Source organism: Haemaphysalis longicornis, unplaced genomic scaffold (assembly GCF_048455015.1).
Source record: "Haemaphysalis longicornis isolate Haplotype H1 unplaced genomic scaffold, Haemaphysalis longicornis Haplotype H1 scaffold_8, whole genome shotgun sequence".
In the NCBI taxonomy this organism is placed as follows: Eukaryota; Metazoa; Arthropoda; class Arachnida; order Ixodida; family Ixodidae; genus Haemaphysalis; species Haemaphysalis longicornis.
The window spans coordinates 42,287,302-42,359,390 of record NW_027526445.1 but is presented as its reverse complement, the minus strand read 5'-3'; the positions used below and the strand labels follow the sequence as shown (position 1 = coordinate 42,359,390).

Here is a 72,089-nt window from a genome sequence, read left to right as displayed (position 1 = left end):
TGTCTCACTAGTACCGTTGTAAAAATAAAGCAAAACATGCTCTAGCAGGTTCAATAACTTTTTAAAAATGCAAACGGTAAGTACTTTACAGAAACTTTGGCTGAAACAGAGCCGCGGTCCTAATTTTTCTTTTTGTAAGAATGTTTACTAAAAGTGCAAAAAACGTGATAATGGCTATTGTGTCCTTGTGTGCGTTTTCAGTATTTCGCATGAATTTCTCAAGCTTTCGTTCATCAACGGCACAAAAGTTTTGCCCAATAAAGCTTTTGCCCTATTACTAACAGAAAGCCCTAGTTCGATGGCCAGATGCTGCAGGAACATTATTTTGACTACGAAGTGTTGACAGTGTTCGCACGGAACATCGCCTTTTAGCTACATTTGAAAATGTTCTGCGCCCTCCAAAAACATTCAAAATGAGGCGGGCCATTACGTTAACTTTTCAACAAGAAAGAATTTTTACAGCAGAAGCTCTTTTCTTTCGTTGCGTGGCATCAGCGATGGTAATGAAGAATGGTAATGCATGCATAATCAGACGAATAACGTATTATATTATTTTTAGAGTTGGTGGGAATCATTTCTGTCCGTGCCGTCATAGCTGGATAAAGGCAACGTTATTTGCAGGTATGGTTGAACATTCACGTTCCTGATACTAAAGTGTTAGTGAAGAAAAACACTTCTTCCATCATTTCGTGGGCACCATTATTGCCAAGCAAATCCCTGTCGCAAACTCGAAGCTTTGGTACGTTGGAAATACGGTGGCAAATTTTATCAGTAATGCGCCGCAGGTGTTTTGGCGTTTTCTGTCAGGTAAGAAAAAGCCCATTAAAGAACTAATCACTGGCGGCACGCTCCTTGTTGATCATCTCCATACTGTTAAACATTTTAATGCTTATTTCTAAACTGCTTTTTTGTAACTAGAATGATTTAATGGCAAGAATTCATGCCTTTTCAGCTCCCGATGACGATTTATATCTGGGACTGGTGTTTGTTTATTTGCCTCTGGACCTTAAAGGAAAAGCTTCCCCAGGCGTGGACAAATTGTCCAATATTTTTCTCCGTCATTATGCTGAGATATTAGCGGTATTTCTGGTTGTATTTTTTCACGCATCTCTTTATTCCTAGATTGCAACTCCTGACTGGAAAATAGTCGGCCTGGTACCCGTGTTTGAAAAAGGTGATACTGCAAGCCCTAGTAATTACTGGCCAATTTAAAAGAAGTAATGGTGTTGAAAACCTACTTAGCATATTGTAGCTAACTACGTTCAGAAATTGTTTCGTGACCGTAATTCGCTTTCTTTTGCTCAACGTGGCATTAAAAATGATTTCCCTAATGTACGCAATTAACGTCTCTTGTTCCCAGTTTTGCCGCTATTCGTCAGAGGTCAGGCCAAGTAGATGCTATTTTTCTAGATTTCTCCAAGGCTTGTGATGTTTTTTTCTGATGCTCACATTAGCAATAAATTAGAATCAACTGGTATTCCTCCATTTAAAATTAACTGAACACTTTCGTCCCTGAGCAACCGCAAGCAATCCGTTTGCACTGACAATGCCTGTTTACAATTCCCCCCTCGGTTCATCTGGCGTTCCGCAAGGCGGTGTCATGGGTCCTAAGTTGTTTGCTAGATAGGTTAACCATATTGTGGGTGTAATTACTGGCCCAGTTCATATTAGAATGTTTGTAGATGAATGTGCAATATATTAGTGAAAAAACATGCCGAGAAGACCAATCAGAATTTATTTCGAATCTTTGTAACATACGACTGTTGTGCTGATTAGAATGTGAACCTAAGAGACAACAAATCGATTTCCATAGAAATAGCCAACAAGAAAGGTTCTTTATCGTTCCCTTGCAACCTCCCAGAACACCATTTGAACGACGTTACTGAATACAAGTGCCTCGGTCTTAAGTTGAAACAGGCGCATTTTCGACATCTGTGCATCAACTCATCTTTTACTGTGTCTTTTAAGATATCAGCTTAAACATGCTCTTGCAAGTGTAAGAATTCGTGCGTATACGTTTCTTGCAAGACCTAAATTGGAGAATGCATGCTACATCCGGGATACTTGCCCAAAAAACTAATATTCATGCACCTGAGATGAGCCAGTGTAAACCTGTTCGGTTCATTCATTAGAAATACCGTTCGAAGGATTTTTGAGCAAAGATTGTATTGGCCAACTTGCGCAGCCGATGGTGTTCGCCTCTAGCCGTATCTTAGTCCCTCCTCGCACCCACGTTTCGCTCCTCGTTCGCAGCCGACGCGCCAGATCACGTCAAAATGGCGTGCGCTGCGTGTGTGTCAGCGCAAAACCCTCCTAGTCGGCATTCCCCTCTCTCTCCCCTTTCCCGCAGCGGTCGCTACTTGGCGCAGTTGGCGGGTGTGCGCTATGCGCGGCGCATCACCCCACATTGCATTCAGGTGCGTTGCGAAGATGGAGCGTCGGCCGATACACCATCAGATTCAGCAGGTGTAAATTGTGCTTGGTGCTCTACTCCGTGCATTGGCGGAAAGCTCAGCGAAGGGAATGATTTTTGTTGTGGTCGGTCAATATTTCTCGTTTTCAATTAAATGATTAGGAGCTTCGATTTTCGCGCAAGGGAGTCGTTTTTGTTTTCACTGAGATCAAGCTTCACCTGCGCCCCTGTGTTGGGGCGGAAGGGCCTCGTTTATTTTTTTCTCATCATCTCTACTGAGAAATACTCCTCCTAGTGAAGTGAGACGGCCATGTACGATAAAGCTCGCCACTGCTGCTGGGCCAATGGCTGAAGATGAAGCACGTGCACGTCTTAGGGGGAACATTCTTGTGTGTGTGTTCTACGAGATCGCACACCATACAAAAGGACCCCTTAAAACTGGGAGGAAAAAAAAACTCAAAAGAGGCCCCTTTACTCGGTGACGACTTTCTATGGCAATGGGGCCAAAGATACATTGCCGAGCCACGTTCTTTTGCTTCGCAACTGAAAGTAGTTCAACAAAAATACTTTGCTGGGTGTAACCTAACCAACCCAAAAATATGCAGTTCTTATTTTTGTGACCTGGAGTAGTAATTCCTCTTAATTATAAGCCGGAATATGCAAAACAGCGATCCACCACTTTTAGATTTTCGCGTTTGTTTTTGTTTCGGCGTTTGCAACTGCCGTCGCATAGGATCTCTCCAGAAAAAAAAAAAAAAAAAAACATGCCTTCCTCGTCGGTGGCACACGTTGACGACGGCGGCTTTCTTTCCTTACGGAAAGTCACCAATTCGTTCGCGCGTAAGACCTTCAGGAAGCTTGATAACCAAAAGCTTGCAAAACAAGCAAAGCAAGTTTCCTGAAACGTTTCCTGAAACGTTTCTACTTTTAGTTTCGTTAGCCTGCTTGCCGGGGTAAACGAGGGTACTGTCGCACGGTTCGAGGGGCAATTTCTGAGTGTTACCATGAATTCCCAAAAACGCATAATCAATTTGTCTGGTGACTGGAAGACCACATAGATATACGGAAAGACAAGAGGCCAGGGGTACGATAGTTTCATCCGTCAACGACCTCAACGCGATCAACTGGGATTTGACTACTCGTAGGAGTGTGGGTGCCGCTCTTTAGGCATACCACGCCCGCGCTATGTAAGCACGCTCCACCTATCCCTAGTGCTTCTCTGTTTTCAGCGCCAGTAGAGTTTACATATCAGTGCATGCCATGAAAACTAGCGCTGACAAAATCCATGTCATTTCTAAACGATACAGATTTGGTCAGTAATGTCCATAGTGTAAAATATTAGGTCGGTCCGTCTTCTCCTGTGAAAGCGTTGGCTCGTATTCAGATACAAGTGAAGCGCAGGGAAGGAGACGCAAGACTGCATGCATTCTTGGTGCTCGCGGTTCAGTGCGTTCAACCAAGGTGCTTATGGGAAGACATGAACTGTAGCAAAGGCGTATTTGTCACGCCTAAACTTAATTCGAAACCAGATTATCTGGAAGTAGAGTAGCGCAGTAACAAAAAACAGTTCGCTGCCTCCTCGTAGCTTTCTCTCCATTGCCAAAGAAAGCTGTCCCCAGGTATAGTAATCGCAATAATTACACAAAAGTTCGTATGGAATTTGTGCCATTAAAAAACACTCCTGAGATTGTTGAATGATTTTTTAGTCTGCGGTGGCTAGATATATGAAAATGCCGCGACGATGTTTACGGCACACCGTAATTGCTGTGGGTGTGAAGAAAATTGACGGTGGAATGGCCGAGTCCCGCTTCGTTCGAAGAAATTTTACGCATCAGCAGGCTTTTCTGGCATTCGCATGCCCCATTGGTTTCCCTCTGAACGGAAGTAGCGACAAAGATGGCGATGTGCCGCAGGGCCGAACGGAAACGGGGGATGGCTGCGTAGACATCTCGACACGGATGGAGGTGCTTAATAAAATATTAACGCCCATGCCTATCCTGGGTATTGTTAAATTGAAGCACAAAATCCTTTAAAGAATCACGGTAAGAAGTATACTGCTTCCCAGAGATAACAGAGAACATAATTGTTTGGCATGCACTCAAGAAGAAAAACTGAATCCCAAAGTATTCGCAACTACGTGTAACGGCTTCACGTGGTGCACCCCTTTTTTGTATAGCAAATGAATGGATACGGCAACGCATCGGAATCGCTCATTTTCGCATTTAAATAGAATCCGTAAAGTGTACCTACTCGATAAAGACTTGTGTATTTACCGCCATATCCAGAGTACGCAATTCTGCCAGCGCAGCGTTCGCTGCGAGTTGTAGAGGCTTGAGAATGATGGCGCAAAGCTTGCTGCAACCGCAGTGCTGTAATTCGCGGCAAGGTCTTCTTGCACGCTCTGAGGCCAAAATACGTGATGGCTCTCTTTCCAGAGCTTGATTGTTTGAAGTGGGACTGCGTTGAATTCGAAGACAACCCTAACACCACTGCACATACTGTCTGGTAGTTACGTAGCCGCAACACGCTTCTCGGGTCAGTATCCAGCTAACCCGGCTGCGTTCCAGCTCTTTGCCAAGCGACTCTTGGTCAGCTTTTCGATTCTTCAGCCCACATGAGTCTTTGGCTACCTGGATTATAATGAAAGACGCCGGTCAAGGTGCCAGACAAGTAGCCAGTGACACCCTGCCTTAGCCCCCTTTACCCGCCTTTAATAAGGTAGTGCCGAAAGTCTCAAACATCCTTTGAGTCCTGCAACGTAATGCAACGATTCCTCCCAGCCATCCGGAGGAGTGGATACTGAGCAGCAAGCAGACGATTCCACTGGGTTTATCGAAATAGGGGCCAAGGGCCGACTACTCCCACAACGAAATCCTGTTTTCTGCAAATAAGCAAATGAAGAAACATAAAAACGCCTTAAGCGAAGTACCAAAATAACACAGGTCTGTCCCACACTTCTAAAAAAATACATAAAATATGAAAATAAGTAGTAACACCAAAGCGAATGCATTGAAGCGCCCATCTTTAAGGCTTTGTGTTTGCATAGAAACTGTTATTTCGGACAATAAACAAATGTATTCTTCATAAATTAAGGCAGGTGTGCGTTACCTGTGGCTAGAAGTTTAGCAACAAAAAAGCCAAGTTAAAAAAACTAACGTTGGTGTAGTCAGGGCCAATAAATAGGCTGGTCTTAATCAAGGCCATAACGCGATTAGGACCATAAAACTCCGTCATTATGAACGTAGCGAGAAAAAAGCCAAGGACAGCTACAATACTACCGTTTACCTAGAGAGATGTGTAATAATGGTGAAGTTAAAAGATATCGATGCATGCTGAGGGTAAACGTACATTATTCGTACATTAGGAAAATTGTAAGGAATTGCTAGTAATATTTATGTGCCAAAGCGGACTTCATGCATGCGTATTCCTAACTTGAATCTATAAGTATACTTTTTTAAATCCTGGTATATTAATGGCATGGACTCTTTAAAGTCATTTCTATTGGATTTTTCTCCGTGCTCCTTACACCTGCACGTTTTGAATGTCAAATAAACTGTTAGATTGATTGCAGTAGTTTCCCTCCCACCCGCGGTGGTCTGTTTTCAGATAAAGAAGAACAAAAAGAAATGAAGAAATCTCACAGTAACGCCTAACCTTTGAAGGTAGCGAAGCTGTACGCAAAGTCTACAAACATCACGGTGGTTTAAGTTCACTATTGAATCTCATTTCCTTCTTTTTCGCTGCCGCAACGACGTTTATTCTATCAGTGTTGCCCACACTTACGCCAAAACTCGAAGGTAGTGAACTGTATGCAACCTTCAACGACGGTTAAAAGTCCACGATTGCAGCCGATTTGCTTCTTCTTCGTTAGCAACGACCTTTACTCCGTCATTCTTGCTATTAGTGCGAGCGTCCTTCTTTTTTTTAAGTGACGGGCATTGCGAATCATGTAGGGGGATACGCTACGACGTTTATTTCTAGTTATGAGCAAGTGTTGCTACCATTACGAGGAATGCTGAAGTTTCGTTTTTTGGCCATTCTTTGCCAATCCCTTGAAGTGGTTTGCTTGGCTCGACAAACGTGCGTCGGGGACGCAGGCTGGTCGCCGAGAGGCGGGCACACATGAGCGCTGGGCATTTTTTTGTATTTTTGCTTCCTTCCGATCGCCGAAATCTGGGCAGATCAACATTCCCCCCCTGAATTCCTTGTAGTAGCGTGCGTGTTTATTATTCGCCTAGGAAGTGAAATGAGCCAAGCCTATTTCACAAGGCAATTTCTAATGTTTTAAAATATTCACATAGATTCCCGGCGAGCGTATCTCAACTGCGATTCTTGCCGTGTGCAGTTTCAAAAATAGCGTTCGGGCGTTTGTGAAAAGCCTTTCAATTACATACGCGCGCCAGCGAAAAATAAATGTATAGGTACCCACAGACGTCTGCTTGCATGGCCGGTGGCTATCGCCGGCAGCCAAGAGAAACCATTTCTACTCAAGGTCTTTCGTTTTTAGTTTTGTGAGTAAAAGATATCAGTGAACGTAATAGAAGGAGAGAATAACTCTGCAAGCGAGAGCCGAAACGTTGGGCAGCATCCAAAACATTCCGTCTGTTGCGTTGAGACCGCACCATTCAATGTGCGTCGCTTGGTGCTTGCCTGGTCAAGCGATGATCCTTGCCTGAGCAAGTGGCTCTTTATCCGCTCAAGCCTAGCCATACACATCAGCCGTAGTTAAACACCTGTAAATATCATAGCAGCAATCCGAATGGGCTAATAGGCGTATTCTTGAGACCATTACTACACCAGGGTGGCCAATCCTGCTCTGGTGAGGGAGGGCGTTACGGGGAATGGTCGCCGGGATCAGGGCTAATTCAAAGCCTCCTTCTACAATTGCATCAGGACGCGGGTTTTTAAGTACGGTTGGAATTGTGCGGCGTCGGTATTCGAACCACGGTCTTTCTGCACGCTAGGCGGATGCTCTATCTCCACACCCGTGGTACACCCTTTAAACTTAAATTCAAAGAAGGGTGAACAAATGAAATGGAAGTGTTCAATTTAAATTGAAGACAACTAAACTAGCAATGTAACGGGAGATGATAGGTATAACATTAGGGTGCAAAAGAGAGTGGAGTGGGTCAGGGAAGAAACGCGTGTTAAGCGCATATTAGTAGACATTAAGAAGAAGAAATGGGCGTGGGCAAGGCATGTAATGCGAAAGCAAGATAACCGTTGGTCATTAAGAGTAACCGCATGGATCCCTGGAGAAGGCAAGCTTGGCAAGGGGCGGCAGAAAGGTGATCAGGAAGTCTGGAAGTCTGCGGGGATACATTGTTCGCAGTTAGCTAGACCGGGATAATTGGAGATCTATGGGAGCGGCTTTTTCCCCACAGTGGGCTTAGATAGGCTGATGATGAAGGCGATGAAATATCATGCATCACCTTACATGGCCCATTTTGCAACGTTCGAATCACGTCAGTTGCGCGGACAACCTGATGGGCGCAGCTGTCCAGGCGATCTACCGTACATTGTAGCGCTGTCTTGGGCTAGAAAATTAGGAACGTCACGTGTTCCTACTAGGCTGGAACATAAAAACTACAACTAGATAAACAAATAGAAGAGTATTTTCTGAAACGAGAGACAAAAAAAACATTCTCTCCATCTTCCCGCGAGGGGAACCCTGGGGTGATGCAAGGCATCTCACGGGGTTCAATTCGCGTTTCCGTTATGTCGGTTACCCAAATGTGGTTGAAGTGTAGCGAACCTTAAATGATGCTCAATCACACGTATATTCGCTGGCTTCGCTGGTGCTAGCATTTCCGTTATCACATTGGCTGGAACTGGTTACGGTTGCGTCAGCCAACGCGGTAGCAGGCATGTTAGTGTCCAGTTCAACTAATCGGAGCAGCAGGTGGAGCAGCAGTCGGAGCAGTAGCAGCGAGAGCGACTGTCGGAGCGACTGAGGAGCACAACGTAGATACCGCGGTTATATAGCCGTTCCGCGAGAGAGAGTTATGAGAGAGACGCGCATGCGCGCTAACGCACATCTGGCACGGCGAGGACAACGAGAGAGAGTGTAGCATACGGGCGCTAACGGCGCGCTGACGCACAGCTGGCATGGCGAGGAGAACGCGCTAACACAGCTGGCAGCGAGGGGAAAGCAGGAGGGTTGCGGACGCATGCACGCCGGATGGAAGGACAGGCCGAGTGTAAGAGATGCCTTGCATCTAAAACGTAAAAGATGCACTCGCGAAAATAATGGGGTGGACTTCGTAAAACCACCATACACTTATCGTCTTACATTATATCCACATGCAGCAGTGCAACGTACTCACACAAATAAAAGCAAAAATCGATGGTACCAGTATGCATTGTCATAAATTTTGTTTAAACATTTTCCCCCTTTACAATACCGACTTAGACGTTTGGACATTCTTTGAGTCGGTGTTTAGCACTCAAAAGTCATGGACATATTTTCGTCCCAAGGTTCATATTTTGTTCTTATTTAATTGGCCGCGAATTACTTCGGCAAATATACCGGATGTACTTCAAGCTGCAGGTTCCACATATAACTTTCCTCCGCGTGTACCAGTTCTACGGACTGGCGAAGAAGACTGAAGGAAGACGGCGCGCTTACGCTGGCCCAGGCCTTCGTGACATCGCGCATCCTATACGTGGCACCGTACCTACAGCTACTCAAAAAAGACAGAGATCAGCTGAATGCAATCCTACACAAAGCAACTAAGGTGGCGCTAGGTATCCCGCGCCATTCGGCCACTGAGACGCTGCTAGGAATGGCCAAACACAATACTGTGGAAGAGTTGGTAGAAGCCTACCTGTCTACCCAGTGAGTACGGCTCAGCCAAACCTCGGCGGGCGGAATAGTACTGGCCAAGCTGTTCTGGAAAGAGGCCGATCACACGAAACGGGACTTTACCCAATCTTTGGGCGCAGAAAATCAAAAGCAAACCCCTGCCCTGAAACATGAGACCGGGTGGCAACGACGGGCCCAGAGCGGCCAGGGTGAAGTCCCTCATCGAAACGCTAAGACAAGCGGAAGAACAAGAAGACGCAACAGCGGTCACCCGCTACACGGACGCCTCTCTACCCAAGTTTTCGACGCGAGCCGCGACATCGGTCACGACGCAACACGCGCTTGTGACGTGTGCCTCTGCCATAACGGCGTTCCCTGAAGAAGCGGATGAGGCGGCAATAGCCTTGTCGCTTACGCTGCCTAACGTGAGCAAAATAATCACGGACTCGCAGAAAGCGTATGGTAACTACAGAAAAGGGCAGGTGTCTGTGACGGCACTCAGAATACTAGAGAGAGGAATACGCCGCATACCCGAGCAGAAAGTCGAACTGCTATGGACACCGGCTCACTCAGGGCTGGAGGGCAACGAACTCGCCCACCAGCTCGCCCAAGATCTTGAACAGCGGATAGACGAGCACGAACCGCAGGTCATAACGACTTACAAGGACATCATGAGCCACTACAGGGAAGGCAGACGCCGGTACTCCGAACCACACAAAACGCTCAGTAGAGCGCAGCAAACAATCTATAGGCAAATATAAGCAGGATCCTACCCGCACTCCTATCTCCAAAGCAGAATGTACCCCGAGAGATACGAGAAAGAGTGTAGCTTCTGTGGGCAATTGGGCACGCTCCGGCACGTCACCGCCGAGTGCGATTTTACATAGACCTTCCCCCCCCCTTACCCAACACCCCACTACCGTTCCCACACCCCTTAAAGAGCGATGGGAGACCTTGCTAACCAGCCCCGCCTTGGAAGACCAGCTAGTCATGATCTCCTGGGCCCAGGCAGCCGAGGAAACATATGGGTCCCGTGAAGAGGGAACCACTTTATCCGGCACGTAGTCGCCGCAATTTCGTTTGGCTCAATAAAGTTGTTCTCTCTCTCTCTCCACGTGAACTCGTCACAGTGCAAGGTTCTGGCTAATTCTAATCTTGGGTGTATCTGCTGACAGTTCTCTTTTTATCATATATATTTTACCGTGGTTTACAGCTCTTATCCATGGCTAATTAGTTTGCCATTATAAAAGGGCGCTATTGAGCAGGGATGAAATTCTGCACTAAACAAAAAGATTTGCTATTAATAGCAGTGATAATTTTGGTACCATCTGTGTTGACTCCTAGGTTAAGGGCTAGGAGGTTCTGCTCGAAATATTGTAAACACTCACGCACTTATTACACCGTACTAATAAGGAATTGTATAGACCAAAATGCTGTAGAAACGAAAGAAATTACTTGTGCTTTCTACCACAAGCTGTCCACCGAAAAGTAAAATATACACAGGTAAATTAAAATTTTGGTTGAGGCGTCAATAAAAGTGCACAACTTTTTCATGCAGGAAATTTCCTAATCCAGGGCGCAAATATGTTTAAAAAGCTCTCTGATAAGTACCTTATCCTGCGTTAAATTATAAACAAATATATCCAATTTGAACGACGCCAAAATAATTTTATAAAACCAAAAGTCTACAGCTTGTATTTAATGCGATCTTTTGTTGCTTCGCGGCCACTGGAACGAAATTTTCCCCGCAAACAAAAGCTGAATAACTAGAATTTAGCGCTCCCTTGTCTGTTACTACTGCATCGATTCAGCGCCCTCTATATTATTCTTGATTGAGGAAGGCCGTTTTCTATAACTTGAAGGGCAAAGAAATTCTTGCGGTGGTAGCCGTCACCTCACGTTCTGTGACATCAGAGAGAGAGAGAGAGAGAGAGAGAGAGAGAGAGAGAGAGAGAGAGAGAGAGAGAGAGAGAGAGAGAGAGAGACTCTTTATTACAGAGAAATCAGAGAGGTTTGCCAGCATGAATTCGCCGACATGCTACTCTGCGGCGAAGGGGGCAGAAGGAAACAAAGGAAGTCAGCAGTGGTGATGACGCACCCTTAACAGACGCGTATTTTGGCAATTGTCGTAACATACCACATTAAAGAAAGAAAGCACTGTTGGTGCCATCGCAGCTGGGTAAAGCGAATATTACTTGCAACTTTGGTTGAACGTTCGCATTCCTGAAGCAAACAGCGTTAGGCTGGCAAAAATGTTTTTTTTTTTGCGAGAGATTGTCCTACATCATACAAAAGTTTTTAAAGGTACAACATTGCACCCATTCCGCGCAAAAATGCAAAAGACAGGTGCTGGGGTCGTATTATCCAACGCTGAATAACCGGGGTTCTCCCAGGATGAAGCCATGTGCCTCGGAGGTGTGGCATCGGGCGTTTCTATGATTTATGCTAGTCCGCAACAGGTGTTCAACGTCAGCTCCTGACGAAAAAGACACACAGAAGGGGCAAGTGTCCACAAACTGCGCGTCCTAGCGGGCAGGCCAAGCGCAGGTAACTGCTGATATCGCCACCCCAAATCGCAGCTACTGCAGGAGGACCTCCTCCCAGCGAGTCAGCCGACTGACGAAATAAATTCCACGCGGTGGAAGTAGAGCGCGCGAGGTGCGGCGGAGATTTTCCTTTTCCTCCAGCAGTTTTTTTAAGGTTGTGTTACAGCGCATGCGGAGATCGCTTTGAGGGGCAGAAAGAGAAAGGAGGCCTGTAACGGATCGCACATGAGACGTGAGTGCACTGCTAGGGTAACATCAGGGAGTGGTACGGCCTTGACACAATACGTCCTGTCTATACTCGGGGATAACTTTCTGTAGCAACGGATTGTTTCATTGATTGATTGCTAATTATATCCCTTTGCAAGGCGGAGACGACGGTAAGCTTACCAAACGAACTAATGTATCGATGCTTTATACTGTCCGTTTAATTAATTTTAGCGCCGCAATCGTGGCAGGCTTACAACACTTTATAGTATTACAGGTGATAGCTATCCTAGGCTATATTTCCTTCTCTGCTTTTCGTCCATGAGAATTCTAATCTTGTCTTAGCCGTCTCGACATCCTTGAAGTTGCCTTCATCTGTGCTACCCTTGAATTCTAGGGCTCTGGAAGCCGAATATTTACCTGATGTACATTTGGATGTATACACTCCCAATCCAACTATATGCGGCGCATATTTTCTATTTTATTTTCGCATACTAAGCATATCGTATCAATATATGTATACTTCCTAACACAGCTCTTAATTTTGAAGCAACCTGCTATAGCCTGAAAAAGCAAATCACTGCTCTTGGAGTTATCGTAGAAATTTTCCTTTGTGATGTCCACTTCTCTGCCCTGTACATCTCTAACGACGTTTTAGCTGTCATTTTTTCCCTAAATTTATTTGTTTCTCTCTGCTTGCTTTTTTTGGATACCTTGGTTGCCATTGATTATCCACTTATCTTTTCGTATTTCATCTTTAGCCTAATCTTCCTTAGACACCGCGTGTCCACGCTTTTCATGTATCGGTGCCTAAAAGCATTAGCTGTCCACCTACATTGACAAATTTCTCTCAACCTACCCTCAAAACATAGTTTACTGTGAGCTTCCCCGACTTCAAATGACGCCCAGCTCATCGCTCCCTGCACTGCTTCGTTATAAGTTTTGCCATGTGCTCCTCAGGTCAAACCCTGTGAGTACCAAATCTGTGATGGCTTTCTTTGATTAGCCTATTTGTTTGTACCTGTACAGCATTGCATTCAAAGGCCTCCCCAACACCATTACACATGCTGTCCGGGGCAGTCGTATAGCCGAAGCACGCCACCCTGGTCAGCATCCCCCTAACCCTGCTCGCTTCTGCTCTATGGCAACAAACACTTTGGTCAGCTTTTCGGTTTTTTAGCCCACTTGGTCTCTGGCTACACCGATAACTTGCAATCAAAGTGCTCTTTGGAACGCCGCCCCAAGCCCTTTAACCCACCTCTAATGAGGTAGAGGCTGAAACTCCCAACCATCCTTTGACTCCGACAGCGTGATGTAATGATTCCGCACCACCAACCGGAGCAGTGGATACTGAAAAGCAAGGAGGCGAATATAGTAATTATATCGTGATAGGGGTCAACGGCCGACCACTCCGACAATGGAACCCTCACCTACCACGTCCCCACAGTGTTGAGATGGTGATACTAAAACCGACCACTTCTGATTTCCCGAGTCTCTCCTTTTATTGTTAGCCAAGACATGATATCTTTAGACAAAACGGCTGACGACTGGAGAGTCCAAGATTCGGCTTCTTCAGAGTACGAACGTGCTTGTTGTTCACTTCACTGAACACACCCTTGTGCACTTACTGTAAACGTATAGACTATTTCTGAACAGTGCGCAAGGGTCGATAATAATAAAATGTCCCTGAACAGAGCCATTAAAAATCAATGATGATGATTGCGGCAGTGGGGACGACGATGTGATTTCTATTCAAAGTAGCGCTTGATTCTGATGATGATGACTTCGGAGCCTCAAGCCAGGCCGGATGCGGCATAGTGGGAGACGACTGTAGGGGAAGGGCTGAGGCCGCAGGACAGGAAAGAAGTGCCCGATCGGTGCACATGTTTTCTTAATAATTTCCTGGAGGCCGGACTGAGACCTCTTGTCGGCAAGGAGACCGTACACCGTGAAGGGCCAGCCGGGCAGTGGGCGAGGACGTGTGTGCACGTTTGCGTTGGCCAGCCTCCACTGACGCGCGCTACGCCCCCGTTTGTTCGCAGTGCTGCCGCGAGGGATGGGGCATCATGATGCTGAGTCACAGCTGCCAGCTTGTCGAAGGTGGTTTGTAACAAAAGCAATAAAATATCGTTTGCAAACAATAAACGTGAGCATTCAAATTGGCGGCACAGGTTTGCCTGTCTGCATACATCGGTGCGAAGTTTTTCCTGTGCTTCAAAAGGTTCCTAGCCGTCTAAGTTGCACCTCTCTCGGCAGTGCTCATGCCGACGAACAGTTACGTGCGAAATCATGGTGCTGCAAACATCGATCACGCAGTCGCGCCTCTCTCTGAACTGCAAAAAAAGAAAAAAAAAAAAGACCGGACGAAAGAAATTTGCTGTGGCACGAGTGAAAGAATACGTTTACTAAATGCCAACACCAGAGCAGGTCTCGGAGAAGTACTAGGATTTTGTGCCATGTTTGTCTCTGTCGTCTACACCGTGTGTTTTCACCTTAAAATTCTGATCATTATATTCACCATCATGATACTTATCAGCCTATTCAGGTCCAGTGCATGACAGAGTCATCTCCTATTGGCACCCACCTGCTGCTGTAGTGAGCTTTCCAAGTCCTTTCTTTGCCGCCGTATTTTCTTCTCTCTTTCATCTGTCGAGTTATAGGCCTTCTGGACCCCTTTCTGTACACGAATTCTGTCATCCTCGTGGTCCTCCGATTTTGAGTTAATTTCGCCATACTGGCAATCAAAGTCGATTTAATTTTCCTCATTTTGACCATTATTTCTTTTATTCACTAGAAGACTTCAGCGCGCTACTAAAGCATGCGTGCTGACAGAATTGTGGCACTTACTGCAGACAAACAGTGTATTGCAAGAAGGGCGACCTAAGCCATTTATTGTGCTATCGCTGGGAGCACGTGACCCTATGTCTAAGTTGTGTAAGGGATGGTCATTCGCGGTTGTACAGATACCAACGATCAAATAGTCGCCACGATACTAAGCCTAAAGTTCCCAACACACAAGGTGACCCATGCAACCCCGGGCCCGCTGGCTTGGGCGACAGTTCTTGCGGCCGCCGCCGCGCACGAACTCAGTCCACGTTTAGCTCTGCATGTCGTCGCGTGGAGAATAATGCATCTTGGCGTCGTCGTCGATTTGCTCGGACAGGCTTCCACGAGCAGTACTTCGCATACCGCGAGAGCGCCGGCAACGAACTGAAGAGCAAAGACGTCGAACACGCAACGTTTACAAGCATTGCTCACACAGCTACGCCCACGTCTCCTGCCCAAACGAATACCACCGACAACAGCAGCGCAGGATATCGTTTCCGGTTCTGAAAACGACTATATGACGTCACCCTGAACCGGCCAGACACGCAGGCCAATGTTTCGTCACGCCGAAAGCGATTGCCCTAGTGCTGCCGGTTTGTGGAAGCTCGCGGTCTGGACAATCAAAATCGATTTTAGATGTGATTCCGGCCTCGGATCACTGCAAACATTTCTGTGAGGTATCTGTACAAACTACTGAAGCCAATTATATCATTTTTTAGTTATCAAAATTTGGTGTCAGTACTCCTTTAACCTTGTCGTTGCATGGACGAAACTTTAAATTGGTTTTTACAGGTTACAAAGTTTTATGAACTCTGTATGTTATTGATGATATGGAGAATATATTTATACCACTTTGAAACAACGTGGGAACACGTGAATGAAGAGAACATGAATTGCCTCTGCAACCCTATCGCAACCAGCCTCATACAGCATCACAAAACTTGGGGCTGGTAAATGGCACGCATTTTTATCCACTACGATGTTGTTCTGTTTAGTAATGACCTCAAGCAGGAATGGAAAGCAGTTTTCTTATTACTGGGTGTTCCTCAAACGAAACGATTAATTTGCAGCTAACTGGAAAGAAGCGAAGCACGGCTGCATTATCTGCAGCGTTGCCGGGTCTCGCGGTTTGTCGGCAAACGGCGACTATTTGAGATTCGTGGTAACAGAAGTGTAAGTGTGGTGACTTGGCTACATTTGGTTCCTTTGTTAATTGGTGATTTTACACCGGGCCCATCCGGTGCACCGTTTTCCACGAAAAGTGACTTATATGACCTTTCAGAGCATTTCAGTCGTCGCGACGAAGTGAGCAATCAGAACGGAACAAACCCTTAGGCAGATGACGGTGATCTAGCAAAGTGTTAGTAGGTCACAACAATTGAGCCACCAAACATACCACCGTACAGGGCTACTTGCCGACACCAATTGACACTTTCCTTGCTTTTTTAATATCCGACACTTGATGTCGTGTCAGTTACGTGAAAGCCTTCAAGCAACGCCGTCGGTTTCAAGTGGAATTCTTCAGTAGTGTACGGATGCTTCAGAGTTCATACAGAATAGTGGGGATGTAACGAGGCAGCGAAAGTTGCAAAACATTATGTGTAGCGAACGCCAATTCAAAATCACTCATATTCTTGGAATGCTTTACTTAAGCCTGCATATTTTATCTTTTTTTGTAGGCCGTAGTAAGCCGCTGTCTGCTTTACCACACGACGGCAAACGAATAAAATTCGGGATATGGGTGTTTACTTCTCAGAATTTCTGAGTTTGTTTCAGCGAAGGTTACTCGCATCACCTGGCTGAAAATGGCGGCTTTTGTCGTTGCGTTTCAAACATTCATTCTAAGGTGGCGGCTCTTTCGGCTACTTTCAGGAAATCTCCGGCGACTGTTTCATGTGGGAACCTTGCCATCCTGGTCATCTGCGATAAAAACCGAATTGTAGCTGCTGCTACATTTTGCTAATTTCCCGATTTCTATTTCCGTTTTTCCACAGCCGTAGGCCTGGCCGAAAAACTACGCATTTTGTATATGTGTATTTATTTATTTAGACAGTACATACTCAGGCTTCGCTTGAAAAGGTACAGTGATTTAAAGAAGAAATATCGGTACTTAAAAAAGAAACGCATTTCGGCGAAGCAACTACGCTAGGTGAGGCAGAACGAACAGTTCACAAAGTACCAAAACCTTGTCCATCCTGTCGGGCTCAATGAAACAGCCACCAGCATACGGCGAAGGAATGCTTGTGATGCAATAGTTTATACATTGCGATATTATCAACCATGTGAGGCGTAGTGAGAAACGCGGCAATGCTAAAGGCAAGGTAGGTTGTTGAAAAGGCTTTCGAAATAACTCCTAACTAGCACGCGAAAAAATAGCGCAATAATTATGCCATTTCCAGCAATTTCTTTTATTTTCCAAAAGAATAATTGTATATCCTCAGTCAGAAATGGCGGACTGCTAATCATAACTCCGAAACACAGCCATGGGAGCGGGGAAAAAACCGCAGCTTGATGTGTCTCATATGAAATGGATACACGTCGTCGGAATCGAGATCCACATTGATCGGTGCGGCAAGAAGGATGCGGTATTTTTGGAGCAGGAACGTAATCATCAGAAAGACCTCCATCGAGGCGAACGTATCCCCGGGGCATGACCGGCGGCCTGCAAAAAAAATCAAATTTGTAAATAAAATGCATGAAACACCTCTTTACACGAAGCAAAACTAGAAAAAATTCACGGCACTCAATTTATATAATTTCTCCTATTTATATAATGCAAAAAACAACCAGGTGCTTAGTTAATGCTCGACCAGAACGTTTCTTTGACGTGGTATAACATTGCATCCTTTTTCAATAGGGCTCACCTTATGTTACGCAATGTTGCCATAGAAAAGCTGCCAGAAAAGTATCATTGGTTACCTCGGCGTATTTATTACAGGGCGAATTTTAATTTTCCAGTGAAGCCCATCGCTGTTCTAATTCTAATTTCGACGTTGATCGAGAGTTCGAATCGAGCAATTTCTTTCTCTTCACGCCGCCTGCGTTTGCATTGTGCCCGTTGTTGTTAGCCTTGTGGAACGGTTTCACAGGCTAAGAAGGGTGGTGAGAGACATCCCGGAACCCTTCGCTGAAAAGGCCAATTTGTGTATTGAGCTAGCAAACAACTTTCATGAGCTCAACTCTGCCACCTGCATTGTCCGCGACAATATCGACTTTCTATTGAGGGACACCCTCCGAGCCATAGAACACTCCCTTGACGGTGGAGACAAGAATCTATTCAGCGATTTTTTTTAAATGTTCTGTTATTAATAAAGTACTATTGAAGTTTTATTCTTCTGTGGGACCATATATAACAGTGAGTGTTCATTACTAGGGGCTAAAAGAATGTAACGATTCGAAAAAAAAGTCAGAACAGTGCCGCAGAGAACCTCTAGCCGGGGGAGCACGCTAAAGGCGTTCACTTGCTTTCTTTCAACTGGACGACCTTCAGTGGATGGCGCCTTTTGAAAAGAGGAGATGCTTTACAGTGGTAGCTTATTTTTGAGACGACGAAAGAGCGACTGCCAGACTTCACAGTCGAAAGCAGCGTCTCCAAGGCTTTTCATTGCCAGTCTGAGCAGTGGTAGCCACGGCAATTTCGGACGTTGCCATAGACCATGCTGTGTCGTTGAATCTCCTGAGAGTTTCACTTTAGGGAACAGTTTAAAATTTGCTCAAATGATTGCATGGCATTAAAAAATACCTTTAGGAGAAAGTCAGTGCTCCCCCCAAAGCGCATTACCTTCCAGTCAAACCATGGTATTAATTTAGCGTTTAAAGGAGCCAGTGGCTGCATTGATGACATGTGTGCCATGACCACTGAGGAGTATTGACCCGATATGATGGCTGAGCTGCGGAAGGTTTACAATTCATGCACCAACTCCTGTTGCAAGTGACAAAACCATCTATCTTTTCGCAACTTGAATGAAAGTGTTATTCATCCTTTCTATTGTTATAACAGGAATCTTGTATAGCTTTACTCACTGAACTTCTTTCCGTAACGTCTCACCCTATATTTGCGTTAAACTGCAGCATTTAACCAACTGCGAATGAGTACAAAAACAGTGAAAGTGTCAGTTATTTCACACTCAAGCTTAACACACTTAAGCTATATTTTTCTTAGTGTTATGGTATTGCAGTGTAGGCAGTTGTGTAGTAAAGGGCTTAGCATTTCTGAATGTTCCGAAGTTATATATTACCTTTGAAAAGGCAAGAGAAGTAATGAATATTGGGGCGTTGCCGTGCAATACAGGGTTTCCTCAACATTCCCTGGACTTTACAGATTTGACACAAATTCATTAGAAATTAGAAATTTACCGAGGAATTTCTAGGACATTTTGTCATATAAGTAGACTGCTGCACACCTACAAGGAGTTGCTACTCAAAATTATGGTACGCGCTTTAAAGGCCATCAGTCAAAGGCGACAACCTCAACTTTGGTTACGTTCGTAAAACTAAACTTGTATACACACCAAATTTCCATCAATATGCCGTCACCGGCGTGTAGTATACGTTCGTCTTGTACGTACCGGTGTTAAATGGAATAAAAAACTCCGGCTTGTGCGCCATGATAGATCCGTCTGCATTAAGAAACCGTTCAGGCATAAATTTTTGTGGTTCCTTCCAAAGCGTGCGGTCTCGGTGTACGGCCCATAAGTTTGGAAGCACCATTGTGCCTTTTGGTATGAAGAAGTTATCGACGACAACGTCTTCTGAACACCTGAAATATAGATACAAATTACTGTATTTTTCTGGCAGTTTAAAATGCGTTAACTGTGATGACGGGAATGTTTTTCGGAAATGGGAGTGCTGCGGTTGATAATTATTTAGCAAATATAATTGCAAAGGTGGTTCGTATCAGGGGTGTAAAACAAGTAAGGAAGGGGAGAACACTTCACAAAGGTGTTTAATACATACACCTAATTGCTTGTGTTTTCTCTTCGTCGGTGACTGTTTCGTTACAATCTCTCCTACCTAAATTCACAGCGTGCAAATTACTACCAGTATATCTCCTATACTATTATTTAACGCCGATTTACAGTTACAATGAAGGCGAATAAAAAGCTCACCGTTATTGCAAAATTTGCTAGGTAATTTTAATAACGGGTTGCTTAATTATGGTCATGTATTTTCTCCACCTACTTTCTCACGCACGGGCAGTGATGAAGGAAAAAAAAACAACGGTGACGCATCAAACCGAAATCCGTGCGCACGGGTGCCTCTTCCTTCTGCTGCATATAGTGAAGTTTTCCTAATCAAAGTGCGTTCAGAAGTTATTTCGTTCGGCTGCTTCGTTATACCACCCAGATTTTCGGGAGCGTTCAGATGGTGATCAGATATCTAAAACTAGGGTCTACTCCTTTGTAAGGTTTATCTATAATCTAATGTTCCCTGTATCATTCATTGCTTAAGGTATCTTATTTCATATTCTTATTTGGGAAGAGTAAGGTCAGCGTCTGGGATACATTGTTCTTATACACAGGCCTAATGCCACTTCGACAGCTGGAAGCTGTCCTGAGCAACACGCCTACGTTATAACAAAAATATTCAAAACAGGTTTCTTTATCCCACATAAGCTGCAGACTTTTCAGGAACATGTGCTTGGGGGCAGCCTACCTACGCTTCAGGTGGCACACCGCTCGGGTAGAAACCTGAAGGCTTAATAATAAAATATTAAAGGCAACAAAAAAACATTTGTGGATACCCAGCTTGTCAGCTCAACAAGCAAACGTAAAAGCCTAGACAGTGCAGGCTTTTTCGGTAATTTGGCCATAATAGGACCTAAACGTTGAAACCTTAGTAATACATTAGGTGAAATACGTCTACAGCGGAGCGATGAACCTCGTGTATCACGGGTTCTGCTCAGGTCCTGAGGCTAAAAAGTCAGGGGAAGATGTAATGAATTTCTGGTAAAACACAAAATTTCAAGAAGCTGGGAATTGGGGAGTTGGAAAACCATATTCTCCGTAGCTGAATCATACTGGTATTAATTAGAGAGAAGAGCCTGAAATAGCAAATACTCACAATAATAATTATGAAAGGGAAGTAGAAGCGGTGCGAATTCAAGAGCAACGCAAACCGCAACTTCGAAGCCTAGTGGCATCACTGGATACCGTCGAAGTCTTCCGTAAACCCGTTGGAAAAGGATAAGAAATCCCTGTACCGAGGTGGCTAAAACGTGCAGAGCCGTGGATGCTGTCGAGCAAAAGAAAAGAGTTGCCAAATACAAATCGCTACATTATTTGTTCAGTAGGAACGCGTATACGTTGCGATGGGCGGCGGTCCGTAACAGGAGCAACTTAAGAGTAGGCAAAGCTCCCATGCCGCAACGTAGCCAGGGCCACACCGGTAGGATGCAGCAAAAAAAAATGCCGGCTGACGCTCTCGTAAATGCCGCATTTGCTCAGGCAGTAAAAGGAGCAGGTCAGGTCGATAAACAAAGAATTCGGCAGGGGAATATGACACCACCCCACAGCACGAACATCGCAGTGCTAAATTGTGTGGACCGTTTAAGAGAGGGTTAAACGTAAGCCAGTTCTGAGTTAAAGCATCACACGTCGATTTGCATAAAGTTCGAGTGGAAGCCATGCTCGTTCATATGATCCAACTAGGCATTCCGAAATACGACGAGACATCGGAAAGCTTAATGCGAGTTACAATATTTTGTGAATTCCTCATGGCTTGGAAACCCTGAAAAATCTTCTATTTATTGTACTTCGGTCATTTGATAGAAAAGAATGTTCATTGCAGCGTTTATATATGTGGAAACATTGTTACATTCATTTTTGGCGTATAACTCTACTCAGCCTTGTACTGTGCAGGAAGTGCACAAACAGAACGCGTGGAAACTGCACCTAAGCTTTTGGGTGAGCATAACTATACAATAACACGTACAACAGTGCATCTTCCAGAATCTTTCGTCATGAGCGTACTTCCATGTCTCTATAAGGCACTTCATTGCTACAAATGAATCATCCACTTAAAAAATGTTCCCGCCCAGCGGGGATCTCGTATTGCATAATGAATAATAAACGTGTAAAGAAATGTTGTCTCCCTAGTCCTGGATAAAAATCTATGCCAGTGACTAAAATGGCCAGAACGTTGGACCCACAGGACACTATTTGGTAAACTTGCTGTCTGCTTAGAAAATTTTATTACCTGGTCAAGGTCACACAGACAGGGACAAAGTAAGGCAGGACGTACCGATAGCTCTACTACTGCAGCGAAGTGCTACCCTCCAGGATATTGACTGAGCTCCCTAGTTTATACTGTAGAAGCTCTTTCTGGACAACACGACATTTGTTCTGCGAGTTACTGCTCTATAAAATAAATTACCATGTGTCAGCAATAGGCGTTTATTGAAGATGGTAAAATCTCCACGGCTGTAGTAGCCAATAAAAATTTGTTTTATTTCTAGGGATTGCAAATAAGCAGTTTTTAGAGGAGCTTATTTTAGGCTACATGAAGCATCGTATAAGCTTCGCAATAAAAAAATGGCTCCAATCCATGCTCTGAAGGTAGTTGGAAAGCAAAGCTTTAAACGACACCCACAACAATCGCCCATGTGACGCTACTTGAATGCACACACGTGGCTCTACAAAGACCAAAACCAGAGATTCTGCCAGCCGTCACCTGGAATTCGCGGGGGCGGCGTCCCGAACGCAGCAGCAGCGTCGGCCAAGGCCGGCTAGGTACCGCTGTCTCACCCTTGGAAGACGGGCCTCTCCTTTTTCTTTCTCCGCGCCGCTGTGTCACGGCCGTGAGACGGGCGAAAGAAAACGGAGAGGAGCGTCTTTTGAAGGCTTACTCAGTGGTACCTAGCTGTCCTGATGTGCTAGCTTGGGGCTACACCACCGTGCGACAGAAGCGGAGACACCAAAACAATTCGGCATGTGAGCTTAGTCATTCCTATTTATACTGATTTAAACTAGTTAGTTTATAATTTTGAAATTTGTGAGAAAGCTGAGGGAACTTTTATAATAGCTATTTATCAGAACCAGTTGCTAGTTTCCTTTTTTGTAATACCTCTTAAAACACAACCGAATTTGTAATCACCAGTTTAGAAAACGGAGCCCCACACGTCGCAAGTAGTGCGCAAAAGGTAGCATTTCTCTATCGGCCAGATGTTTGTATATGGTTCGTACATTTTCTTTTCCCGCCCTGCAAACAATCCTTAACTTATGTTTTCTGTACGACCACTTAATTGTATCGGGTGTGGGTTACACTGGAGGGGCTGTCGAACAAGTTATCAAGCTGTGAGAAGGCACCTCGCAATGGACGCGAAGCTGCACCAGAACGAGCCCAAAACAACCGTGGCTAATGCAGACGACAAAGCCGTACCACCGACGCGGCCGCCGGCAAGCACGGATTTCCGCGTGGGGAACGCTGGGTAAATTCGCCGCGCCATTCCTAGTGTGCTCCGTGAGTGAAACCTTCGGCTCCCACTACCTCCCCCCGCCACCGCCTCCGGCGCGTTGGGAGTTCGTTGTCCCGCACGCCAGGAAAGAACATTTGGGTGGCAGAGCTAGAAAGCTGCGCTTTTAAAACTCACTTTTATGGCAGGTGAGCAATTCCAAGGGCAGCAATAAAGCTCTTTTAAATAGTATGACGCCATCGAGCGGTCAATAATAACCCCATTGAAATTAGTTAAAAATGTGCATTCTTGTAGGAGCACAATTACCACAAGGACGGGAAAGTTTGCTTGTTGAGGCAGTGCGAAATAAAAAAAACAAGCCACGACAGCACAGGAAGATTAGCGGAGCCAGAGTTCTACGACAGAGTTTACTTTTATGGGGTGCTCGGGAAGTATAACACTTCGTACAGCATGTCCTTCATGCTTTGAAATTGAAGCACTCTGAGCGTTCCATTTGAAATACGAAAAAATCATCTTAAATTATCGCGCTACAACAGTTTATAATCACAAATTTCTGATCGGAATACTCTTATACGGCTTGGGCTTATTCGGCTATCAGACTGGTTACCGGCAATAAGAGCATGCTTCATGCATCCTGTCAGCCGCATTACTCTATTGTGTACTTCGTATCATAATTACCAAAGCTTTAAGCGCAATATACATTTTTAGGGTAGTTTGAGTTCTTAATACATAAGGATCATGGAGTTGTCGTGAACTCATATTCATTCTATGGAGCACAAGACGTAGGACCCATGCAAATAATTAAACGCCAAGTAGTCATAAATTTTCGGTGTTTTCTTTTTAAGGGAGTATATTTGCAATATCAACGTCTCGCGGTTATAACCTTGACGGTCAGTATAACTTTTAGTTTTAAAAAAATAATTATGCTTACTCCCGAGGTATTCCGAGTGGTGCTGCGGTCGTCCATCGGTCCATCTCCCACAAGCACGCCAGCGTGAAAGGCATCTTTTTGCGGTCTTCCCAAGTCGGCGGGCGCTCCCTGCCTATGACGTCATCAATTTCTTGCTGCACCCGTGTCTGAAGTGTATCTGGATGTCTGGCAAAGTTCACCAGGTGCGTGTGCATTGTTACCGAGGTGGTAAATGTACCACCGGAAAGAAAAGCGGCAATGTTTCCCACTAGGTAGCGATCTGCACGAAAGAATCGAAATACAAGTATTTCTGAAAGTTTGGCATAGTGTAATCTACCACTACATAGGAAAATTTCAATATGTAAAAAAACATGTCAAAGAGAAATACATTGTCAAGGCAGGATGAGCTATATAAAGGTTACCAGGTTACAGTTAGGGCCGCAAATTAGGTTACAACATTGAGTATCTGGAATAGGAACATTTCTTTCGGATTCGTAAGGCCCTTCGAACGCCGATTTGTCTGTATTATCGTTACACGAACCAATTCTAATACCTGTAGCTGATTTGGAAAGAAAGAGTAATTTTTGAAACAGGGTTATCTATATCTCGGTTTGTTATGCATAGACAGGTTCGTTTTTAAGCTTTCATCCCATTTCAAAACCCATTCACGGGTACAGTAAATCTAAAATCTGAAGACGTATTTGAAAATTTATGGTAAGTATTTTAAAAGAATTAGATACCCAAATCCTATTTTTATAGGACCCGCCTTCACGTGTTGAACACGATTCATGACTTCTGACATCATGCCGTTCGACTAGCAGCGAAAGTTGTAGCAAGGCCGCCACTCCAAATCCTTCGCGGTTTCCAACCATAACCGTAGCTTTCTATTGCATACTAATGAAATATGTTCATCAATCTTAGTTATATAGGAAAGAAGAAGGATAGCTGTGTAAATTATTACTGGCAACATTTGAACCACACCTGCTCATCAATGAAGCTTACAGTCCTCAAACCAATAGTAGAAACATTCTGGCATATCGCCCGATGGTCTGCCAAAGAGTGTTTGCGCTAGCTCACTTTCTCACATCCAGCCGACGTCGAAGTCAATATTACTAAAATGATTACCGAAAAATAGCAGTGTAAATGTTTATAGGCCACATTTAAACCCAACAACCTTTTTAACGCAACCAACGGATCTAAAAAATAGCATAAGCGTTATGGCGTATAGCCCGATGTTTCCTAAAAAAGTGTCAGCGGGAAGCTAATTTCGCAAATCGTCATGTGTTCGTAACACGTAAACTACATCAAACATTTTCTATCAATTTTATCAATTTTCGCGCGCATTTGAAAGCGATTGCTTTTTCTTCGGCTCTTGGCAGAATTGTTCTAGCTTCTATCCCGAACGAAGGTTGCAGTTGTTTTTAGCTGCTTGTATCTACACTACAGGTGCATTTCTAAGGCTCATGCTTGCAACAGGTAGCACCAAACAAAATTCACTTCGACTACATTTAGTGTTGTATATTTTATACTTTTGTCGTGCGGAGAGATTTATATCGGCCAGTCATGGCGGTGTATTAAAGGCAGGTTGCGAAAACACAGTGCAAATATCAGGAATGGTCAAGGCAGGAACTTTGCATTACAGGCCCCTCATTGAAATCCCACTCTGGACTTGAAAGTGTCTCCACTGTAGGGCGTGGTGCTTCCCAGCACGAGTAAAACTGCTAGGAAAGGCTGGGAGTGAAAACATAGGGAAATATGCGTATGTGAACCTTCAATGTTATAATCAGACAAGAAAACTGCAAATTTAGGTGCGGGAATGAGGTGACACGTGTTTGAGGGGGCTGGGCTAGTCTTGGCTTTTCTACTGGATATACAGTAAAAAAAAACATATGGGAAAGTGCAGTTCTATGTACGCCTGCGTAGTCTATAAGTGAAATGTATACAAGGAAAGGCTTCAAGTGAAAATCTGTTGTAAGCCTAGTGGCCGCTTTTACAATGACGCTGCATATCGATAATCCTCCTAGTTCTCAATCCAATGGAGCCGCTTTGCTCTGCAACGCTATCTCGCTTATCCTCGCCACAGCCGTCACCTTTCAGAAGTCTTATCCCTTGCCATCATAGATGCCTCTTTCACGAGTTGAATAATCGGCTGGTAACGGCGCTGGTGGCGTTATCAGCAGTTTCACTATATAAGCAGTTGCATGGGATGGGCGTGTGTAGCTCGTTCGAAAGAAGAAGAGCCTTAATCAAAGAAGCATCGGTGTGCACAGAAGCACGAATAGGCGCATAGAGAACAGAAAGTGGCTGCCCCACACCGTGGAGTCGCCGCTGTTGCCGTCTCAAGATCCACCTCATCAGGTAGCTACTAATCCCTACCGGAGAAGAGCAACTATCCCGCTTGAAACCCCAACGTGAGCCAATAATTCTTCTTGGACTGCTAGTCTTTCGCAGCGAGGTTTTCCCGGGTATTTGTCACGTCAACGCACGGGCATATCACCGGGTACCCGTTTACGCGTGCGCCACATGGAGGTGGAGAGAGGGGGGCTCGTACAGGTGCAGCTAGGTTTTATGCCCTTGTCGATGGGATGGGAGTTCGCCAGATGGGAGATTTCGACATTGACGTCTCACTGACCCAGGCGACCTGTCTGCTTTCCTAAGTGGTGTAGCAGTTTCGGTTGGAGTGTCACGCAGACAGTGGGAAGCACTATGCATGACGCGGAAATAAACCAAACAGCCCCTGTTTGTCCACGAAAGCGAAACTATAATCCATCCAAGTTGCATTCCGATAATTAACTGGAAAATATGCTCACTTGCAACATACAAACCAACGAATTTTGTTTCGTGCATTACACGAACCTCGTCCAGATTCGGTGGTCATGCTTCTGCACAATGTGGAAGGGCAGTGAACTTTATCTGCTAGTTTTGTACATTTTGCCTCTTGTATAAATCTCTCTCCCAGCACAGTATCCCTTTCCTGAATCCTTTCCCCCTCCCTCATGCAAGAAGTGTCCCTGGCTTGGATATCCAACATGCCGGCAGAGCGTGAAGTGAACAAGTGAGCCTAGGCCCTGTTAACCCTGTCAGTGAATTTTTTCTTCTGCGCAGGGGTCTCCAGAGGCGCATTCTCACCACCGTCCCCCCCCCCCTCCATCCCTCGCTATTCGTGCTTCACCACGACAACCCGGCGTGCTGAGGCAACAACTGCAAATAAATAACTCCTTTCATAGTGCCCTTTCCAATCACGCTCACCAATTCTCAGAGTGGCCCTTCTACGGAGACACTGCCAACCTTCTGTGCTGTGTAGGTCTTCGCCGATATAAATGCATCTTCCCCTTTTCCCGATCCAGCAACACAAGTATTTTACGAGCAGTCCACTCGCGGTTCGGTATCTGAACAACCATGATTGATTGACCGCTGCGAGACACTGCCTGTACCTGTAACCTCCTGAACTTGCATCAATTACAGAGAGGAATATAAACCGGAATAGGAGAAAAATACGGCCTGGATGGTGATTATAAAATTCCCCTTATCTTAAGATAAAGAAGAACGAAAGAAACGTGCATGACTGGCGTCTCAGTCACTGAGGCAAAGTTAGAGGTAAGTGTCATAACCGCTACTTTACATTTGTGTAACACAAGTAAGAGCTTTCGACTTACGCTTCTATCTTAGTACTGCGTTGAATGCATAAGCGCTATGGTTTTCGTGATGGTACTATACTGCGGCGTCGTTTGTCATGCTTGTTCTATAAAACTAGTGCAAGCAGATTTGTGGAATATCAGTGTGATTTTATCAAGAATCCCAGATCTGCAGGATAACACTAACACTTTTAACAGCCATAGCAACAACAACAATAAGGTATTTTGAGTGGTAATGGGACCATTAGAGGGGATGGTCAAATGGCAAGAACTGGGGCTATATGTGGTCTCAACGGGTATAAAACTGAGGTATGTCGGCCAACTTCAAGTGTCCTAACGCACGTTTCTGCTATGCCCCAAGGAAGCAGACGTTGAGGTGCACATATTCAGCTGAAGTGTGTAAATGCACGCATAATTATGACTTCTTCGGGGATTCGCTACTAATACATATCACGTGTCTGGCCTGTTTTATAAATCTAACACTATGCTCGCCTCTTATAACGAAGTTGCGACTTATCTTCGGAACGTTCACTTAACCTCTCATAAAGACATTGAACAACGACGGTGACAGCTGCTGCCGAAAGCTCGTGGCCTAATGAACAGTTAAAGTTTGGCTGAGATCTAACGACATGCTTCACATTTCGAACAAAACCACTGAGGGGATTGTCCAGAAAATGTGCCACCTGATTACGCGGTCACTAGGCGATGCCCGAATTCCTAACGCAATATAGCTTTTGATACGAAAAGCTACGATATGATATGAATCCGCAACAGCTTTCGCATGTACTTCGTAGGCAGATTTAGGTGGCCTCAGTAATTTTTTCCCTCTTCTTTCATTAGCGTTCCTACCCCGATCGGCCCGCCGAGCCTGCACTGCACGCATGAGTGCGCAGTTTAGAGCGAAACATTTCTGCATGAACCAAAATCGCCAAAATATCAAAAAACCTTCGTGTTTATGCAACGCTCTATGCGCAGTGAAATTGATGTGTGCAACGGATAACTGAACAAGTGAAAAATTTTAACACTTCCAATAGCATCTTCTGTATTTATCTCGGTGGTTTTATTGTTTCCATTTGTTACTTGTGTCAAGATTTGATTACATATAGATCAGAACTGCCGCGCCCTGCGAACCGATTTTCCCCACCTAATCTTAAGGATCCAAAATATTTTTTGAATAATATGCGGGGACGAGAAATTGAACTTAATTTATCGCCCTTAGAACTTAAGTGATAGCCCACGCGTTAGTTACATTTTTTTCCAGAAGTTGTAAGGAAACCACACGGCTGCATTTCCTAGTGTACAATAAAGCAAGTGAAAAAAAAAACAGTTTATATAATGGAATTATGTCAACACCTTTTGCATGTTTCCTTTGAAGAGATAATGTGCCAGCATTCGAAGTAAGAACCCCGTTCGACTGAAAATGTAACTTACAAGTGAACCGAGGATTAGGATCATTCTTGTTTTCTTCAATCTTCGCTGTGTAGCCTCCAATGAAGTCCGCAGAGTTGGCGCCATTCACCAAAATATGTCGGTCAATTTGCTTTCTTTGGACAGAAAGAAAGCGCAAATAAGCATATTTTTCACGTGCAGTAGTAAGCAGGAAAAAAAATTAGCTTGAAGAAATTTGAACAGTGCTTAAAAAACTGCGGGCCATTTCACTCTGGGGAGATAAATTATTAGTGTAGGTTTGACATAGACAAACAAGAATTAGGTGAAAGGAATGAACCAAAGTTTTGTCTGTTTAGTGTTGATGGTAGTCATGCCTTACAAACACACGCAAATACACAAAGAAATCGACTAAGCTTTTCAAACGGCATACACAAGTGATTGGACCTGTAAGGTTGAGGTCTAAATCAAGTTCTCAACCGAAAGTGGTACCTATTACCGTTTTTTTTGCAATGCTAAGCCTCCCTCTGATTCTAAGCACCCTTCCCTACTTTCATTAAAAATAAGTGGGGGAAACGTTGGCATGCGAACTGAAGCACCCCTTTTTTAAGCATCCTTCGTATGATAGATTCCAGACATGTGGAAGCGGGCCCGAGCCGACGTTGTTGCCAAGTAATTTTAGAAGTTTTCAATTACAAACAGCTACAACAGTACAGAGGATGACGTACTGGGACATACTAATACAGGCGGCTCAAGCGACACAATAGAGTCGAATGGTAGGGAAGGTGACTGAGTATCAAACCTAAGAGGTCGGTTCACTGTTGGTACATGTTGTTTCCTTGATATATACTAGATACATTATTCCTTTCCTCCGTCTTATCGAGATGCGGCCGCGAAAAAATTGGGAGGTAGATAATTTAGGTTTTTCCAACCTACGTACACTCCCCAATTTGGGCATCGCCATCGTGGAAGAATGAGGGTTCTTAGAATCGAGCAAATACGGTACTTGGTGCCGCAAAACGCGTGGGTGACCTACAGTTTACTTACACTATGCGCTAAAATTAAAACCTATATCGAGAAGTAAACGGCAACTATTCAATGCTGCTTTAAAACGTTATACAAAACACTGGGACACCCGGAAGTCACAACTAAACGTCATGAAACAAAATACCTTAAAAAAACCGGCCTGTAATACGTGTAATAACTTTTAAAAGCAATGACGTATTCTGGGTTCTTGCCGGAATGATACAAAGTTTAACAGTAAACTAGCGAAATTCACGAAGCCGACCACATATTCCAAGACACTATAGATATTGAGAATGCTAATCCCCAAGCACCAACACCATCAATCTCACGCGTAACCACTCTTGTATAAATAATGTCGATCGACTTCACATATCCCACGACCCTTTTTGTTTCCTTGCACGCATCCCGCGGCTGTAAGTGCAAATATTAATAAAAAATGCAAGCTGTGGTCTCTGCTTTAGCAACTCCTTTCACAGAAGCACGTCGTTCACTGCATAGTATTATCTTTTACTTGTATTGTACATCTGATTTTTAAATCGCGTGCTTTCCCTGAAAAACCAAAGCAAAGTAACTTCAATATGTATAGATAAGGTGACAAGACAATAGCATATAAGTGTCGACCAATATTTATAATCCCCTTTTTCAGTAAAGAGGTTGAAAATGTATTCCAACCGTGGCTTTCTATTTCGAGAAATATCATAAAATCTGACACCAAGGCAATTCGCTTTTCTCCCTGGGTAATGAAGAACTTAAGCGATCGTAGCACTCACTGATAAATTCAGACGAGCACTAGATGAGGGTAAGCTTGTTGGGTCGGCTTTTGTTGATCTTACTGAAGCACTTGATTTAATCATCCTTTTCACAAAAGCTCGCTTCGTATGACATATTAGGAGCAGCTTTCCAGCTTTTTTGTAGATACATGTTACATATAGTACTGATAGTTAGCGTTTCTGGGGTGTTTTCAGCCAAAAAATAGTCTTGGCGTCCCTCAATGGTCGATGTAAGGCCTTTTACTATTTTTAGTCCACCCAAATGACCTTGTTTCCTGTCTTTTCTGATGTTTTCTGATAAAACAACTTTTGATGCTTCACATAAATGTATAGAAACAGTGCCAATCCAACGAACACACAATCACCATTGTGTAAACAACCGGTATCACAAAAAAAAGCCCGCCCGCCCGCATCTTCCCACGGGGGGAAAACGAGTAAATGCGTCGCATAGGGGTGATTGCATTGCGCGAACGTTGCGTAATTGGGTAGTTTGTGGTTACCGTTTGAATGTGGGGAGGGTTTTGTCTTTATTATTCTTATTGTTGATTTTGGGACACAGGAAGGACAGGTGAGGGTATTGTGATCATTATTATATTTGAGCGCAGGTGACTGAATTCCGAGCGGCCGCTCCGCCGCTTATATACACTGCGCACGCTGTCGTGGGAGAGGAGTATGGGGGAGAGACGCGCATGCGCACACTTCCGTATACAAGCGCGCGCCCTTTCCACACCCCCCACCGCGCTGTTATCACGGAGCTGGAACGCCGGTAGCCCGCCGCTATCACGTGTACACCTGCAGCAGTTGCTGCTGAGAGCGACGGAGCGCGCGGGCTAACTACTGCGCATGCGGGCGCAGACGGGTTCCTCCCGCACCGCCCCAGCTGCTGTTGAGAGCGACGAGGCGCACGGGGCAGCTACGACGCATGCGCGCGCAGACGCGCTCCTGCCGCACCGCCGCAGCTGTTGAGAGCGAGCTGTTGTTGAGAGCGAGGAGGGTGCGGGGGAGAGACGCGCACCTGCGGAGGGAGCGTGGGGACGGCGCCGACAACATCGACGAGTGACATCGCGAGCCTAAGAAATGCTCCGCATTTATAAATTAGTAATCAATCCGTAACAAAGTGTCTCAGGACCAATCCACTAAGTTGCAACCTTTATACATTGACGTGCGACTGATCTTCGCTTGCAATCAAAGCATATTTCTTGGCGTCCTGCTTCGGAACCTAACGAAATTCAATGTCTACGTCACAGCACTGACAAAAATGATAGCATATGGCATAGGAGTACTTGTTAAAGTGCGCTAATAATTGTGCACACTGACGCTGCTTACATTCCACAATGCTTTCATCCACAGCCATCAGATATAATACATTCTTGGTGCAATATTGGCAATTCATGCCTAGGACATAAATTGCCAAGTTTTTCAGATCATGTACGACAAATCCAGAACCCAGCACTTCGAATTATTACTCGTAGCCAATACAACACCCATAAAACACCTCCTTTCCAAAAGCTTCGAATTTTCCTTCTTGATGGGCAGACAAGTTATACTATTAGTATTACGGCATATCGCCTGTTCAACAACCAAAATATCACGCATGCAATATGTTGACGGGATCTCGCTAACCCTAATAACACCCACCTTTCTGAAGAAAATAATTTTCTACTCCAAAATTTAAGGACTAACTACGGCATGGGCACTTTCGAATTTGCTTCCCTTAGGCAGTGGAAAAACCTGGCGTTCCCTATCAAAGCCTCCCTACCGATCTCTCAACTTGTTTAGGCGCTTATCGCGTTCTACACTTCAGCCATCAGAAGGCGTCACGTCTCTTGCACCTTAAGATATCCTGGACCTTACAAATATGTGTGTGTATATGTATGTGGCCGCGTATTTGTACACATTTGTATCAGCTGATGTGAACACATCAAATCCGATATTTGTGAATATATATATTTCTGCATCTGTGTGTATGACTGCATGTGTACACACATCTGTGTCACGTTTAGTGCTGTGAATAGGTTAGTATAACGATTAGGCTGCTAGATACTTTAAATGTTTTGGGCACACTCTGCCATTTTTTATTCCTGCATTTCTGTGGCATATTAGAACAGTTTTGACATTTCGTTGCTTGATAATTTCTTTTTTCAATTGTATAACCCATGCGTTTATATTTGTCCCACGACTGCGCCTATTCATTATATTGGTATTAGTAATGAGGGGTGCCAACTGCACTTTTCTTCACTGTGGGGCGCCTGCATGTACACTAATGTTGCGTTATTTTGTTTGTGTACAAAAGTGGCACAAAAAGAAAAACTATCGCGATGCGTCTAAAAAGGGTGCATATTTTTTTTCTAAAAACTTCACCCTTCTTCTGGGGAGGAGAAATGTTGTGAAACGAGAAAATATAAAATAAAAAAAGTTCGACAATGAATCTGGCGACCAACATTGTGAAGCAACGATGTGCAAAAAGTACAGCAATTGCTTTGACTAAATATATTCACGATAGTCATAAGTGTGTCCGACGTTACCTGGAAAGAGTGGTGACCAGAAAATGTTGTATCCCCTCAAGGAGTTAACAGTAAATTTACGTCGGCGAAGAAAGAGTATGAGCTCGAACGGTTCTTACATGTATCAGTGTTTCCCTACTCCATCGGCCTTCCCTAACACCCACAAGATAAAACATGGTTGATTGCAATCAATGTCCGAGGTGTAGGCGTGACTCAAAGTGCCGAAGAGCGAAAAAATAAGAAATAGTGCGCAAAGAACCGGAAATGGTCACACTACGACGCCATTCAGTACACAAAGAGCCCGTAGTATTACGAGCTCTTTGTATTATTACGAGTAGTATTACGAGTATTACGAGCAAAGACAATTATTCGTACTTTTTTTAGCTCTCACGAAATCCCAGCACAGCTAAAAAGTCAGACGCTTGCTCCTTTGAGCGCATCTATGGGCCTCGTGCACTGCAGGTTGAAGTTAGAGTTCCTGTATATAATCCAGTTAACAAATGGCGCCATCTGTTAGCGGCGGCGTAATTTTTTACGAAAAACAAAAATAAACATATAGAGCAGTTCGCAGCTAGGCTCAATTTAAACAACCGGGAAATTAGCATACAACAATTGCGGCGTGTTATTACGTTCGCAGTTATATTCATAGAAATATTCCGCTCGCGAGTTGTGGGGGAAAACAAGCTGAAATATTTTAGAAAGCACCCATTCCCCAATAAAAAGACAGCAGTACACGGATCAGCTGCCTGCGACGCCGACGTGCACAAATCACTTAGTATCCGAGAAGAAATAACACGAACAGACCCATAGGTGCATTTCCGTATCTGCACGAATTGACGTGAGAACGCTGCGACAAATGCTGTGTATCCAACAAATGGAACGAGTGGTTATTTTTGTAGCTCCTCAAATAGAGTTTGGTGTCAGTATAAATGTGCACGCATCAGAAAATGCATGGAGCATCACACTGATATGCATGCTTCCACTGTACGTAGACATACCAGAAAAATATAAATAAAGCTTTAAAATGGCAACATTAGAGTCGTAAATGTTTACACTACACAGCGACACAACAATAATCTGACGGACACGCACGAGCCACAATTCGGAGGCTCGGATCAACAGTTTTGTTGAAACGACTCTCATATATCTCAAACACATGTTCTTCTACAACTTGCGCCACAGTAGGTGAAAGGAAATTAGTTCAAGTGCAGCTCGTTCGCAAAATATTTTTGCTGACAAAGATAACATGCACGAGCATCATGTGATGTTATCGGCAGGATCAATGGACCTTCATGGTGTCCCGAGATCTTGGAGTGAGATGGACCACGGTAGAAATGCGTCAAACCATTCATATAACGCGAAATTCAAGAAACGGTTAAAAAAACCGACAGCCTCACTGTCTCTGCCGAAGGCGACAGACTTGGGTGACGGGAGCGGCGACCGAGAGCAGGCAGCATAACTGCGGTAGAACATCAGCCGCCGGCGTCAGCGACGGTGTTGCAGCTGCACCTGACGTGCAGAGACGGACTAAAGCATTGCTCCATTCCCGCTGATTGTACTTTTTGAGTGGCAGTGGCGTCGGCCTTGAACCGGCCGTCCGACAGGAGCGGAATTCCACGACCGATGTCTTCCTTCTCCTCTTCAGGTCCTTTTCATATGCGCTATCTCCAATGTTTTCTTCCTCTTCTTCTCCTTTGGCCGTTTTTTAATCTGTCGCCGCTGCTGCCTCGTGTATTCGACGCCATGCCCACCGGTTTCATTACAGTACCCCCCCCCCCCCCCCCGCGAGTTCATCGGGTAGGCCCGTGACTTGCAACAAGTGTGGTAAAAACGGCCATAAAACTGAAAACTGCCGCCCTAAGGACTTGGAGACAAGACAGGTTTCAGCTTGCACGATAAACAAACACCGCCTGCCGAAATCACGCATTTCGGAGCCTCATGGCCTCATGGAGGCCCCAGCGAAAGATGGAATAGATGGGGAAGAAATTTCATTCGTGGTCGTAAAACAAAAGCAGACATTCAAAGACGTATGTGTTTCGACAGAGTTGCCACCAGAACATCAAGAGGAGTTCATCTTGGTTGAAAACAAATGCGCTCAAAAAACAGGGACGAAGGAAGACGTAGACAGCACGGCGCTTCCTTCGTCCCTGTTTTTTGGGCGCTTTTGTTTTGAACCAAGATGAACACCTACCAACTAGCCCAACTTTCCGTTCTTCTGCATCAGCAGGAGGCGCGACATCACTGCGAGTATCAGAATATCTTCAGCAATATTGCTGGCAAAATCAACCTTCTTGAGTGTCGTCTACACCTTACCAGCGCGACGCTTGTGTACGTAAGGCAGTGCCCTATACCTTTTGCACTGGAAGAGGCAATCAACGCAGAAGTACAAGAGAGGCTGCGGTTGGGTGTCCTCAAGATGTCATGCTCTCCATACAATGCTCGATTGCTCCCAGTAAGAAAACCAGACAAGACCATACGTCCCGGCGAAGACCACCGCGAACTGAGCAAGCTGTTACTTCCCGACAGTGAGCCGATGCCACGAAGAGACGTTGTCTGGGCACAACTGGAACCGAAGAAGATAATTTCTCAATTTGAATTCACGAAAGGTTACTGGCAAGTCGCAATGGCAGCCGAGAGCCAGGAGAACAGTGCTTTTTATACCAAGTCTAGGTTATATGAGTTCAAATGTATGCCTTTTGGAATAAAAACAGCGCCTGCTGTGTACGCCAGGCTTATGAGAAAGGTTTTTTAAGGCGTTGGAAATATCTTACACTAGTTTGACGATGTCCTTGTTGCGACAGAAACTTGGAGTTAGCACGTCAAAGGGCTACGGGCAGTTTTAGAACGAATACATGAGGGCAACTTAATCGTTAAACACAAAAAGTCCGAAATAGGCCCGACGACGGTGGCTTTCCTAGGGCATAAGATTGGAGACGGGGAAGTACTACCCACAGAGTAGAACCATGAAAAGATTATTGGTTGAAAACGACCACAAACCCAGAAGGAGATTCCATCTTTTCTTGGACTCATAGGTTATAACCGCGAATTTATGGCCAATTACGCCCAAATTGCAAAGCCTTTAACGGACCTGACACGAAAAAAGTAGAAAAACATCATTGACTGAACTGATGAAACCGAACAAGCATTTGGATGGGCAACGGATGTTATCATCAGCCCCGATTCTTAATTCACCAGATATAAAGACAGAGTTTGTGCTGCGGACAGATGCGCCGGACAAAAGCATCGGCGCAGCCCTACTTCAAGAGAGCCGTGGGCAGCTGCATCCGGTGTCGCAGGCCGGCAAAGCCCTTTCACCACGACAAAGCAGACATTCAACAGTTGAACGGGAATGCTTGGGACTGGTCTGGGCCATACGAAAGTATCACATCTATCTATATGGGAAAGAGTTCCACCTCGAAACTGACCATCGGCATCTCCAATACTTCTAAACCACCAAACACATTAACAACCGTGTGCTTAGGTGGAGTTTATTCCTGCAACAGTACTCTTTCAGAGTGCAGTACATGAAGGGGGGTGAAAACGTCGGTGCAGACTTTCTCAGCCGTGTGTAGACGCCTTTTGCCAGGACAGCCGTGAAAGTGTGTGCGTGTTTTTTGCCTTCTCAAAAATACTGCTATATTTGTCTTTTATTTTTAGAAAGTATGCGTGCTCCCGCCGATGCAACTTTCTTGTGTGGTTTGTACTGTATTGAAACCGGTGGGCTAGGCGCCGAAGACACGAGGCAGCAGCGGCGACGGATAAAAAAAAAACCCGCCAAAGGAGAAGAAGTTGAAGCAAAAAACTGGGAGATAGCACATAGGAAAAGGCCCTGAAGCTGAGAAAGAAGAGATCCGTCGTGGAAATCCGCTCCCCGTTGGACGTCCGGTTGAAGGCCGACGCCACTGCCACTCACAAAGTAAAGCCTGCGGGAATGGAGCAACGATTTAGTCGATCGCTGTACGTCAGGTGCAGCTGCAACACCGTCGCGTTCGCCGGCTGCTGATGTTCTGCCGCAGTAACGCTGCCTGCTTTCGGTCGCCGCTGCCGTCACCCGTGAAGTCCTGATCCTTCCGCCCGAACTGTGATGTGAGACTTCTGTTTTCCTCGTCATGTTTTTGGTGTCGTATAAACCATTTGACGCGTACCACCCTGCTCATTCTCGTTTCGAAGATCGTATGACACCCTGACGGTCAGAGATCCTGCCGAAAACATTATCACACACAAGTATTCACACTGGCATGCAGTTACACAAACATCAGGTACAACTCTATCAGCTTTGAAACAATATTCATTACTACAAATGGTCTTTTTTTTCATCTGCACTTCGAACGAGAGACGAACCTTTTGCGCACAATTATAGCTCCTGTTGTGCGCTCTACCATATCTGTACCCGTGTCTAGGTCGAGCGTTAAACAACAAGGCAAAGAAACGTTTAGAGGCCTTCAGGAAAGCTTCCTCACGCGCATCTACATCTGAAAGTATTCGCATTTTATACACGCGTTTATAAACCTACGGAAACACCTAAAAAGCATCGCTAAATGTTTCCGAGCCCATCCAACGAACAAAGCGCAGATTCAGCAGTTCGCGGTAGAGTTTAGCCGAACAGTTGCATTTTCAAATACCTGCCTCTATAAACCTGAATCTTCGGGCTCTGAAGCCGCATACCCTTGGTGTCACAATATACACAGGAACGTTTCGCCGTATTTCACACACACAACAGACATCAAATCACTTCCTGGCCCGTAAAAGGCTTAGTGGAGTTTACACGGGAGAAATTCGCTTCTGCAAGCCCCGTGAAAGTCGCGTTGCCGGTCTTTCCTTTGCGAAGCTGTCCGCCAAATGATGCCAGTTACGCCAGTTATGCCCCGCCGAGGATCTAAGGGCTAAAGCCGAACAAACCAAATCGTTGCCGGCGCCGATGGCACATTGCGCCGTAATATAATCAATATAATGCTGTTGCGGGAACGAGGGGCCCCACAGAACAGGAGTACAGCATTATCTCCATTGGTGGAGCGATCGCGGCTTCTCGCACACACACATTATCGCTTCCAGGAGGCGATGCGCACACACGCACACTCCTGCGCTACTTTTTCTTGTCGTAGGTGGGCTCGCGGGTTTCCGCTTTTATATTTTTATTTTTCATTTGAGCTACATCGCTGCTGTTTAGTTGAAGCCGTTCTGAAATGGCAGCGTGTTCATACGGCGCGGAAGCAGACCCGCACTTGCATACAACCGATTTTGTTTTGATGAATCGCTTTCCCGTCGCCCTTGCGAAACCTTTTCTCTTTATTAAAGTACCGTTTGGCTATTCCTATCGCATTGGAAAAGAATAGCGGTCATTCTTCCTTTCTTGGGCTGATATTCGTACACTGCCAAACGAGACTTCACGGGACGGCGCCTGCTCGCGGAATTCAGCAGTTATTTCTTCGTTGTCCGCAAGGTGGCGTGGACCACAGTAAATCATTGAATCATTGTGCCATTATATCATCGCACAAGGCCCATAACACGTTGCCCGGGTTGTAGCGCGGAAAATGTTGGCGTGAATGGAGCTCAAATAGGCGTACTGACATTTAGTCGCCTACGAGCAGGAGCAATAAAAAAAGGCCCCGTTTAGCATGAAACCGGACAATTAGAACACAGTTAGTGAAGACGATGACCTTCTTGGCTTTTTAACCTAGAAAACTTTTGCCTGCAATAGGTGTTTCTGTGCCTCGATTCAGGCACCTGCGTGGGAAAGAATTGCCTCAGCTTGATTTCCCGTCCGATGCAGTTTTCTGCCCAACTAAAGCTTTCATTTCATTGCTAGGGGAGCAGTATTTTGATATTTATTAGAAAATTTTAAAGGTATTATAGCGATTTCTGTCCCCACGTCGCTCATGACAAAAATTTATAATACACTAAAGGTTAGTCATTAGTGTTAGTATTGTTGATGCCACTCTTTTCTGTACGCAGCCAATTTTGGGGCGCAGGGATCCTTGGTAACCTTTCCAAAAATCACAAGCGCAGCTTTCCTGTTGAAGACAACGCTTTTATTGCGCTTGTTGTCTTTCAAGAGATTATTAGCGCGCCTTAATAAGTTCTCCTATGGCAAGTGCCATCTCTTTTCTCAGTTGGTGGCATGGACATTAAATATCAAGATATTCTCAAGCAGGACGACAAAAAATTTGCATTGATTCAAGCGAAGATAGGATGCACGTCAATGTATAACAGTTGCAGGTATAACGGCTTGGTTCCGAGAAGAAAAGACAAAATTTGTTGTTTTTCTCAAATTTATTACAAATTTGTATGAGGTTACCTTAAAAGAGTGGAAACCACAACTTTTTACATTCACCACACGGAGTCAACTGTAAAATGACGTACGCGCAGAGAGAGTATCTGCCTGAAGTGCTCTGAATTTGTCAATGTTTCGCTACACCATCGGCCTTCCTCGACATTCGTTGTATCAAACATTGAAAGGGGAAAATTAATTCGAAGTTGTAAAGACGATAGCCCTTGTTGGCTCCTTGACCAATAAAATGTTGGACGGTCAGTGGTGAGCTACTTGTTGTCATTGGTGTGTGATTGGTGTGTCAGTGTGTCATCATTGGTTTGTCAAAAAATTAGGCAACAAGCGTAAGAATTTGCCTGCTACAACTACAAGCTCAATTTTCCGAACTTCTTTTCTTTGTTCTCGCTTTTGCCGTAACATAATTAATGCACCCTCTAAACATGAAACAAATTTAAGGCAGCTTCGGCTTATTGTTGGCCGGACCAGTCAGGTGGTTGAAAGTTTTACTGTCATCTCTAAAAATCGGGGAAAGTGCCTGGGTGCGGCAACGCCCACGCCTTGTCCGATGGTCACAAACCCGTAGGCAATCGAGGCTTCTTCTGCCTGCTATGTGACTGTGTCCTGAACTTGGAATTGAGGGAACAGTGCGTCCTGCCCTAGCTCAAGACGTGCTAGTAATACATTATGGGTCGAAAGGCGTTGACGACTTTTCAGCACTGTACGGTTGGTGCGGCACGCATCTACGAAGCTTAAATGCGTGAAGTGGGGTGGAATGTTACCCACTTGAACGGAGCCTGCATACTAAAGCGTTGTTTCCTAAGTTTCATTACGTCTTTATTTCAACTATTCTACAGCCATTTTGTCCCCGAGATCTGATATTTACCACGCGAAAAAACTACTTTATATTTCTTAATCTGTAGACGTAGACGTGAATAAGTACTCACCTGGTGAAATCTTCGAGCTGAGCGAGAGCTGCCTCGATACGGCCATTCCTGGTGAACGTGAAGTTGGACAGGACTCGTCTGATTTTCCATGGCAAGAATTGGAAAATTGGGGCACTTCCTAATGTGTCCCTGAGCTGAATCATTACTCGGTGCAGGTCCAAGCGACTAGGGTGGTCGCGTGGCAAAGCGCCGAAGAAGAATGATGCAATGGTGTTGAATGCACATTGCATTACGAGCTTCTGGGCCGAAACAGGCTGGCTGTTTGTTTTGCCGATTTCCTCGGCGAAATTACGAAACTCCTCCTGTCGCCATTGCAAAAAAATGAATGGAAATCGCAAGGGAAAACATTAGACGCGACGACGACGCACCTTGCAAAAGCTTTTAGCATTGTGAATTCTTCTTTGAGGAAACTGCTCGAACATGACCAAATTTTCTGTTGGTTGCCAAGAGCCTTATAACCATCATAGCAAAGTCCTGAAAACGTTTACAAAGGTTTAAAATATAAATGGTCTAAAAACTGCTTTCCAGAAACTGCCAAGGGGTGAAAACCTTTACACATGTTTCGACAACGTCAATTATTTAGCAGCTGCTTTCTAGAACAGCCGCCGCTGCAACAATTGATCGATGCAGTGGCAAGTTGACCACTTAGAATCATAACTAGGTGGTTGCTTGTGCTTGTTCATATGCGTTTGGCAAACTGTGACAGATAAGACTACATGTCATGAAGTGGTGGCAAGAGTTATTGGGTACATTGAAATACGATATGTGTGAATAATTTAGATTTAAAATCGGAAGCCATCGTTGGTAAGAATTTATCACAAGAATTTCAGGGAAGCGTGCACTGATACAAAAGAGTTGAATGGCGAAGCTGTTGCAGGTGAGTATTGTGGCACACATACTTAAGTTTCCATATCATTGAGTGTGCTAGTACCCCTCGTCATATGCATCGAAGAGGTAGTCGTCTTCTCCGCGGCGACTGGTGGATGCAAGGTCATCCTCAGCTTTGTAGACTTCCACCAGCTCTTCGTCATCAGCTCGAGGCACCGGTAGCGAGATCTACCCAATCGTGTCGGGAAGGGCTGGCTCACTTGTAGCAATGTCTCCAATTAGTCATAAACGGTTTTCGAGAATTCGGCATGTGCGGTGACCTTTCCTAAGCAGGGTGTGTTTTTCTCTTATGTATTAGCGCTATGGATTTTTTTACATGCCTAATAGCGCTCGACGAAAGCGCTGGAGCTTGTTTTTTTTATAAACCTTCTGCGCGAACTGGGGACTCGGTGGTCGCTGCGCGGCACGCGCTCGCGAGAGCTGGGCATTTTCGCCTCATTAGGGTTTTCGTCACTTTTTTTGCTAAAGTCACTGCGCAAACCTAGGATTCTCGGTGGTTGCCAAGGGGCACGTGCTCGCATGCTCGCAGCATTGTCTCGGCATGTTTTCCTGCAGCGGCGAACTTACGGCTGTTTCAAGAGCTCCGCCGTGAGAACATCGGTGAATTACATTTTGAGTGATGCTTATGGAAAGAAAATTCACTTCTACACCGGTTTAAGGCTTGAGTGATGCCAAAACGTAGTCATGAAGAAACCGTCAATTGGACAGTTTTCTCGTATAACAAAGAGCGGCAAGAATGGGGGTTGCGCTCAATAAATGCCGTCACTGCATTAGGTTACCATTGGGCTTACAACAAAATCATGCAGTGCACTTAATCGCTGGACTTGAAGACTAAAACATTTTTGACGGTAGAATAGTTTTTTTACTTAATTGAACAAAATAAAGAAGTTTTGATAAGAAACGGCGCATCAATTATTGAATGTTTACAGCAAGACATGCGACATCTTTGATGTTATTGGAGTTTATTATGAAAGCTTGACTATGAAAACACCTTTCAAGCATTGATAAAGCCGAGCCCTAGGATTACTTTCCTAATTTAAACATTGTTCAATGACTGTGTATTTATTTAAAGAATGTGATATTAGAGGCTTTGCACAAGGAATCTGGCACCCTCCCATCTTCGGTTAAGCAGACATGAAGGTACCCATCTTCTGCGATTACAGACACATTCCTCTCCCCACATCCGCTTTGCCATGCTATATAACCCACTGAGAGCCCCGCTCCTTGCAATTTCTGGTACTGATGTGCAAAAAATCTTTAAATTTGCCTCCTATTCCGTTGCGTTCGTACGAGCAGTAGAAGGCTCATCTGGCTGGTGTTCGCATTGTAAATTAAGAATTCGTAAAGAGAGCTGGGAGGGCAAGTCGCACCTTGGCTATGCCGGAATACGGATGCCCTCCGTCGGGCGAGTGCTCTGATGTCAGCACTTACACTCATAAATAAAAGTTGTTTCTATCTCTCTTTCTGTGCTCCTTATAAAATCCCTGCCGCTGTATGACGGTGTGCTTATTCGGTCAATGAGAAATTGTCCCAGTGCTGCAATAGCTGAGGATGAAGCTAGTTTTGCAGAATCTGCGATTTTCCCTCTACCCTCTTCCATAACGATATTTCAGGCACCACTCCCCTGTCATGTGTCAGGGCACCCCCCAAGAGGGGATGCATAAAAACCCACAAAAATGAGGAAAAAGAACAAAGGAACGACTATTCGAAGTGCGCGCCAGGAGCGCGCCAATCAGCAAGCGCCAGCGCCGACGCACCGAGGAATCCTGGGAAAAGGTGGCAGCACACTGGTCGGCCAATCAGGGAAGGCCACGCAGGTGACAAGTGGCGAGATGGCCATATAAGGACAGGGAGGAAGGAAGAAGCCAATGGGAGTGCGCCTCGGGAGAGCCCAGAGGATATAAAAGCGGGGCGCACAAAGAGAAGGGGGAGGCAAGACAACGGGAAGCAGACAACCAGGAGGCGGCCGGAGCACGTGAGCTTCACGGAACGAGCCAGGCAGACGCGGCCAGGCCATCGACCACGCCATCCGAGCCTGGGCGGGAGCGGGCCGACTTCGCATCGGCACCGTCATCCTAGGTGCACCACGAACCTGCGTCTTCGTGGCCCCAGCGGCATCGGTTGGGCACCAGCGGCCAGCGTCCACGCTCCGTCGACGTTCGTCTCGACGGCCCGAAAGGCGGCGTTCGGGCCTAGCATACCTGGAACCTCCAGCGGCAGCGGCTACCAGGGGGTAGCCACCAAGGAAGCATGCCGCCGAAGGGAGGACCGCGCGCATCGAACGCCGGCATCAAGAACCCCCAGCGAGAGCGGCTACCAGGGGGTAGCCACAGAGGAAAGCAGTCGGGACGCGCGGAGCCCACACCGTCCGACGAGTGACCGCGCGCATCGAACGCCGGAACCGACGAAGCGAGACGACGGCTACCACCGAGTCCCGGCCACGCAAGGGTGCGACACGTCAGTGCCGACGACCGGGGTAGGCCAGTCCAGTAGGGACGCAGTTGTGAAGGACACAACTAGGTAGTTGTGGTTCGAGAGAGATTAACTCGAACTGTATGAGTGTATTTAGAGGGTACTTAGTGTAGGACTTTATTGTAGAGCTGTTTGGGGTTTTGAGTTGAATTGTATATTGAGCTGTTAAGTTAGGGTTTTGTATTTGAGTTGTGTTTTGGAGTTGTTAGAGGCTTGAGTGTGTATCATTTGTGTGCAGTTTAAATATTGAGTGCTTTGCCTGAGGGTTTTTTGTGTGTGCATTAAATGTGTGTTATGTCAAACTCGCCAACGGCTTCCCTGTGTCCATTGCTCCGAGCTGGTTAAGACCACCCCACCATCGGTTCACGTGACAGCCTTGTGGAGAGCTGCCCAGTCTCTTTTGTTTAGCGTGAAATGTACAGGCTGTCGTTTTATTCGGAGTTATTGACTAGATTCCTTTTAAATATAACTTAATCCTTACCATCATTTGCTCTTCCATTGCGGTTTTCGCAAAGTCGACATCACGCAGCATGTTCAAGCAGAACTTTCGATTCGATGCCCAGATGTCGCCATTCATCGTGCCTATTCCTGCCAAAAATAATACAATTTTACTATTATTACGCGACATACGTATTCTCTGGACATAACTAGCGCGACCAAGAGCAATTCCTTTAAGAGGCATCTAAGGCACCTACTTTACATGATTGTTTTGAAAACGTAAACCACGCTGCCTTTTGATCGTTTTCGCAATCGTTGCAGGGCGTGTTTGGAACAAAACTGTAGTAGTTCATTTTTTTTCCGTTCACGAGGCACTCTCCATTCGGTTTTTTACTGGTTTAGACATGAATGTTTCTGAACATTTTACTGTGTTACAGCGGTCCTGCAGCAAATGCGATGATAAAAAGTGTAAGTTGCGTGTACTTCCGCAAAAAACGTTGCAATAACACTTCTTTCGTGTTTTATAAGCTTCAAACGAACGCACTCGAAGATTCCTGAGGCCATTCAATGGTCGCTGGTGGTTTATATAAACCCGTTTCTGCTGTACGACTCATTGCCCATGTGAAGCTTCGCGGTAGAAAACTGCATTTTAGTACGTTTCCGTACGACCTCAATTTTTAGTATCCACCGAGAACGTACTGCAAGAAAACAAGCTTTGCCGTGATGCATCAATGTATACATATAAAACCCGGCAATTTTATTTAGTTTTACCGAACTAACTGTGGTGGCAAAGTTCTTTTGTGTGTATCTGTCAAAAATAAGAAAAATAAAAGCATTGCGGAGATACGAGAGATCTGCTTCTCTGTGGTACCCAGGGCCGCTCGCCACTACCTGTCGCTTTTTTTATGCTGGAAGTTGTGTCTCTTCAACCACTATTCTGTTAGTTTGTCGCTAATGCTACTTCGAGGCGATGCGCGATGTTTTCTGTGGAGCAAGACAGCGAGCGAAACGACGGGGGGTTCCCTCCGTTGTGAAAGTATGTCGTCCCTTTGCCGCGATTTGCGTTTTGTGTGGAAAATAGCTCTATCGGGTTAATGCTTATGGATGGCCTGCAGACGTGCTTTCTGATGAATCTGGCGTACCTTTCTTTAATTATACTGATGTTACAAGTCTTAACCCGACCGATTTTCTCAGCTTTCTTTACTGCAGACAACGCAACCATGGTGCTAAAAACGCCTCCTTTTGCAAGGAGAAAACCAATTTCTTAAAAAAAACGTGCATCCTTCAGAATGCTCCTGGATCATTATTGTTGACAAAGCAGCCGCGGTGATGAAACACCTGTATTCGCAAGAAGAAAACGCATTGCTTTAAAACGAAAACTGCAGCACGTTCACCCTCCGACCATTCAGAATACGTGAGCATGTCATTCGTCATTCTGTGGACGTCGAGGCTGTGCCTCTCGCCCACGCCCTGCTCCGGCCGCAGAAGACCTCCACGTGGCGTTTCTCGCATGGGTTTCGTCACATGGCCACAGTATTTAGAAGCGCTGTTGATGCCAGCGATTAATTTCTTTCTTTACCAGTACTGACATTTCCTGGCCCTTATTCTGATTCCTTCCATTCATGCCATCCCGAGCATACTACATATCAAAATCTCCAATGCGTAGAAGTGTTCCTGGACCTTACAACAACATTGGAGACGTCGTGTGGCCATCGCGTCTCTGGATGTAGGTTGCGAGTGCCGCTTGAAACTGATGTTTTTCTAGCAAGATTGGCAGCGTTGCGAAAAAAGCTCGCTCTACTCTATTCTCCACTTTCGTAATGCTTGTTTTCTAGACTGTTTTGTGGCTTTTATTGTACTCTGTAAGTGTCCGCCGACATGCCCCGTTTATTGCTCATGGAATGGAAAGACAAACAGGTTAGTAAACGTCTTTCCTATGGTGCATTCCATATACACTGCGCAAAGTTGCCGATACCACATTATTCTGCCGTCGTGTGGCTACACCCGTGAACTGAGCCTGGTCAGCGTTACATCCTAAGCACTGAACTGGAGATGTTAAAGTAGGGAAGTTGGGATTGCCTGCTACCACAAACATTGCTACAACGGGGGGGGGGTATGAAAAGTCGCCCTCTTACTCGACCTTTATCCAGGCGCAATATAACATAGCAGCTGCTGTGCTGAAGAAGGTACTGCATGGAGTGCCGGCAGTCTTCTGTCGAAGTGATCGCAGTAAAAGAATGAGAAAAAAACCGAGATTCAGAAGTGAAGTAGCACTAAAGATGTTTTTGATATGGATCGTAAGACGTTCCCTTCAGAGTACGTTAGAAGACCTAAATGTCCCCAGACATTTCGCCTTTTCGACTGAAAAATGTTAGGTTTTACACTTGCAATGGTAGTTATAATGAGCGGAAAACGTTGGCTTCGTTAGGTAGAGACTGCACACAGCGTTTCGTGAATGTTCAATTTTTTTTGGAAATCTGATGGCGCGTCTGTTTGTGTGTCTTGAATGCTGACAAATTTGTTAATACGGTTCGTTTATTGCCTTTCCTTGAGATTTAGAAGTCTTCCATAGCTACTCGATCTTCCATAGAAGTTTTTAGAAGTCTTCCATAGGCCATAGCTACTCGATCATTGGATTCAGCATGTAGCTTGCCGTGAAAAGGGCGCGCCACCCATGGTGATACTGACAGGGCAAGTTGCGGTTTAGCAGCCTTTAAACCATCGCCAATTCGCGTGGTACCAGAGTGGGGAGGCTCCGAATGAGCGCAGCTTTCATGCCCGTCTACAGTGGGTCCCATGGCGGGACGTCACACCAGCCACACCTGCACTCCGGCTTGTCAAGATCATTGCAACGCGAAGAGTGGCATCGCAAGACAATCCGTGGTGGGGTTATTGCGAGTTTATTGTTGTCCAGGACAAAGCCTGCAACTAGACGTTCTTCTCATCCTTCCCAAACCCATTTATAGCCGCGGACCAGAATATACAGCCTCTCACCTCAGCCATATAAAGAGCTTGTTCAAAAAACTGTACATTTTGTTCTAGTTGTAACTCGTTACCTAGAGTGTGAACATTAACACCCGGTCACTGGAGTTACGCCCACTGAGATACACAAAAGGTGGAATGCGCATGTTAAGCTTCAGTAACTATAGTCGCTATTGTGATGTTGGTCACATCCTGTTAGTTTTGGAACTCAGTAAACTGAAAACCTTGAAGAAGGCATCGGCCAATTCACTCTGAGGCTATTTCATGGTGTGTAGGTACGCAATACCCAGACCGTATGAGGACGGACACGAAACGGAGAACGGGCGGAAGCGTTCGACAATAGCCGTTGCTGAAAAATAATGAGACCCCTTCTTTACAGGAAGAAGTATTGTGACTATGTCGATAAGCAAGTGGCCATAACGTTGAAGATAACGTTGAAGACAGCCTAGCTAACGTTAAACGATGAAATGAGTTCAATAACGTACATTCTGCTCATGTAAACCTGATCCCCCGAATGATGCCTACGTTGTAACACAGTGCCAAAAAAATAATGAAGGAAGCTTACACTAACACGTATGACTTGAAGGTAGCGAAGCTGTACGCAACCTTCACGACCATCACGACGGTTTAAGTGCACAATTGCAGCCCATTTGCTTCTTCTATCCCGCAACGACCTTTGCTCCTTCATTATTGCTATAAGTGCGACCCTCTTTTTCATTTTAAAAGCAGTAATCATTACACGTCACCTGGGAGGGGCGTATACAATGGCGTGTCTTTCTCGTTCCGAGCAAGTGTTGCCACGATTACAGCGAACGCGAGAGTTTCTTTTTGCCAATGTTGGCCAACCTCGCTAAGTGGCTATGCTTGGCTTGATGGATGGGTGCAGAGGAGCGCTGGGCATTTTTTTAGTTTTATTAACTCCCGGGTGGCCACCGCGGGACCCGTGCTCACGTGTGCGCGCTCGGAAATTTTTCTGGGATTTTTAACAGCGAACAAGAGAAATTGCGATTTTATAAATAACTTCACCGTTAAAATGACATTCTCAACGCGAACGTCTGATGCGTGCACTGTAGTCACCATGCCTAGCACGGCTATGTGATTGCACCCATTACAGTTAAACAGGTTCAATAGAGTACTGGTGCAGTACTCGAGAAAGGGGAGTATTACCGCGCAGCGGTGCAGAAGAAAAGCAAAGGCAACCCTCGTCTTTTGATCGATGCATTGCACAACCTGATAACATCAGGATTATCTCTCAGATCGTAGAACAAGGTGCGCTAAAATGTGGTTAAACTTGGTTCCAATTTGACAACATTTTCTATCAACAGTCGGAAAGCCAATGTGTCTAATGAGCTTAATACGTCAAAAATCCGCAAGGAGAATGAGCAGTAGTTCAAAAAGAAGGGTGTAGTCAGGCCAATGTATTCCAATTTCTCCATGAAGTGCTTTACGGGCGAACAGGTTTCATACTAGGGGTGTTCCGGTGTCAGCTGTCTAAGAAACTTGAGATGCAGAGGGAGTCTGTCAAGAATGTGGGACACTCCATCCAAGGTTGTGTCAATTCAAAGCTAGGTTTGTCGTCTTGCTCAGAATCACTACTAGCATTCAAACCATCTCAATTGTAAGAGTGTAAGGCAAGAGTTTTAATGAAAGGAAATGTTTCTCTCGACTGTCACTGATGGTACAATGTTCAAGCAAAAAACTCCCCCTAATGGCGCCCATAATGCCCTAAAAAGGTGACGTGTGGATAAGCACAACGTTTCATGTGGCTGCGCTCACCGCCACTGTGTTTGCCACAGCGTGGTGTTGCATTAGGTCGGCTGTTCGCGTATGTGTAGGATTTAAGCGGTTTTGTTCAAGGCTCGCCTCCAAAACCGCTTCAGCAATGCATCAGTGAAACATTATATTATGCGACAAACAGTATTGTTTGTGTCCACAAACAAGACAAGGTAGCTGAGCTCACAAGCAAGAACTTACCATCGTAATATTCACGATTTGCAGCAAAATATTTGGAACGGTTGAGTAACTCTTTTGTGCTGCAGAACTTCTTGATGCTTTCGTAGTTATTAAGCACCACTATGTTGGAAAAGTACATCTTAAGCCTGTTGAAGACGTTGGTCACGAGAAGAAAAGGGCTATTAGAGAATCTTATTTGACATAAGGGAACATAGCTTAAGAAAAGGGCTATTAGAGAATCTTATTTGACATAAGGGAACATAGCATATATCAGTGGTATAACATGAGATGAAAAGAAGAGGCATACAAAAAATGATACATTTACCAAGGGGCAAAGAAAGAGTTTACGTTGTGGGAGCATTATCCCACACATTATTCCACAAAAACAATCAAAGCAGCCAAAGTTTATTTCTTATTTTATCGTGAATAGGCTCAATCGTAAGATACAAAATCGTAAATAGGCTCAAGTAAGATACACATCAGGTTCAATCATTGTAGTTTTTATACGCAATTCCCACATATCCTGCTCATGCCTTTTACTATCCTTTGGTATGTATTGCCCTTGGCAATCCATGAAGATCCCACAGAATAGTTTATTCTACTGTCTAAGCGCACATTTGGAGAACCATACACGACTGGTAATTCTAAGATATTCTACAAACATAATTGAAATGCATTTCAAGGAAATAATTGAAATACATTTGGTTCGCCAGCAACAGAGCTTTATGCTTTGTACGCCCAATTTTCGATAATCCATGAAAATAACAGCGAATTATAGGATGACCTCCATATGCATAAAAATGGGCCCATCTCCCCGCGAGGGGGACTCGAGTAAATGCGTCGCATAGGGGGTGGGTGTATTGCGTTAACGTTTAGTGTTTGGGGGGTTGGTGCTATCACGTGTACACCACGCAGCTATCACGCCGCTTGCACGCCGCTGAGTCGCCAACGCACGCCGCCGACGACGTAGCTTGAATGAGTCAAGGATATATGGCGCGTTCGTAGCCTGTCATTCTGTATCGGTTTTGTGGCGCAGTGGGAAGAGCACCATGTATCTTGCGTTCCGCCCACAGGTAGTGAATGCGTTGTATCAGCAGCTTCTTGACGTAGTTTGAATGAGTCAAGGATATAAGGCGCGTTCGTAGCCTTTGAATCTGTGTCGGTTTTGTGGCGCAGTGGGTAGAGCACCATGTACCTTGCGTTCCGCCCGCAGGGTCGTGGGATCGAAACCAGGCGCCGGTAACTGCTATTTCTTTTTATAGTGTAGGGGGAGGCTGGCTGGTGCGGACGCCGACGCACGGGTGACATCGTGAGTTATACAAATGCTCTGCATTTAAAAACTCACAAACATGCACTCATTTAGGATACCTTCGTCCAGTTACAATATGCAGCAAATGTCTTACGAACATTAGGAGAAATTGTATGAAACTATTTCATTAGTTCAAAGTAGGATTATCTCAGGTTCATACGTCGGCTAATTTACAGCGGAAAGTGCGGTGCCACTTCTGTTCCCTCTCACCGTTACGTATTTTTTATAGCATTGCATAGAATGTTTCAAGAAACTCCAAATCGCTTGGATTGTTCTGCATTTAGAGTATACCAAATAGCTGCACTCCTATTTTCTATGGATCACCCAGCTATGCTATGCACCGAGGATACAACTGAAACAGCCATTTATTTCCCAAGCAGAAGTGGCCAATCACCAATTATTGTAAACTCCATGGGTTCCCATTGGCTCCCCACATTCTTCCAGCCCATCTGCACAATAGCAGAAATAGAGAGTAAGCGCCAAGTAAACGGTATCCGGAAGGAGCGTCGCATAGAAAGCTCAGCAGAGGCCAAGCTTTGGCCAACCATAGAAGCGTGAAATGGCGAAGCGTTCCGGTCACGTTACAACGCGTGGCTGGGAGACAAACTGCAACAGTCCAGCAAAACGTAGTGACCAAACTAGCCAAGCCCAGTGTCCCGCAAAAACGCCTATTTAGGCAAAACTGCAGCGTATTTTAAATAACGTCCGACAATTTACGTCAGGCTGTTTAGGCGTGGATCATTTGTGTGTTCTAACGCAGTCGTACTTGGCAGACTGTTTACATGCCCTTCCGCTCTTTCTTTTTTACCATGTCTAGGGTGTTAGATGTGTTCCTGTGTCGGCTGTGTTGGCCTGGTGGCATTAATTTCGTCGGTGTCTGTAACAAGTGTCCAAAGTATATCTGCCTGATGGAATACCGCTGTCTACCTATAGCAGCCGGCCTTTAAAAGCGTAACTACTGCAATACATTGCATTTTCCAGAGCGCGGTGGGCGAGAGCGTGTGATCGTTCCTGCCTACATTCGCGCTGTCTTTTACAACGGCTAGCGCGCTTGGGTGCTACCTAGGGTAGTTTGTTTTTGCAGAGAATTAAGGGTAACATACCGCGCTTCTTTTCGTTTGACGTTACGCGTAGCTAATCTCTTGCTGGATTTTTATCGAACATGCTGCCGGGTTCACACAAGTTTATTCGAGGTACAGCATGCGTTGAAGGAAAGCGCTTGTGCAGTCTAACTGTTAAACGCTTAGAGCGATTTTTGTGAGCTAGGCGACAAGCTTAACGCAACAGTTTACAGTCAACTACTAGTCAATTAATCAATGAATCTGTGTGGAGTCACTGCATCACATTTACCCGTTATACAGCAGGAGACAAGAGTTGGGCTTTTTTCCTTTGTTTTTCTCTGTATTTTTTCAGCCCCCGAAATTTCAGAAGTTTTGGCGACAGCGATAAGCTGTCTAATTATACACTACTAATTATACTGCCGTCGGGCCACTCTCTCGGTGTAACTCGCTTCTGGCTGGTTGGAATCAGCTCAAAAGAAAGCCACAGTGACGTCGAGGGCACGTTATTAATTTTACTTGTGTATTTCTGTGTGACTACAATGTTCATATCTAAAATAAACAACCCATGGCGTGTATTTTTCAACCTGGCCTTATATCTCAGCGAAAGTTTTGCACCAAGCCCTCCGACTGTAGTTGTACGAGGCAGATTTTCAGTGAAATTCGAGTCGGTTTTTTTCCAGAACGAACCAAGAAGCTGTGTAAAGCCGCCTGAGCAGGTATCGGTAAATAAATTACAATATGTCCCAGACGCTTCATGTTAGAGAGCGGGTGTAAAGAAGCACCATAAGATTAGGCTTAATATTTCATCAGGTGAATGTGCCGAGGAGGCTGCTAGGTACTTCATTTAATCTTCAGAGCGCACGTAACACATTTGTGAAGGGTTATTATGCATTCCAGGCGCTACAGAGCGAGGCGTTTTCCGCAGCTAAGCGGTGGGTGCGACTGACAGATCATTTCTTCGAAGCAGGCAACTGTTGAGATACTGCTGTTGAAATGCAGTTTTATTAAGAGAGAATAGTGCATTAATAGGGAAGGCTCTCGTTTCCATTTTACCAGATTCTTTCCTTTTGAAAGCGTCATAAACATGTAAGCGAAGTATGCACTGGTTTGTGCTGCATGAACCTTTTTTTTGTCTTGTAATAAATTTGTGTTTTGCTTTTATGTTTATGTTTTTATTGAACAAAATTATTGTGTTTTCGCCACAAGTCAACCCAGCAACTTTACGGGGATAAATATATATAGTGCTTTAAGAAAAAGGGAGCAAAGGGAGCTGCTGTGTTGCAGAGCTTCCTCAACGAATGCCATGTCATCGCTTCGGAAAGTTCCCGAAATTTGTTTACTTTCTGCAGTATCCTTGTGTAATTGCTGAAGTTACAACGACACTCCAAACTACCATTCCAAAAGATTGTATTATCTGCTAAATTTGCACACTTGAAACTTAATTCAACTATAATGCGAATCATGGGCTTGCTGAAGATAAATTTTGTTATCTAAAGAGTCGAATGAAACTGTCATAAAGCAATTAGTATGAATTCTTGTGGCCCTAAAGTAGAATTGTTTTTTTCCATTAGTATATATAGCTGGGCTCATGCCTACACCTAGAAACTTGAACAACGGCTTCGACCTAATAATTAGAAATTTCTTTCAGAAATTTGTTTATTGAAGGCAATATCGCTATTGCAAGCGCCAATTTTATCAATGGCTACCAAACGGATTGTTGTTTTATTGATGCCATGTACAAAAATGTCAACTCATGCTGCCAGCATTGAATAACTTCCCGTGTGATTGCATGTATAATCAGAAATTAGGCGCAAGGCAACTCAGAGAACAGGCATTTGTCATATTAATTAGCCAGCAGACAAAAAATGTTCATGGAAACAGAATGCTACCAGGTATAGGCAATTGGCAACATGATTTGCCAAGCATTGTCCAATATTGGCTTTCCAGAGCTTGGCGAACTGTAGGCTTGTCACCTTTCCGAAACACGAGCCATGGCTGATCAGGTATTGACAAAGTCGGACATATTAGCCAGAGATGATTTGCAATGCTCGGACTGCTCATTTTCTGCCGCTTGGGATGTTGTCCGGTATCAACAATCTCGGTGAATTGTAGGATTTGTCAAGTGGACAAACGCCGCTATGTGGTAACTTGGGGTTTACGGCATAAAAATAAACCTATGACGTTGTAGTGTCTACTGACATTGCAATTACAAGTTGGTTTGATTAGATGCTGTTCCGGAAGTAGAATTTCAGCACGAAAATTCACTCTAGTTGGTCGGCGGTATGTACTAAGGGCAAGTTTGTTCTTATAGTCATTTCAGTACTCCGAACGTTAAACAAAGATATATTGCTTTCGACATAGTCGCAGCTACGTGTAGGGTGTAGTCTGGCTGTGCTAACTATAAAACACTAAATAAATATCTCCACCATTATGAAATAATTTGCTTCTATAAGTCTTCAGTGCCATCGCCATGCTTAGTATGTATCCTGCTACTCTCAATAATTGAATTGAGATTGAGAATTTTCTTAGATGTAAGGTTTTATGCATAGATCTGAACACTAAAGAGAAATGTAGTGAGTTCAGACACACTACACTTGATCAATACAGGCATGCCAACAATATTTCTATGCAGTTATATGAAGTTGTGATCGGCTAAAGTATGTTGATAAACTTGGAAAATTATTATTTCAGAGATCGTGAACTGTGGCGTATTATTTCGCTTTTTAAGGTCAATATATTGTTTCTGAGTGCACTCAATGAAGCTGTAGTTTTCATTTATTTTAGCTATTTCTGTCGCATTTAATTGCAGGACAGCTCACTGAATAGTACGCACCGCCAACCGTGTGATAACCAGGGCATACTTCTACTCTTTACCTTTGCTGCATGGACAGTTGCAATAAAAAGGAAATATTTTTGCACCTGAACACCGGTCCGTGCTTCTTGGCCCATTCCAAAGCAGTTTTTCTGCAGAAGTCGTAGCGCAAAAGTTCCACGTGGCCTCGTACGCTGCTTGCGGCAGGCATAGGGGGAAATCGTGTCCCTGGGGGCATTCGGCGCCTCTTTAGCATGCTGTTCACAACATGAACAATCAGCCAGATCATTACTGCCATGCCACAAGAACCCAGTATCATGAGCCAGTTCATGGTGGTCACAAGATTGTGCATCGAAGATTCTTGGCATTCAAAATATGCGCTTCTGTAACAAGAGAATCCACATTCGCAATGTAATACAACGGTCATTTTGAAATATATAGGGGTTTTTGCACCAAAACTGCACGTCGTAATGGAGTTAGGAGTGTTCGACGAGAAACAACACGGAAAGCACCAACTCTACAATCAAGATGCATCATAAAAGCTCTTTACAATATTCTGATTGTCCTCTGCATTTTACCTCTCAACCTCATAGTTAATGCATTGGGAATCTGAAACTGAAGATAGCAATATATCGTTCTGGTTCTCTCGTTCAGTTCCTTGAATAAGAGGAGGAAATTGTATTGTATGACTCCAGCGGGCTAAGAATGTAGTCACAATATTCTGAGGCACAACGTAATTCCAAAAGACACTGGCTTACTGTTCTCTACCAGAATACATAAATCAGAGGTAAAGTTTTAGTTTTAGAAAACGAATATCAATGCTTGGTGCATAAGGTTTCCCGCAAATTAGACTGGTTTCAATAACACAGAATTGTTATTCGGGAAGACAGCTCACATGCAATGCTGATGAGTTCGGTCCCTTGAAGTCTTGTGATATGCGTAACGCAATTCTTGCCGGACCAATCCCGGTATTGTTAAGGACAATGTGTTTATTACCACTGTAGCGTCAAAAATGATGTGTAGTAACTTCAAAGCGAACTTTAAAAAACCACCCCGACAGTTCAAACGCTCTCAAAATTCGAGACATTTATATGATAGGTGTGAATCACCCGATATACAAAAACAACTGGCATCCGGCACCTGATGCCAATAAAGGGCCAATGCGCTCATAAAGCTGCAGCGGGAGCCAGATGGCGGACCGGCGATGGATGGCCGCATCCGCTGCCGGGACCGATCATCCGTCATATAGGGAATGGTAAAATACATTGCCCCGTCCACTCGCATTCACCTCGTAGTACTCGTATTTGAAGCAAATCCGGTCCCGTCTAAATTTAACAATAATGTACTGCAGCGCCTTTCTTATTTATTTATTGCCATTGAAATTTTTTCAAATTTAGGAACTAATTGGTGATCAGAACTTTTTTAGTGTCTTGATTTACGAAATAATTGAGATAAGTGTTTACAAAGACTGCATAAAATTAAGATATGGCACGTTTCAGGCAGTCCGGAGGCATAATAGTGGTTATAATAAAATTATCTGAAATTAAGGGTACTCGTAAGTTAAAAAGCAACTCGACCACTATTAATTTATAAGAGTGTCGTAGGTACAACAGGAGCCTTTGCAGTAAGAGAAGTTGCTGCATGACACAGAAATAGTCGAAAGTGTCAAAACAGGAAGGGCCACCAGATTCACGTTCCGACACAATAGGGCAAATGAGAAGTGGGGAGGCGGAATGGCTGGATGATTTGCAAAGAGTTTCCCAAGTAAATAATACAGTAGGATTGCTCAACGCAGGAAAGTTTGATTGTGAAATAGTTGCGTCGCGGAACGTTTGCTAGGCCAGCGCGTTTTTAGGAGAAAATAGCTCAGCTAGCAGGAGTAAATTCTATTCAGACCACATATTAGATTATTTATGGACATAGGGGACGCGAAGTATAAGTCCAGAAGTACTTGCAGAGCATTTAACCAGCCAAAGTTGATAACCATGGCCCAGCCTTGATAGCGTGCCTGCCCACCGCTGATTGTTCGGGTTTGGTATTCGGGTGAAGGAAGGGTGATGACGATGGTTGGATGTTAAGGCGTAAGGCCAACTAGGGCGAAGAGCGATAAAACAAATGTGTTATATGAGAGATCAAGACGTAAACACTAAAATCGGTTAGCAAGAACAAAAGTAAAATCAGTCAAAGAAAATGAGGATAGGTGGTGTAAACGCTCAGTTTATGATTATGCGTGCCATGAAGTTAGGTCTAAAAATATCACGTCTGTATAAAGTTAAAAACGCGCTTGACAGAAAACATGGGATGTTCAGACAGCAAACACGCTGCGTGAGGTGGGATGTGTTATCTGTTGAGTTTCGGGAAGTGTTGGGTCGTGTTTGGTCGAGTGCTTTGTATTGAAGAATTACGTGGGTCACGGATAGGCTGTCTCCGCTCCCGCACCTGCTACACAGGTGTCTTGGAGATCCCGCGAGCAGATATGAGTGTGTTACACGGATGTAGCCTATCCGTAATCTAGCTACGCTAACTTTGCTGTGTCTGCGGCATGTGTCAGTGGTGTATGCTCCCAGTAGTGGCGTTATTACGTGCAGCTTTCTGTCTGTTTCGTTATTCCAGTGTACTTGCCATGTTTTACCAAGGTGTCGTCTGATGTAGGAATTAAGGTAAGTGTAAGATGTTGTTCTTATGTTCGCTTTTTTGTAACTGCAGCAGCAGCGGCCGTTTGATCCGCTGTCTTTTTTCCGGGGATTCTCGAGTGACCTAACCGGCAGCACACGGTCACTTCAATATTTAGAGCATATGGTGACACAATGGTTTTATAAACTAAATGAATACCGGTATTTTACAAGTCTGCCAGATGCTATTGAATGTACAGGGCTCAAGAAATTTGTGAGAATAATAAACTTGAGGATTTCATTTGGAACTAGGCATTTATATAAAAAAACGCGATGAGCTTCGGCTGTAGAAGAACTGCTTTTGAAGTAAAGGGTCATACAGAACCCGAAACCTGTTCCGTGCGCAAAACACAATACTCTGAGGGCGGTTTTTGATGCGTCGCTAAAATATTCTGCCCATTTGCATTTCGCTCGCAGAAAGAGTGCTGCATAATTGCAGTTGTCGGCGCTCGTTTTTGATCAATTTGTACAAAAGATCGGTCGCATGACACGGGGCGAGGCTGTCATTGTGGTAATATTCAGAAGGAGGAGGGTTTGGAGGTGTCTGAAAAGGCGACAGTTAGCTCTGACGCTTCCTCTGTCAACCTATGTGACAACAGGGAAGAAGTAGGTTGACGACTGAGAGGAAGTTGGGTCATGGGTGTATCACAAATATTAAGATAGAAGGAATGGTAGGTTATTGACGAAATGTTAAATGCGTATAGAAGATCCAAAGGTTTTCGCTAGTTATCGAAGAGCCTTTTATCACACTCGATGTGAAGGCTTTGTGCGGGGATGGTGCGGAAAGAGCCCGACGCGCGGCAAATTCCTAAGTGCAGCACTAAATCTAGCACTTTCAGGCCTGTGTTTGCGGCTGAACTATACACTACACTTCCATAGCCCAAGTGGGGCCGTACCAAGCTTGTAAAACACGTACGAGGAGTTGTTTGTCCGCACCATAGGATTAGTGTGAAATCATCTTTAAAATGGTTATGGTGTTAAGGCATTTATGTTTGACTTGTTTGGTGTAAGGAATGAATGTGTTTTTCGTCTAAGCCATCGAGTAAAAACTTGTGATTCTTGTTACAGGAATGAAGTCCCCATCCAGTTTAATGGCAATTTCTGGCTGAATACCGCCCCTCTAAAACGACAATGCAGATACTTTTCCCAGTAATTGGTTTAAAACCATTTTCATCTGCCTAGTGAACAAGCTTGTTTATCCGAACCCGGACCTACCCTTCACATATGGACATGTTGCATAATTTAAAAGGGTAGTCCAACGTCGTCCACATATGTCGAACAAGAGATTGATAGTGGCAATGCCTTCCGAACAGAAATGAAATTGACTATAAACAAGGTCCAGCTCAAAACCACCCTGGGGCAGGCTACTTCCCTCCACGTGAACGTTAGGTAGTGCAGAACTTAACTATAACACCAAATGTTCGTTTAGACATGTAGCTAGTGATCTAATAGAAAATTTTAAGTCCCGCCGAATACCATAGCGCCATGCAGAATCATATACCTCATAAATATGAAAAATCAGCGGCATGCGTTATTGCTGATGTAGGAAGGCATCTTTAATGTTGTGTGCTACCGCAATTAGTCGATCACTTGTGGATGACCCCGCTTGGAAGCCTGCCTGGCAGATATCGACAAGTACAGGGCAATCTCAAACGTACAAGTGTCTTCTGTTTATCATCTGAAAAAGTTAGCACAGATAGCTCGTAGGGGCGAGGAGTTGAAAGCTTTCAGGTGAGGAAGGCTGATTTCGCTCTTTAAGAAAAGCCACAATAATGGCCCCCCTTATAGGCCTTGTAATGTGCCCCGAAAACCAAATTTTGTTGTATAGGCGGAGAAGCGTTTGGAGTGTGTCTGCGTGTAGGTGTTTTATGTTGTCTGGAGCCGCAGCTGAAGGCTTACATGGTCTCAGGACAGCCCATAAAGCGTAAATTCAGTTCTAAGGCGATTTTGGGTGCTTATTGTCAAGCAAGGGGTTTTTTCTGCAGAATGTTTGTGCTGCATAAAAGTGTTTGTTTAATGTGCTGAATCGGGCACGTGTTTGAAGTGGGTTGGAGGCGTGTTAGCCTGGTGTTGGAGTGTGTCCTTTGTTGTGATGACCAGGGGCTGGCTGTGTGTCTGCTGTCTTCCGAGTTTACAGATTCTTTTCCATACAATAAGTGTGTCTCTGTATGAACTAATGGATGGGGGGATGGTGCACCATCTGCCCCTTTTGCCTCACGGTGCACGTGCTTCCAGAGTGCGTTTGCCAATTTCAAAGATAAGGGGTTATCGGACGTGGGGTACCAACGAAGGATATCCTACGACTTGTTCTGGACCTTTCGTTTCCGCCTGCATTCCTAGTTCCACAAGGGCCTCCTTGGGTTACATAAGGCAACGGAAACCTGGAGAATGGACTTTTCGGTGACGCCGAGGATGTGCGCCGTGAGGAGTTGGGTGGCTTCGTCTACGTGTACGTGTGTTATGTTTGTGTACTATAGTTTATATTTTCTTTTTATGTACTCCTATTCGCTCCATCTTCATTGAACCTTTTACGGGCAGGGGAACTGTTCGCGTCTTTTATTATATAATTCCACTGTTTAATGTTCAATCTCAGGCAGGGTATGTGCCACAGAATACGAACCGGTCGAGAAGGTGAAGAGGTAGACGATCGAGGTTGGCGTTCGGCGAGTTTGGATTTCACCGGTTTCTGCCGACTTTGTGCAGAATAGCACTTTTAAATCACTGTTTCTTTTATTTACTTACGGAGGTGTGGGTTACAACACCCCATGCACTTTGACTCAGGCCAACCTCTCGACAGGTGCACTAGTCACCAGGAGGTGACCCCTGTGCACAGATCAAGCCCCCGCATTCAAGGCCAGAGCCGGAGTTTGGCCTGCTTTCAACACCGCGTCTGACCATGACAACCACGACCGGCTGCCAAACGAGTGAGTTCCTCGAAGCACCCCCGCCACTTCTCCTCTATACTCAGCGCACCCTACAGGTATTTCATGAGGACACGTTTGGTGATGCGGAGGACTAGTTAGACCACTTTGAACACGTAGCCATTTTCGCGAGTGGGATGACGTACGCAAGCTGAAGGACGTATATTTCTCGCTCGAGGACTAAGCAAGGACTTGGTACGAGAATCACGAGCGTTCGATAGCTGGCCGGAGTTTCTACGGGAACTGCTAGACAGTTACGGTAGCAGTGAGCGCAAACGAAAAAAACCGAACTAGCGCTCTAGTCCAACGCACAGAAACCTAACGAGAACGTCGCTATGTTCGTTGAAGAAATGTCGCCTTTGTTCACTCGTGCGGACCCCTGTATAAATGAATCAATGAAGCAAATAAGGTGTGCCATCTCATGATGGGAGTAAAAGAACAGCATTTTGTGGGACTTGTACAACCCCCCTCCCTACAACGACTCCAGCCGGCTTCGTCAGATAACCGTCGGCAAGGGAACGTGCATTGGCAGAGCGCGCTATGCAATACGCACGTCAAGCAAGCCTGGCTGTTTGCATGTAGCCTTTCAACGACGACAGGGCACAGCGAGAGCGCGCACGCGGTGTTCTTCGCGAGGAGCTACATTCTCTTCAAGCAGTTGACCATCGCCTAATACTGGCTGCGGGGTACGACATCATTCGGGACGAAGTGCAGATGGCAATGACTTCCAATGCCACTACATGAAGTTTTCAGAGGAGCTACAGTTCAGGTGAATGTTGGGAGCACATCTGTCCCGCATTTCAGCCACCGACCTACACGGATGTGCTCCTCATGCCAGCTCCTGCAGCTCCCGAGCCCGCAGGGGTACCTTGTCTCGTCAAAACGACGGTAGTGGCGACACCGCGGACCCCGAGACCGTGTGGGTTGGACCCACCCACGCCCTAGGCTGTCCGTGTCTGGGGAAAAGGGCTACCTGGTGGTTGCGCCAAAGCGAAGGTTGTTCTGGACCTTCATGACCCCTTGGCAGAGGCAACACGCCACTTTGGTGCCCGTTTGCCGTAGACGGTGCCCCCAGTATGACCCGACCGGGGGGAATCAGCCAGTCACTAGCTTCGTGACCTCTTCTCCATTATTTTTCTTTTCTATTTTCTTTCGTATTGCGGTCCTGTCATCTTCTCTCTTCTTTATTTCTCCGTTTTTTCTCCAGGTGACGACGGTTAACCGTGTGCGAAGGCTTCACCCTAGATCCCGAGCATACTGGTACAGCGGCAACATACAGTCAGCGTGCGCTGCAAAGCCACGATTGCATGTTGGGCTCGGTGGTGAGCGACTGGCCTGGCCACAGAATATTTTCGATATTTTATGATTTTTTTCACCTTCGTCCCCCCCAAAAGAACTGATCGGCCCTCAAAAAGGGGCGGCACCGAAGTACCGCAAATACAAAGACCAAGCACTAGTTTCTCAAAATTTCTAGTCGTACACTGTACGAATGTGACTAACCCAATAAAAAAGCACTCAGTGTTTCTCATTGCCAAAAGCATAGAGAACATTGTCGGCAAAGATTACGACGCCAAGAAGCTCGCATTCGGTGACCTTCTCGTTGAGGTAATGAGAAAGAATCAAAGCGAGAATCAGCTTAAGCAGGAGAAAATGGCTGATCTGGTAGTAACTGTAACACCACACCGCACGCTGAACACCATTCAAGGTGCTATATCCGAGAATGAGCTGTTGAATGAGACTGATGCTGACCTCCTTGAGGTGCTGAAAGACCAAGCTGAAGTCGTGGATCGAAGAATAACCATTGTCATGATTAGAGGTGCAATCCCCCCTTGGGAATAAAGATGACGAGGCATAGTGGAGCCAGAGGTCGACGAAGATGAAGACGAAGAAAGAGAATGAAAATTTCCCGCGAAGAGGGCGGACTAATGACGAGATGACGCGATGGAGGCACGTGCAGAAATAACCAGTGTTGTGGTTACCCGTGCGGCGGACACGGGCAGAGCGAATGCAACATTGCCACGACGTCCGGGCAAAGGCTATTTAATCCCAGGGCACAGGCCGGGATGGACAGAGATCAGAAGAACGCCGAAGCAGAAAGGTCAGGTGGCACGAGTCCGAGGAACACGCCTGGGGTAAGAGGACACGCCATCGACCAGAGCCACGTCAGCCTGGGCCGAAGTGGACCGACGTGGCATCGGTTCCTACGTCTGCGTCGTACCACCAACCTGCGCTTTGGTGCCCCAGCGGCGACGGTCGGGAGCCTCCGTACAGCAAGCGCGCGCCATCAACTAACGCCTCGGCGGTCCCAACGCGGCGACGTTCCCGGAGCTCGGCGGGGCTACCTGCATCCACGGCGACGGCCCCCAGGCGAGGGGTTGCTTCCTGCTACGAGGGCTTCCACGAGGGGTAGCTGAAAAGGGGTCCACAGTGGGACTACCACGCACAACTAAATCGGTGACACCACCACCGGCACCGCTGCAGCGGGAAACTACGACTACCAGCGTGTCACGGCCACGCAACGAGTACGACACATCAGCGCTGGAGACAGCGGTAGGCCCGTCCGCTAGGTACTTGGTATTATATGACCATAGTTGTTATTATTGTTAACATGGACGTTGTATAGACTGGAACTAGGAAGGGATGCTTTATTAGGGACTTCATTGAAGTGACTTTTGGTTTGGGTTTTTTGTTATGGATTATTATTTAGGAATTTCTTTGGTTGAGTTCTTTATTTGCTTTGTTGTTTATTTTGCGTAGGGGTTGGATTAGTGCATAATAAATGCGGGCTGTGGTAAGTGTGCCAACGATTCTCCCGTGTCCATTCTTCTGAGCTGGTCGAGACGTGCCATAAAACGTGACAAATATTTACCATACGAAGAGGCGGAAGGAAATCTCAACAAAACACATCACCTTAACTTTTGCAAGTACCACACTCCCTGAAACGGTGAAAGCCACTTGTATCAGGTTGTATGTGCGGCCATACATTCCGAACCCGACACGGTGCTTCAAGTGCCGAAAGTACTGCCATGGCACTCAAGCATGCCGGCGCAAGTTGACATGCGCCAAGTGTGGCGACACAGAAGACTCGTCTGATAGTTGCCAGAGAACAACAACGAAGTGTCCGAACGGCAGCGGTGCACTCCCTCTATACGTCGATCCTGTCCCACTTTCAAAAAAGAAAAGGAAATAATACATATTAATGTTACCGAGAACATCAGCTTCGTTGCAGCGCGCCGGCAACACAGTTTGTTTTCGGCAGCCTCCTATGCAGATGCTGCTCGCCGGGATTGTGGCGGCGTCTGGTTAGTACAGCGACGCAGTGAAGCCTTCCTATATCGCCGCCGTGTCTTCCCCCAACTGAGCGGCTACCGATCACTTTAGCAATGCCCGCAGAGGATCTGGCTGCCGCTCATCATGAGCTGCCCTTCGTTGCCCGAGTCACCACAACGTGGTTGTGGCAATTTCCAACACAACCGGAAGCCATGCCGCGCCTCCTGTGTCATCACCAGCCTCTGATATCCGTGATTGTGACGTGAGCATCGATACTGGGGGTCGGCTGCCTCTGCGACGTCTGACGTGCCGGGATTCACGTCACCAGCGCGTGCGACCGGCCGAGGCACCAATCGTCTTGGTGCGCACCCCAAAGAGCCCGACTCATCGGCTGCTCGAGGGGCTGCGCTTGAAACAATGGATGTTGTGCCATCTCCTTTGCCATCTGAGGTTCCCAGGGAGCGGCGCCTTTCCTTTGAGCGCCAGAAAAAACCACGTAGGGTTACAGGCCCCCCAAGCAAGAAATGACTAAACAAAACACATATACACAAATGCTCATTCCTCAAATGAACAGTATGACTCAAAGCATTCTACAAAGGAATTGTGGGGGAAATCCTATGAGAGCGCAATCCAGATATAATGTGTCTTCAAGAATCTCACCTAAACTCGAAACAAACAAACTTTCTTACAGAGCATACTGTTTTTTGTGAACACAGGAATGGCTGCACAAATTGATCTGGAGGTGTTGTTATAGTTGGGAAGAAGTCAATTGCATGCCATCACGTAAGCGTACATACTATCCTTGAGGCAGTTGCTGCGAGAGCAATCATTTTTGGTGGATTGACGACAATCTGCTCTTTATATGTCCCACCGGATTAACATCTAGGAGCTGCTAAGTTTGAAAGTTTAATAAATCAGCTCCTACCCCCTTTCATACTTGCAGGCGATTTTATTGCCCGTCATGAGCTGTGGGGTTCTGCACGTGCAGAGGCACGTGGAAGACTTAGAAAAATTCTTGCCGTCATCAGGCACCTGCCTGTTTAACAAAAAACACCCCACGTATTACAGCAGAACACAGAACACGTACTCAACTATCGATCTGGCAATGGGCTCGCCTGCTCCTTAGCTTTAGTACGGTGGAGCATAGATGGACATCCATATGGTAGCGACCATTTCCCGGTTGCATTACTGCAGCAGAAAGCGCCTCAATTACAAGACAAACAAAACGTTTCCGGGCAGAGGATGCAGATTGGAAAAAATTTAAAGAAATATTCCAGCTGTCGTATGCATCTATAGAACAATTAGGTATTGACCTAGCTGCGGAAATATTTACTATGCAACTAATTGATGCTACACAGTTCCCCATACCCCAAGCATCCGGTACAAACAAGACCAAAGGAAGGCCTCGGAAACGACGAACGCAAGATGGCCCTGAAAGAGAAAAAGAAAGCGTGGGCGGCCCTTAGAAGTTACCCAACAAGTTAAAATATGACTGGTTTTAAGCGTGCAAAAGGTAAGGGTACGAAGATTAGACTGCGGACAAACCTGACAGTTGGAAGACATTTCTTACATCTATTAACTCATACACTGACACACACAAAGTCTGGAAGAGAATTACTGCAATACAAGGACGCAACACAAAGGCCCTTCCACTTGTGAGTACTAATGGAGACACGCTTCATGATCAAGGCAATGCTCTTGGTGAGCACTTCGAAGTTGTCTCAAGTTCCGCACACTACACTACACAGTTCTTACAACAATAAAGATGATGTAACGACAGCCACTACGAAAGAAAACTGAACGGAAGAGTTACAACTGTCAGTTCAGTAAGTATGAGCTAGATGTTGCACTTGTTATGTTTGGTAAAACTGCCCAAGGAGCCGACAAAATTACTTATGACATGATGCAACATGTCTATAAAGATACACAGGAGACAGTTCTCTTGTTATTCAACAAAATATGGGAAACTGGACGTCTTCCTAAATCCTGGAAAGAGGCCATTCTTGTACTAATCCTGAAAGAAGGAAGGGACACTTCTCAGCACGCAGCTACAGGACAATTTCGTTAACGAGGTGCCTGTGTAAGCTTTTAGACAAAATGATAAACAGACGTTTAATTTATTTGATAGAATAGAACGTTATGTTAGGTAGCCGTCAGTCTTGCTTCCGGTCGGGAAGGTCCACAGCTGACGCTCTCGTAGCATTGGCAGCTTACATAAGAAATGCATTTGTTTTTTGACACAACTGTGTTTCTTTCTTTTTTGATCTTTCTTAGAAAAGGCCTCTGATACTGAAATACATTATGGCATTTTACTTGACCTCGCTACGTTTGGAATTTGCGGCAACATGCTTATTAGCCTGGAGGATTACCTCACTCATCGGACATTAAGAGTGCTGTTTGGAACTGTTTTATCATGAGTGTTCACCAAAGAAAATGGTGTGACAAAGGGAGGTGTTCTGAGCTACACACATAATATTGTTCTAATGAATAGCTTAAATAATGTTTTACCTCACTCACTTTTCTATTCGGCGTATGTTGACGACGTGCAGTTAAGTTTTAAGTCTTGCAATATGTCCATTAAATCCAATAGGTTCACGTGCAACTTGGAGTTAATAGTCTTTCCAGGTGGGCGGAATAACACGTTTTAAATTAAATGGAGGCTAAACTTCCTGCTTCCTCTTTTCAAAATTACGAGGCATGCGGCGATATCCATTTGTCACACCGGACGGAAAACAAATTTCAGTGAAAAAATAGCCGAAGTTCTTGGGCATTCAGCTGGATGAGAAGTTAGGCTTCACACCCTTCATCAAAAGACCAAGAATAAAGGGCATGAAGGCCCTTATATTTTAATGTTTCTTTCACGCCAGTGATACGGGACTCACAGAGCTTGCTTACTGAAAATTTTCAATAGGCTTGTCAAATCTCCACTTGACTATGGCAGTATTATTTATCAATGAGCCGGTAAGACCACTCTTAAACTCCTTGACGCTATGTATTACCTGGGCCTTCGATTAGCGACAGGTGCTTTCCGAAAAAGCCCAATAGAAAGCCTGTATGGAGAATCTGTTATGTGGTGACTGGAACATCAGCGTTCCTACACAGTCTTGTTATATGCAGTCAAAACAACTTCACTCGTAAAGCACCCATCAGAAATTATTAATACATAATACACCCACTGCAGGTCTGTTCCTAAAACGACCCTCTCTTGCGCAACCCTATGTAAAGTCCGTAAACACTCTGGAATCCATGAAAATTTCGTTTAAAGACACAAAACCACCTTTACTGACGTCCTCACGGCATGAAAACGGTTTTAGGCTGCATGTGACATGTGTTTTGCTGACATACACGAGAACAAAGATCCCTGTGCCACAATACACCACTTTTTAAGCCTTCAACACAAATACCATTGCACAGAATTTTATACAGATGCCCCTAAAAGCAATACTGCTGTTTCTTGTTTTTTTTGTGGACCCCATTACACTGCCTCTAGACACTCAATCCTAACACCACCATATTCACAGGTGAAGCCCATGGTATTTTAATAGCTGTAGAGCACATAATACAACACAAAATACACCTTTCAGACATATATATAGATTCTTTGAGTGTAGTGACAGCCATGTATTCTGCAGAGCCTCACAAAAATGCAGTGCTTAACTTTATTTTAAACATCATCATGTCAGCGTACGCTATGGGCCTGGAAATCACAATCCGCTGGGTACCTGAACATTACGGGATAGCTGGAAATAATGCTCCTGACAGGGAAGCAGCTGCTGCAGTTCTTCGGACGATGTGGACAATACGTAATATGTGTACCGTACTTGCACCTCAATATACTCATCAAAAGAAAGCTCCGTAAAACCTGCAGAATCATTGGTATAAGCAAACAAAAACTAGCCCCATTTAATCAAACCAACAATAGGAAGACATACTCCACGAAAACTACACAGATCCGTCGAGGATGCACTTTGTCAACTAAAGATTGGGCACACATATGGCACACACGGACATCTTTTAAATGGTACACCACGTCCACATTATCTTAGATATGAATGAGCTCTTTCATTACTCTGTGTGCTAATTTAATTTACAGAAGTTGAACCAGAAAGATGCCGACATTTCGCAGACCTATACCCAAAACATAAACCACAACAACCAGAACAATGTCTGTCAGACGAAGCCAATGCCAAGCTCAATAATGTGTTAGCTTACCTTGGGAATGTCGATTTTTTAAAGGAAATCTCATACGGTATGTAACCGCAGCCGTCCCTCAGTGATGAGGACAGTGCTGAAGGCTTCCATTGGGATACTCGGGGCCCTCACTCTTTTTCTATTCGCAAAACGACCTTCCCGAGGCACCCTGTTTTTTAAGACCCCACCTACTCCCGCTTCCGAACTGTTTTATATCCACCTTTCATCACTAACCATAGGACCTATACACCAATTTAAACACGCACCTCTAACCGAAACACCAGCACTCCTCTTGGCGCTCTTTGGCATAGTAGCCCTTGCGCCATTAAACACCACCATCACCATCATCATCCCACAGCTCCCTAGTTCATTCCAGCTGTGCCACAACCGTTTCAGCGCTCATTGAACCGTGCCACGCGCTATAAAACAAGACGACTCCAACGGGAAGCCTGTGGCTGGCGTACAACAGACAACAGGCCTCTCTGTTACCACTGTGGAGAAGAAGGCTATATATTGCGCCACTGCCCCTACCATTGGATGGGACTATGCGGGTTCTCACCTGACGCCCTCCGGCCGCGTTACGGCGAACAACCCAGAGAAATTGAGGAATACCTTCCCGCCCAGCACCTACCACCGACTCCACGAACAGTACATCAAGATAACACGTCCTGGCCGCGAAAGTATTCGTCTCCCAGCCGCCACCTGCCTTCTGAACATACCGGCCACAAATATTCCAGTCGTTGCCGGGGAAACGGAGACCGGCGACTGCTTGGAGTGAGGCCGCTGCGTACCGCACTCAAGAACGTGCATCAACGCGCCCACATCCGCAATCAAATCGAACCCAAACGGCGCACTTGGAAGGTGAAATACTCCCAGCTGAAATTCCAGTTTGCGTCGACAGCCTCCCAATGGCTGCCTGGTGGACACTGGCAATTTTATGATGAATGGATCACTTGCCGCACAGCTTCGAAAAGTTACGACGAAGTAGATGGAACGGGAAATCCGTACGGCGAGTGGTCACATGGTTGCGCCGATTGGCATGTGCACCGCCAGAATTGAAATACGTGATTTGACTTTCCCGGGAAGCTTCGTTGTACAATGAGTAAGTGGAGCCTTCAATAGCTCCCCGGTACCACACGGAGTATAACCGGTTATACCCAATTGCAACAGTACAAAAATAGGGCCAACCGGCAAAGAGAATTTTGTCCACACGAAGGTGGAGAGAAATTAACGGGAAAAGCTTTCTTGCGACCCACCACCAGGGGAGCGAGCCCGGGGGGACCCCTCTTGTCCCCCCTAGGAAAAAGCCGGATAGGGTGGGTTGCTGGAAACGGGAACTTGGGCATCGGGTTGGGTTATGGGAAAAGGGCGGGAATGAGGGAAGCAATTTTGCTCCAATCCTTTTGTCTGACTCTCTTCCAAGACTGATTGCTCAGCGAGGGCATCAGACAGTGTCAATTGCCAAATATGCGGTCCCTGCCACGGGTTACCGCTCACCCATAGGGTCCGATTACTGGGCCCCAACTGTCGGAGACAGGAAGTACCCCACTTAGTGGTGACGGCCAGGTCCTTCCCGACCCCCAGCTCTGCGGCCGATGCGTACTAACGTCCTCGATCAACTGTCCCGCACAAGGTACTCATGAATCACCAATGAAGCTTTCCACTATACACGGGTACTAGCAACTCCTGCTTTTCACGGTCTCCGGACACCGGAAGTTTGTATGCGAACGTCACTTTCACAACTTGACTCCCAGGCCTCCTCCCACGCTGGATTACAGGGGCTCGCCATTTTCCCCCAGCCAAAGAAAGTCATAGTTGGCAGCGTTCGCAAGGGCTGTTCTGCGCCCAGTAGCTCGTAGCTCGTGGTAGCATGTCCCCCGTGGGAGCCAGAGAAGATCAATCTATAGGCCCCTCACAGCAAGGTTACAGGGGGGCGCGACCCCCCCCAGCCTCATACGGATTGTACAACATCTGGCCCCCTGACATGTGGTTACAGGGGCGAGGTCACTCCCCCCGACTTATAGCGATCAGGTCGCTGGCCCCGCCAAAGCTTGCGGTTACAAGGGTCGCCAGTCCCCCGGCCTGCAGGGTTTCCCGAATTTACTCGGTATTCCCACTGCACGACTTCACGCTTGCATCACTTGCTACTTTCACAACTTGACTCCCAGGCCTCCTCCCACGCTGGATTACAGGGGCTCGCCATTTTCCCCCAGCCAAAGAAAGTCATAGTTGGCAGCTTTCGCAAGGGCTGTTCTGCGAGCCCTTTTCTTATGTCCTCCTCTTTGCCTACTCTGTCGCTCATAGGAACAAGAGTCTCTTGGCATTGCTTTGCACGCTGGCGCTGGGCGGCTCAGCAGAGGAGATCGGTCCGGGCCTACTAGCCGTTACTAAGCCAGGAGAGTTTCCCCGGTCGGTGTACTAACTTCACCTTTCCTCGTTTTCCCCTTGTGGAACACCCAGTAGCTCGTGGTAGCACGTCCCCCGTGGGAGCCAGAGAAGATCAATCTATAGGCCCCTCACAGCAAGGTTACAGGGGGGCGCGACCCCCCCCCCCAGCCTCATACGGATTGTACAACATCTGGCCCCCTGACATGTGGTTACAGAAGCGAGGTCACTCCCCCCGACTTATAGCGATCAGGTCGCTGGCCCCGCCAAAGCTTGCGGTTACAAGGGTCGCCAGTCCCCCGGCCTGCAAGGTTTCCCGAATTTACTCGGTATTCCCAATGCACGACTTCACGCTTGCAGCACTTGCTACTTTCGCAACTTGACTCCCCGGCCTCCTCCCACGCTGGATTACAGGGGTTCGCCATTTTCCCCCAGCCAAAGGAAGTCATAGTTGGTCGATCTCGGTCCGCTTTCCTGCTTCAATCGCATCACCAAGTGCCGGGTCGACACCCGACCGCCCGACCTCCGCGTAGGACCTGATTCCAGTTGACCAGGAACCTCCGCAGTGGCGGCCGTTTTGCACGCTCCCAGGGCAGGGATTGTGCGGCCCCCCCGATTCCTCGAGGAGGTCTGCTGGAATTACCGTACTTCCACGCTCTGGCCCCTATGACATTAGGTTACAAGGGTTTGTCACAACCCCCGGCCTGCAGACCAGTTCGCAAGTTCCAAAGAACGAGCCCCAAGCTATGGTTACAGGGGTGTGCACGCCCCCGGCTCGGTAGTGGTCTACCCATTGCTTCAGCAATGGTACGCCAACACTACGTACGAACTGTACCGCTTGAGCGCAGTGATTACGTTGCAACATTGACCCGCTGGCTTCCTCTCACGCTGGATTACAGGGGCGCGTTACCACCCCCAGCCTTTGGCCTCCTCCCACACTGGATTACAGGGGCTCGCTACTTCCCCTAGCCAAGAGAGTCATAGTCGCTCCACAATACCATCTTTCGGGATACAAGGGATCCTCTGAGGAACTCCCTGTGGCTCTGCACACTCGCCCCCAAGACTGAAGGTTACAAGGGCTCATCAAGTTCCCTCGGTCAGCAGACCAGTTCGCATTAAAGGCCCCTTCCATGCTCCGGTTACAGAGGTTCGCTACACCCCCGGCCTCATTGTGTGTACCCATGCTTCAGCATGGCACGATAAAACGAACTGTACCGCATGTACCCCTATGACTTGGGTTACAAGGGCCCGTCACCTCCCTCGGCGAGCAGATCGGTTCGTGTTTATAGGCCCCTTCCTAGCTGCGGTTACAGGGGCTCGCTACTCCCCCGGCCTCATAGTAGCGCTCACATTGCTTCAGCAACCGTGCGCCACTATAACACAAACTGTACCGCTTGGTGTAGTTGCACTTCGCAACATTGACCCCCCGGCCTCCACCACACTGGATTACAGGGGCGCGTTACCGCCCCCGGCCAAAGAGAATCATAGTTGATCCACAGAAATTTGCGACCGCAAATTTTGTTCGAATTTCCATTCCAAGCACCAACCTCGGTAGCCACCCAGGCTGTCCGGGCCTGCGTCCGCATCACGCATCGGTGTTCTTGGAAGGTACTTGCCCTCAGAGTACCTGGGAGTTGCTCAAGCTCCCTTGGGCGTTGAATACCCAATACAGTGGGCCTGGTACACCACTGACTCCTGCCATTGCGACGGACCAAAGCAGGACAGCCGAAACCGACCGACACAGCCCAGTCCGCCGGCAGGGGGGGCCACGTGCAGGCCGGCAGTAAGGGAGTGCTCGAAGCAATCAATTCTCTGATTGAACTTTCTTTGGGACTACGGTGCGGTAATTCACTCACGAGAGTTTTTGGTGCCGTTTTCAACTCCGCAGGCGGTGAATGAGAACAGTCCACAATTCAGGCCGCCATCACGTATCTGCGAAGAGAATGTCAAATTGCCACCGCGAGCCAGCGTGTTCGTCACAGTTGAATGCGATCGCTCACCTGCGAAGGGTTGGCTTGCTGAGAAAAACGCGCCGCTTTTACTAACCTGACAAGTCTGCGCTGCTCGTGGTCTCGTTGACATCCG

The 72,089-nt window shown here is 45.8% G+C and overlaps 1 protein-coding gene across 1 annotated transcript; it reads right to left on the bottom strand.

The window, feature by feature from the left end:
- Positions 1–17,082: 17,082 nt before the first annotated feature.
- Positions 17,083–55,630, bottom strand: LOC144148175 (cytochrome P450 2G1-like). Its single transcript, XM_077679756.1, has 9 exons — positions 55,461–55,630; positions 54,673–54,948; positions 49,405–49,529; positions 44,492–44,598; positions 40,651–40,952; positions 29,184–29,296; positions 24,139–24,397; positions 19,363–19,553; positions 17,083–17,456 (listed from the first exon to the last, which is right to left on the bottom strand). The coding sequence occupies exons 2-9, from the start codon at positions 54,915–54,917 to the stop codon at positions 17,257–17,259; spliced, it is 1,542 nt and encodes a 513-aa protein (XP_077535882.1). The 5' UTR covers positions 54,918–54,948; positions 55,461–55,630; the 3' UTR covers positions 17,083–17,256.
- Positions 55,631–72,089: the final 16,459 nt, after the last annotated feature.

What these genes read in the sequence shown, in the direction of transcription:
- LOC144148175 (XM_077679756.1), bottom strand. Translation starts at nt 54,917, where the DNA reads ATGCACAATCTTGTGACCACCATGAACTGGCTCATGATACTGGGTTCT. An exon ending in AAGCACGGACCGGTGTTCAG is followed by an intron (nt 49,530 to 54,672) that starts GTGCAAAAATAT and finishes CGTCTTCAACAG; the next exon opens with GCTTAAGATGTACTTTTCCA. An exon ending in CAATGGAAGAGCAAATGATG is followed by an intron (nt 40,953 to 44,491) that starts GTAAGGATTAAG and finishes CAATGGCGACAG; the next exon opens with GAGGAGTTTCGTAATTTCGC.